This window comes from Sander vitreus, chromosome 15, assembly GCF_031162955.1.
Source record: "Sander vitreus isolate 19-12246 chromosome 15, sanVit1, whole genome shotgun sequence".
Classification (NCBI taxonomy): domain Eukaryota; kingdom Metazoa; phylum Chordata; class Actinopteri; order Perciformes; family Percidae; genus Sander; species Sander vitreus.
Window position 1 is genome coordinate 11,845,261 of NC_135869.1, and position 72,089 is coordinate 11,917,349.

Sequence of the window (72,089 nt, forward strand, 5' to 3'; positions counted from 1 at the left end):
GTTAGGTAGATTAAGTAGAATTCCCTAAATTCTAATAGCATACAGTTAATCTGAAATTTTTTTTGTTTTAATTACTTTAAACCTGCCCATTGAACCAATTAATTCAACTTTCAAGCAACGATAATAAGTAATCAATGCTTTCATTTTCCCTAAATTATTAGCAGCGAGCAGTTGGGAACACCTGTGAATTGATTCACACCATCTCTTAATATGGTTTGTCATCTGTTGTAGGCCATGAAATACCACAAAAAAAAAAGATTGTGGGAAAATCTCAGAATGCTTGTCTAATTTAAGAGTATTCCTAATTCACAAAGCAAATACAATAAAAACAAATCGGGGATCTGATGTAGTGTTTTTTTATTTTTCGGAATTCGTTTTTACAAAGAAATATAAGAGAGAAAAAAAATAGGAAACATTTGTGAATGAGGAAACGCACATTTAAAGGAAAAAAAATGCAAACTCACCACAGAGGATCTGAGCCTCTTTGCTGCCCACATTGTCTCCTATAGCCCTTTAATGAATGATTTAAAGAACTGGAATCAATGTGAAAAAGCTGAGCTACTGCAACGAGCGTGTTCTCCTACACAGTGGTTGTGTTTCCCTAGTTGCTTAGCTCAGTAGAAAAATAATAGACTGTTGCAGATTTTCTTGCTTGCCAATTGATCGTCTGGTATGGGATTCATCAGGAATAATGCCTTATTTTGCCTGTTGTAGAGACAACATCTTGGTGCTGGATGTGTTCTTTGAGGCTTTAAACTACGAGACCATTGATCAAAAGAAAGCTTACGAGGTGGCAGGCTTGCTTGGTAAGTTTAACTCAATGCTATCTTTATTTTACAAAACTGGATCCAGTCTACGTTAGTCACAATCATGCTACTTTTAAAAATGATGTGTTGATTCATGGGACATGGCCCACCCTAACTCATGGCAGCAGATTTAGATCGCTCTTAGATGATTGAAAGATGCCTGATTGGATGGTCATGGAGTATGTGACAAGTCATTAACAAAATGTTGGCACTGTGAGATACTGTGAGCCAGCTAAATTTGACAATTTTGTCAGTTATGTTTTATAACATCTATAAATGAAAAGAGCATCGATAACCCTCTCCACAAGTTTTAACTGAACATAAAAAGGCCATTGCACTTGCTTGTTTTAATGTTTAAGTGTGTTGCTTTCACTTGTTTTAATGTTGACCAATTAATTGACACAAGCAGAGATCTTTTGAAAACAAACATAGACCACATAAACTGCCAAATAAAAACAGCCAAATGCGATTCATTTCAGGTTACTTGAGACATTGTATATGAAAAGTAAAATATACTAAAAATACTAATATTACTAACTAACTCAAACTTGACAGGGTCAAACAAATGATCAAGTTTAGGGTCTGTTTCATTGAGACAGATCAAGGTTTTGTTGTTTTCAAATATATTTTAATTAAGAAATCCCTCTTAATGCCATGGTGTAGCATTTGCCTTGCAAGCTAATGGTCAGTAATAGATAGAATAAAGCAAAAAATATGGCAATGGTTTGTCAAAGTTGGCATTATCAGTTGCGTTCAGTTGAGTCCGGTTGTAAAGACATGGGTAGGGCGGGGGTTTAATGGTGGGCCTCTGCAGAACTCTAAGGATCTGTTGTGATGTGTGAAAGTAATGGATGACGTTGAGGCACAGACACCATGACACAAAGCTGAGTGTCATTTCAAGACCTTTATTATTTTCATTTATCAGGACACCTTGGAGTGTCTAATTGTGCCTGTTCTGTGGCCACTTACCTGCAGTTCACTATAACTTGCACCACAATTATGTTGGAGATGTGTTGTCATGCAACTTTAACAGACTTCTGCCAGCCAGTTAGAATCAAGTATTTTCCTTTGCCATGGCATAACTGTTTCTAATTAGTATTCATATTTTCCTCTGTTTCTCTTTCTTTCCTCTTCTCTTTGTGTGACTGTGTCCTTCTACAGGAGATATTGGAGGCCAGATGGGTCTGTTCATTGGAGCCAGCATCCTCACCATCCTTGAGCTGTTTGACTATGCTTATGAGGTCAGTCTCAAGTTGCTTTTGCACACTTTAATTATTAAATTATTATACTGTGGACACATCAAAATCATCCACACATGTCGGTCCTTTATAGCCTCTCACAGCTTTTGCCAGTGCAATAATTGTTGATGGTTGATAGATTTAGTTTAGTTTGTTTAGTTTTTCTGTGAAGAGCTAGAGCGTTCCTACTACGTACTTACGCTCAATTTTCATTTCCCTTCAGTACTACATCTGGGTCTGCGGTATAGTCTTGGGTTTTCTCCAGCCAAATTTTTGGCGGTCCAATCAGCGAACAGAGGGAGTGGCTGAGAACAATGACATTGAGGCCATGTGCTAGAGTGGCGGAGAAAGATGCGAGCGAAGCCATTCAGTCTGTTGTGGCAACGCTGCCGAATATCCAGAAGTTAAAGCCCGATCAAGAACAATCTTTGCTGAGTTTTGTTGGTGGCCATGATGTTGTGGCCCTCCTCCCCACGGGGTTTGGGAAATTTTGATTTTCCAGCTCGCTCCGTTAGTGGTGAAGGAGTTGGCTAAGGCTAACGCTAGCAATGCTAATGCTAATTATAAGACTTGCCGGTCTGCCCTCTTGTTGCACATGCGCATGACATGACTGGGCAGATCCAATAGTTTTAAACTTTAACAGAGTACCCGCCTTCAAGGAAGTTAACACTTGTCACTGGAGAGTGGCCAGACTCTCTGTACAAATGAAATGTACGAGAGTCTGGTAGGACCAGGCTAAGAGTGTTGACCATTAAAGTTGACAACAGAAACAATCTCACTAATACAAAAAGCAGATAAGAGACAGATTTACTTCAAAGCTGGCTGAGATGAAGGAATGTGTGCTGGTGCTTTGTGTGCTGGTGCTTTTCCATTACCTCTGCTTTCATGTGTGGCCCTCTTTGGAGCTCCTTATGCTGCTTTCAGCTGCACAGGGTTCTGACAGGCACATAATAATCTTCACATCCCCTAAGGTTGTGTAAATCCACAGGAAAAGTAATTTGTTTCATTTTAATTGCCATAATTGAGTAATTGAGATCAGATACCCTCATGTCACTGACATAAGCAGCTCTCAAACACCTTTTAATAGCTTGCATCCTGAAATAATTGTGATGGCATATTTTATTGCCATACTTTTTAACCTAATTACTTTTTGGCTAGACCGACCAGCATGGCGATATTGTTGACGAACTGACCGAAGAGCCGATTAATTAACCCGACTCGTGTCACTGAACCGGGAGAATCGAGTGCCATGCGCCAATGAACCGACTCACTCCTATTTTTTTTACCTCATTCGTGCCGTTGTGTGTAGCTGGTATTCTTCTGCTACTGTGTGTGTAGTAATCTAGCTCATTAGCGCCTCCACTGGAGTGGTGGTAGAATCAATCAGGAAATGGGCTACTGAACGAGACCAAATGTAACCCATGGATGTATTAAGATGTAACCGTGCAACCGTTCGAGTCTAATGTAAGCGGTGTCTTGGTTCTCAGCAAGTTTGAGTTATTAACCAAGCCTTGTTTCTGGTGCATCTCAGATGATTGCGTTCATGACAATTCACACATTATCAATGGGGAAGTACATCACATACAAATACACGTCATGTTATCTTGGTAGTTATGTTAAGTTAAATGTTTGTTACATGGTAGGTAGGCTGTCACGAGGAGACCGCGCACCAGGCTACTAAACGAGACCATAACCGTGCCTAATGCGTGAGTCTATGTAATCAAATGGGTGTCTAGGTTTTTAGAATTCTAGCATCAAAAATCTTCTTTAAAATAGCACCATCTGATAGCGCAAGGAAAAAATGCCAGTGGAACTTAAGTTTTAGTTTCCAGCGGAGATATTAATGTCAGTGCACCAAAAAGAGCACAGAAGAAATCAACAGTAAAGTTGTCTGGTGGTATTAAGTAAATACAGTCTAGTACAGTGTAGGTTTCAGTTCGTCCATGAAAAAATGCTGCAACTCCTCAAGACCAACATTTGAGGCTGTGCTACAGGTCTGTTTAACAAAGTAACATGAATTACACAATAACACTTTACAACAACAACTATTGCAATGAAAAGCAGTCATAAATTATTTGTCTTAAACATATTTTAACAATGTCATGTGATGTGCTACTTGAGTACACAACAAACATCTATGACTGGGACCACTACAGATAAACATTTAATATCTATATTCACATTATAGACATTATCGCTTACTATACCTGTAACAATTTGGCCACAATTAGCACATTGATCACACATGGTCCAGCCATATACTAGGTCTTTACCTAGTCTTGTTTACTTCGAAGTCAAATATTCCTGTACATTCAGTAATTACAAGAAGAGCTCATGGGGATCTTCTATACCAGACTAATTGATGCCTCTCTGACTTTTATTTACCAATCTGCAGGTGGTGAAAGACAGACTACTGGATTTACTGAGCAGAGAGGAGGAGGAGGAGAGTCATGGAGAGGATGTGGTAAGAGCAACATTTAACCTCACTTGTCATTCTTCCTCGCAGAGTTCTGTGTAAGTGGAGTGTGTAGATTGAGTGTAATTTCACTCACACTGACCATGCATATTAAACATTGCCCTATCCTTTCCCCCTCCACACAAGCATGTAGAAAGAAAACCTTAGAAAATGTAAGACTGTACAGACTGAAGGAAGCATGCCAATTTGGCAGAAAAACGCTCTGCTCTTTGAAGAAGCTTTCAAAGAATCAGAACAGCAACAAGGACTCTGCTGGGAGCAACCCCCCTTAGCAAACATGCATGAATACAGTAACATCAAATCATAGTTAAATCAACAATACTAAAAGCTGCTGTATGAGGAGAAGGTCAGGGTGGCGTTTGCATGACGGTATATGCAGGGTAGTTAGTAATAAGTGTGCTGTTTGCGCAAAGGTTTCACTTTGAGCTCAGCTTTAGTGGACTATGATTCACATTAAGCTCAACTTTTGTGAACTTTGACACACATTTGATTTGTTGACTATCTACAAACCTAAGCACCACTTAGCACTTTGAGGTAGCAGAGGGGCAGAGAGTCTAAAATGCATATTACAATAAGAGTATCCTGCTCCTTTACAGTCATTGCATCCAGAAGTCAATGGTAAAAAATATATCTCTTGAATAAAACATGTTAACTTAGTTTCCTGTTAACCATCTTGCTAATGTGACTGGATAGTGCTGCCATGTTACCGGATAGTTAGAATATCAGTGGCTAGCTCTCCAGCCAAAGTAGCATGGCAAGTTACACAAGTAGTCACAACATCACCAGAAAAAAATATTTCACAAGGATGCCCAAAGGAATTTGCTCTAGGCACTAACTATTTCAATCTTTTTTCCCAGAGTTCCTGTGACCAGGTGGCAAACCACTCAGAGTCCATCAGCCACACTGTGACAGTCCCCCTGCAGACAACGCTGGGCACCTTGGAGGAGATCTCCTGCTGAGGCCCCCCCCGCCTGTGCCCCTCAGAGCCACGCACAGCCAGAGGCTGCCTCCACTGGGTGGCGCTACATCCTCTGTTACGGCATCCTGCAGGACCTGAACAGGGGAGGGGAGGAGACGAGGACAAGAACAGAAATTGTCCTAAGGACAGCGCTGTGCTCTGTCACACCGCCCTGTCTGAAACACTGATGGGGATTAAGGAGCTGTCGGCTGGACTTATCAGCCCTCTCTGTCTCCCTGCACTGTACTGTGGTGGGAGGGTGGCCTCCACTGTGCCAGACCTGCAGTGGGTTCTGTGTCTCCACATACACGCACACAGAAAATCGGAGAATGGGTGGGACAACTACCCATAAAGGGGTCTTACCCCTGTGCAGCATATCTATGTAACAAACACATTCATAAGTCGCTCACTGCCAAATGAACTGTACAAAATTGGTTTTCAACTGCATGCATCGCTCTATCTTGCTCTCTTCTGCTGATGCATACGCTGGACTGCAGTGTTGCTTTACTATACATGTGTGCCATTTGTCTCTCTCTATCTGCAGGACAGGCCTGTGACAAGGCCCCAGGTGAGATATCAAACTTCGAATGTACAGATTGAACATATGGTTGTTTAAAAGCATAATTCAGGTGATACCAATCCTTCGAAAATGTATTCTAATGAAAGATTCTTTCTTAGTTAATTATCTTGAAGGGAAAGGTGGTTGGTGATGTATGAACATTACTGAGGGGGGGAAAAAAACCTTTGTTCCCTAAAACAGTGAAATCTGAACATTTTGCAGCCCACATTTTTGCATATTTTTCACCTGTCAGTTTCAATTTAGTCAGTTTACTAAAAGGCATGCTTGCTATGTGACTCCTGGGGTGTAAAGCTGTTCCCTACAGACATATTTGAAGGGATGTCATACTCTTACTGTTAATTTATATGAATAAATGGCTTCTGGCTGCACCTTGTTTGCCTACCAGACAGCAAGCCAACTACAAACGCTGCAACAAATGGATATACCCAGTGTTGTTGAACCATTATTTCATTAAGAGAATGTCAAAATGATATTTCAGACAGCTATTACCACTTCATCAAGGGTGGAATCATTTTAACTTTCAACAAAAACAAAACAACCCCAGGCTTGACAATTTTAATCAATTTTCATGATCATAGAACTTGTTACAAAAGCACCATGAGGGGGTTCAGCCAGGATTTTTTTTAGGATATAGGGTCTGCTGTGATATGGTGTAAATATCGGGGGGTTTTTCTCATAAAAATGGGTACCACGCAGATGTGCCCAAAGCAGATCTAATCTAAAAGAACATCAACTTCGAGTCCAGAAGTGACTTCATATTTGTCACATTTTTTTCATAATGTTACTCTTTCAGTAGGTGAGAATGTTACGTAACAGGCAGTAGCATTTTGAGGGCAGTTCAATGTCATGCTAAACACACTTTGCTACAAACACCAGGCTTTCTTTCAAATACAGGGCTATCTGAGCCTTCAGTGTCCTCAGAAACAACAGTTACATATAAACGGCTTTACACCAAAAGTTTGTGTAAGACCATGTGGAAAATTTAGTGTATCTGAATTCATGATCATCCTAGCTTGGTCTTTGTCATCATGGTAATGTACATTACAGGTAGGAATGAATTCAAGTGCTTTTGTTTGAATTATGATTTCCCATCTGTGGCTCAACCTGCTGTGTGTACTATCTCATGTTGTGGCTTCAGATGAACAAAATTCTCAGCTGACCTGCAGGGGTGTGAGACAAACGTGTCTCGCTTCTCTTGGTGACAACGACACTGGCTGATTCTTCTCTCTACTTTGGCTTCAATTGTTATCGCAGGACAGCGTTTTCTCATTTTGTGATGCAGCATACAGTGTGTGTTTTTAATGTGAAACAATTAAATTAAAAAGTTGTTTTGCAGTGGTGGCGTTCTGTTGTGGCAAGGCAAGTTTATTTGTATTGCACTGTTCAACAAGAAAGCAATTCAAAATGCTTTACAGTACATAAGAGATAATGTAAAAGAAATACAAGGCAATGTAACAAGACTAAGAGTCTACAGCCATGCTAACAGCTCTGTGAGACTGTACTGAGCTAAATGTCAGCATGCCAACATTTCTAATTAACACTAAACACAGATACAGCTGAGACTGATAGGAATGTCATTAGTTTTACAGGTATTTGGTCATTAACCAAAGTATCGGACAAAATCAAAAAATGCCTCATAATGGTGCCAGATAAAAAGTTAGAGGATTACAAATGTTATTATACTGTAGTTCAGCCAGAAGGAGACTCAAAATCAAAAATGTCAACCTCATGTGATGCTACAGGAAAAGTCAGGGAATCTCCAGTAGGATTTATCCTTTGGGGTCCATTGATATCGTCTGTATACATTTTAGTGGCAATCCATCCAGTAGTTGTTGAGATGTATTTCAGTCTGGACCAAAAGTTTTTGACTGACAGACAAAGCAGCATTACCTCCCTAGAGCCATGTCACTCGCTAGCGTGGCTAAATAAAAAATATATATAATAAGATGAAAGATATGATTAAGCTTATATTAAATAAAATGGAATAAACAGAAAAAAGTGCATAAGAATGTAAATCCCGAAATTTATTCTAAAAAAATAAGTAAACTGAAGAGTTTTGAAGCAGCAGTGTGTAGGATTTAGGGGGATCTATTGGCAGAAATGCCCACTACTGCTATTATTATTATTATTATTAATCATAGTTATATTATTATTATTGCTATTATAGCTATACTTGTTGCTACAGTTCATATAATTATACCCACTGCTATAATTATTATTAGTCATATTTCTATTTGTATTATTATAGTTGTTAATATTGTGGTTGCTGTACACCCCCCTCCCCTTCTCTCTCTCCTCCTGTTTTAATTAGTGTATAATCACAAGTGTTTGTGTTTCCGTTAGAATGAGCCCTTCATATTGTATCTACATAGGGAGCAGGTCCTCTTCGACAGAGCCTGCCATGTTGCACCGCCATGATTCTACAGTAGCCCAGAAAGGAAACAAACATTGGCTCTAGAGAGGGCCTTACCATTATGTTATCTGAAGGCCGCCGTAGGTTCTCCTACACGCTTGGAAAGGGAGGGGTGAGCGGAGGGGTATTCATTTGGTTGCAATCTGCAACCTCATCGCTGGATGCCACTTAATCCTAAACACTGCTCCTTTAAGTCTCACTTTTTAACCAAGAGTTGGAGTGAGTTTGTAGCCCTGCAGTCGTCCTTAGTCAATGTGTCATGTCTTGGGAGGTTTGGACAGTGACCTGTGCACTGACTCAGGGACATTCTCAACTTTTAAAGTTGGAACAGAGAATGAGTCAGCACAACCCCTGCATAAGAAAACTGTAGAATAACAAGCCATGTTGGATCAAATGTACAGTAGCTTGGCAAGGTGCAATTTCCCTCTGACATCCGTGCTACATGCACTTAATATTGGCTGAAGTGTTCCCCCATTCAGCCTCAAATGATGACAGCAGCTTTGACAATGGAGGAGTCATGCTACAGCATCTGTCTGAAAGCTGATTTATCCTGCTGGTCGGGTTTTATTGAGCTTTGCTACCCAGAGAGTGATATACTGTCCTTTTTCTGTGGCTTCACATTTGTTTCATTAATTTAGTGTAATCCTTTCTCATCCAGCTCAGACATGCACAGATCATATTACATGTGAAAGAACAAATGCTTTAAAGATGGCGTTCATCTTGAAGCCTCAAAAGATGAAGCAGAAATGATGGCAGTGAATGGATGTACAGTTCAATCTTTAGTGTTAAGTATTGTAGAAAATGATCCCTGAGTTTTGTTTTCTTAATAATACAATTCTACAAATTGCCAGAGACTCTTATGTGGGAGCTGCTGCAGGCAGGGAGTTCAGCATCAGTTCAGTCTCAGTTCATTCAGCATATTTAGGTTATTTAGGCAGAGGAAATTTCATGCAAGTCAGCCATAGTGCATCAGAAACTCATTGTAAACTTACTAGTTGCCTTGGCAGAGTCGGAACTCACACTCAGCTGAGGCTTAAGAACATTGTATAAACAAAAAGATAAAATACTTAAGTTTAAGTGTTTCATTAATTTATTTCTTAAACAAGAACAGAAAAATGCTCAGCCAAAGACAAAAAAGGGAGCTGGGGTGTGTTTGAAAGAGTTTATGCATCAAAATCTATTAGGATAGTCTTTTAATTATTTTTTTTAAGTTATTGTGTTAAACACAGTAGAGTGCACAGATACTTTCTTCAGTTGCAGTCGTCATTTAGTGTAGTTGTTTGTAACCTTTTACTTTATTAACAGAGATATTGTGGAGGACTTTAACATTTGCTACTCCAGAAGCCAGCCTAATGGATTTATAAGCATAAAAGGTCTTCTTTTGCACATCTCTTTAGAAATGGTATACCTCCCCTTTTGTCTGAAAAGGATCAATTCTGTTTGCAATTTGTGCTTTTGGAGAGATAAAAAAAAAAAACAGTCTCAAAAACAACATCTTACACAACTTTATTCACAAATTGTTTGTGGCTATGTGATGAAGAAGATGAAATTATGGTATGTGACAAGTTAAAAAGAAGCTAAATGCTGAAGAAACCAAAACACAACATTTTCAACACGTATTTTTATTTATTATTTTATTATTAATTTATTTTATTTTATAATACATTTGTCTGAGGTATTTGATCTTTAAAAGCATTCTAGTAGCATGTTATTATTTACATTATGAGATTCTAATTATATTTTGTTTAATACAAAGTCCATCCTTACCCAGAAAACGATCATATGGGTCAATTATGCAAGCAGCTCATAATCACCCACAATTACGTTTCTTGTTAGGCGGCGACCTCTCGTGGCTGTAGTAATTCTCGCGAGAGCAAACAAGGAAGTGAGGTCATAACGTATAAGAGCACCAAATTCTGAGGAAGGAAAACAAACACAGGACTTTCAGTCAGGAGACCGGGGGTTTGTATCCCGTGGGAAACCGAAAGTCAACTATCATTTTGAAATTAACCGAGTTTTACGGACCTTAGTCCGTGACGTACGTTACCTCCTCATCTAAGTAGTTTTACATGACTCATTTTAAGCCAATCCCTGATGTTTTACTAACGCTGACTTAGTCTTTTTGTTGCTAGTTCTAACTAAAAACTAGTTCAGTTTCACAAAGTTTACTACGTGTATAAATCTGCACAGGTTACGTTCAATAGAACGGTCACAGGATTACGGTCACATAATTAAATGTGCCACCGCCACCATGCGGCAGTAAATAGATTGCTCGTCTGTGTCGTTTTGGGAGTCTCCGAAAATCGACCTATAATGTTGGTAAGGTATGAGGATGTATAACATTAACCTTACTTGCTGCTTTATGAGTTTCTACAAAAAGGCTTTAACCTCAGTCTATTCTCACTTAGATTATCTCAATGATTTCCCTCTATAAGTACCGACAGCATGTTCCTCAGCAAAGAACAGAACATCAAGCTGCATTTGAAGTAGATTTGATTTAATCTTGTCAACATTGGCAGTTAATCAGGCTTTAAATGCTTGTACTCTTCATTCATGTCAGAGAGAGAAATGCTATTAGTAAGCAGATTAAAGATAAAATGAGAGATAATTGGACATTGAACAAAGAGACAGTCATACATTAACAGTTAGACAGTTGCTGGAGAGCTGACGGAGAGAAAGAACAGAACGTGTCAGGCACAAAGTCACTGACAAATCAGGGGGCTTTTTTTTCTTTTTCACCAGTTGTGCCAGTGTTTTTCCATGTACTTCTCCATCCTCCAACACAGTTCCACAGAAGCTATTTCCAACCTGATTTTTGGTAACCTTTACCTCAGTCAGTCCACATTGAGGACAGTGCAGTTAACTTTGAAGTCTATTATTAATATCCCTGCAAATTTGATCTCACAAAAGAAAAATTGGCAACATAATTGAATTTTCTATTCCAAACAGACACCAAAGGTGTGATCTGTGTTAGCACTGAGAGAGTCTATTTACTAACTGAAATTAGAAAATAATTTGTTCTCCTAGGGAAAACAGGTGCCCTAAAAATACTCATCCAGGCCAATACAACAGAGCATCAGAAAGGACTGCAATATTTAATTTTACGTATATACACTCACTTGCTATTACCTGGGGCTGAATCATATTTAGTTACCTGTTGGCTGTGTTTATTGCTTAAGAGAGTTAATTACTAATTTAATCACCGGTCACAGGCTAACCAGGGCGCTCTTTTCTTGTCCTCCTAACAAGCCCCTGGGAAATCAATGGCATTTGGATACTTAACTTGGCTAATAATCCATTTGGCTAATGAAACAACACCTGACCGACTCTCATGTATCAACGTTCCTGAGATCCTTCAGCACAGTAGGAGTATCTCTGTGCGTCATGATAATTACTGAAACAAGGCTGCAATATCCCACATGCCACTCACATTGGCATGGCCTGATGAGCTAAAGCCCCGTACAAATTCCCTTAAAGAGATTTACAGCAAGACTTTGAAACTGAAGTTATAAAGCGAAAGTGTGCTGGGTCGTGTCCATGTGCACAAGAGAAGGGTAGAATTTTAATTCAACTTGGCTCATGTTTTATTAAATGTGGTTGGTCAGATAAAGAAAGACAAACTTGTGGCATTTGCGGTGAACCCAACTTTGTTGACATGATTCCTCAGGCTAACTTGACAAGCATGTCATCGTTGCCGGCTTCATCATAAACCAACTTTTTCATGATGTTTTTTGATTCAAGGCTGTACCCTGAACCAGTGGTAGAACTATTCAGATCCCATCTGAAGTAATACATTAATACTAATACATTCATGTAAAAATACCCCATACAAGTAAAAGTCATGCATTCAAAAACAGAAGTATTATCAGCAAAATGTAGCCTAATTAAAGTATGTGAAAATACCCTGACAACAAAATGTGAGTGATATATTATATTACATTATTAAATTGTTAATACTGATGCATTAATCCATAAGCAGCATTTTACTGTTTAAATATGTCTTTGTTTTTTTGACTTTTCTCAAATCTTTGTTTTTCATGAAATATAGGGGAGTTTTACCTCTTTGTGCTTTTTGTGAAATTGAGAACAACTCTGCTTTTTTGTAAGAGGTCACAAGCTAAAAAGGAAGGCATTTAGATAGATATGGACTACACAGGATAAGAGAAGAGTTTGAGCTGCTGGTGGTGCTAGATTAAAGGTTAATGTCTGTTCCAAATAGTTGTTGTATATTATTGTATATTTCAGTCTGGATCTGGGCCAAAGCAATGAAACCAAGGACACAAGGGAAACCTTTAGAGAAGAGCCTCCACTATTGCAATCATTTGTTCTCCAGCTCATCCATCACTGAGAAAATCTACTTGGTGCAAGTTTCATTATGAAAAAAGTCATCTGGGGAGATTACAGTTTGGCCTTCCTGCTGTACAGTACCTAAGAGGCAGCACAGATTAGATTAGATTGCCTGATAGTGGAGAAGCAGACCATCGTTGAGTGATATTATGACCAGATGTTGAGTTCTGATTCAATAACAAGTGGCCTATATCACTCCTGAGAAATATGTATTTACCAGCTTTTTATTTCATCTCATATTTCACGGCGCAATAGTGAGTAAACAAAGTGTGACATGGCTCTCAGTGTCTGGAGGCAATTGGAATTAGGATCATAAAACTATTTCAGGGTGAAAACATCTTTAAAACCATCTCCTGCCAAAAAAGATCTGTCCCTCACTGGGCTGCCTCATGTTCTGCTTATGCCATCTAGTGGTGATATAGTCGTTCACTTGATCATATTCTCCACTGTCTCTTCTGATGACATTATAAAGCCATATATAAAACTTTATAATCATGCCACAACAGGGTCAGTTTGGAGATAAAAATGTTTGAGGTATTTACTGGAAACATGAATAAATAAATGTCATGCATACAACTATTCTCAGCCCTTTCAATGGGCGTACAAGACTTACCATAAATTAATATACTGCAAGTAAGAACCAGAGCGCTGCATATACATTTTCAAAAAACAATATGCAACTTTCTTAACCAAAACCTTTGAACCATCATTGTCACAACATAATTCATAAATCAATAGTAGAAATATTTTCTATATAATACTAGAAAATGTAAATACTAAATAATCCATCTGACCTCTTCTTTTACAGGCTTCTGAGACAGTTAGCAACATAAACACATCAGAATTAAACAACCCTTCCACTTTTTCATCGTCTGTAAACCCAAAATATTTTGTGGTTTTGTTGAGCCATTTCATGGAGAAAAGAAACTCGTTCAAATTTTGAATGATAGTGATTAGTAATAATAAATTCAGATCAAATCAGAACAAGATGAGATATCATAATCAATAGACAAAAAAATGGATTCACAAAAACTTTTATTAAATGAGATACATTATCCCTCATGACAGAAAGTCTCATCAGATTAACATAATAATCAGAATCAGGTTTATAGCCAAATAGGTTTTCACATACAATGAATTTGCCTTGGAATCTTGATGCATAACAGTAAACACAGTACGAAAAAAGAAAAAACAAGTGCTACGAAAGTCAAGAAATAAAAAAAAAAATAGAAAACATTACAATAAACAATATGAAAAATGTATTAAACTAGAAGGGCACTCGGAGCGCACAGACCCATGCCATGCCATGCCGTATCTTGCAATAATTAATGATTGTGTTTATGTAGTTAATGAAAGTGAAAGGTAATTTGTGTATCCGCCCTGTGATTCGGCTCCACTCCAAATTTTATTGGTTTCTTCCTCCATGCTACATCATTCCACCAAATATTCATGAAAATCGGGCCAGCAGTGTTTCCATAATTCTGCTGACAAACAGACAAACAAACAAATAAACAAACAAACAAACAAACAAACAAATTGAACCAAAAACATAACCTTCTTGGTGGATGTAAAGGTATGTTATCTGTTTTTTGTTTTTTTTGTTTTTTTTATGAAAACAGCTGAATAATTGTGCAACTGGACATGTGCATACCATTCTCTTTCGAATTATATCCAGTACGCCAGGAAACTTATCCCTTGTGTGGGTGCATACCATTTGAATTCAGTGCGGGAATGACGGACCCTGTCCCTGACAATAAAGCTAAAGACTTTAAATAAAGAGGTAACCAATCTAACTCTCATGCTTTAGTTGACAAACACTTTTGTTTCTGAGTGATTTGCATCCCAACCCCATAATTCAGGAAAATGAACGAGAAGTTTCCCCTCTTTAATCTTGAAGGTCATCTCATTCATCTCCAGAAAAAGCTCTTAAATAAAAAGCCTAATTTCCACTATATCTTCTACCCCGGTCTTAAAGCTGAATTATATCCAGTCTGGCTCATACAGAGGGGCTGCTGTGCCGAACACCATATACCTGTAATTGAATTTGGATTCAATTATAGCTCAATATATCATCATCAATATATCCGCCTCCAAGGTCCAAATAAATTGAAAGGCTTGCTATAGAGGTTCATGTTCAACTTTTTTTCTACTATCCATGCCTCAAAACATCACTACTTTAGTCCCTCTATTAGAAATGTTGAAGTCTTAAACCTTCATTTGATTGCCTTCTGCCCAATCTTAAATTAGCTGTACAATGTTCACAATGAAAAAATCTTCTAAAAGCCTCATTATGAGCAGACAGAGAATCCAAACCCTATCTGGAACTTTTAGAAAATACCATTAATCGTTAAGTTAAAATAAATACACAACTAATTCCAGTTCTCTGGTCTGGTTCCACTCTTTGCTTGAACTATTTTTTGTATTTGTCTTGTTTTGTTTTGTCCTTGAGGAAATCTTAAGTTCTTAATAGGTGTTCCCAGTTTACACAAGGACAGCAAACATTCATTTTACATTTGCTAAGAATCTGAATTATCTAATATTTAGGTTAAATAGGCTGTCCTTTGGAGTTCTGTACTAGACCAACCTCTTTAAGCTAAAGCCTCAATAGCAAAATAACTGTAGATATATATTTGACATTTAAAAAGATAATGAACCTAAAGGTTTTTAGGTGGATTAATTCCCACTTTTTTAATTGTAAGGAGCGAAAAGACAGAGGCCATTGAACTGTAAATTACACAAAGGCTCACATAAGGTTTTAAAGAGTAGTTCAACATTTAAACATTTAAGGAATTGTACCTATATGTTAGCAGTGGTGGAAGGTAACTAAGTAGTGTAGTACTAAACTACAATTTTGAGGTACTTGTACTTGAGCATTTCCATTTTATGCTACTTTATACTCCTACTCCACTACATTTTTGAAGCAAAACTGTTTTCCAAAACATACAAGTGGATGAATTGAGTGACTAATTCAATGCAAAATTTGTTACAAAGAGTAATATCAGTAATACACAAGAGCGAGTATACTTGGTTGAAAAAGTCTTAAAAAAGTCATAGTATACTATGTCGAAATAAGTCATGAAAACGTTATAGTATAATATATCTAAAAGTCGTAGCATAGTGTGTCAAAAAAAGTCATATATAAGTCGTAGCATAGTGTGTCGAAAAAAGTCATAAGAACGTTATGGTATGTCGAGATGGTCATAAAAAAGTCCTAGTATACTAAGTCGAAAAAAGTCATAGGTTAGTATATCGAAAAAAGTCATAGTATAGTATGTCGAAAAAAGTCATTAAAAAGTGATAGTATAGTATGTCAAAAAAAACATAGCATAGTATATGTCGAAAAAAGTCCTAAAAAAGTCATAGCATAGTATGTCGAAAAAAGTCATAGTATAGTATGTCGAAAAAAGTCATAGCATAGTATAGTCTGTCGAAAAAAGTCATAGTATAGTATGTTGAAATAAAGTGATAGTGTGGTATGTTGAAAAAGTCATAGTATAGTATGTCAAAAAAGTCATAGTATAGTATGTCGAAAAAAATCATGAAAAAGTCATAGTATACTATGTCAAAAAAAGTCATAGTATAGTATGACAAAAAAAGTCATAGTATAGTATGTCGGAAAAAAAAGTCATAGTATAGTATGTCGAAAAAACACAGTACAATATGTCGAAAAACGTCATTAAAAAGTATTGTATGTCCAAAAAAGTCAGTATGGTATGTTGAAAAGACCTCAAAACGTCAGTGCAGTATGTCGAAAAAAGTCAAAGTGTAGTATGTCAAAAAAAGTCATAGTATAGTATGTCGACAAAAGTCATGAAAAAGTCATAGTATAGTAAGTCGAAAAAAGTCATAGCATAGTATGTCGAAAAAAGTGATAGTATAGTATGTCGAAAAAGTCAAAGTATACTATGTCGAAAAAAGTCATAAAAAAGTGATAGTATAGTATGATGAAAAAATGTCATAGTATAGTATGATGAAAAAATGTCATAGTATAGTATGTCAAAAAAAAACACAGTATAATATGTCAGAAAAAAGTCCTAAAAAAGTCATCGATTTGTATGTCGAAATGAAGTAGTAGTGTAGTATGTCGAAAAAAAAGTCATAGTATAGTATGTCGACAAAAGTCATGAAAAAGTTATAGTATAGTAAGTCAAAAAAAGTCAGTATAGTATGTCGAAAAGTCATCAAACAGTCAGTGTAGTATGTCGAAAAAAGTCCAAGTGTAGTATGTCATAGTATTAACCCACTGCTACAGTGTTTACATGACATTAAAGCTTGGATGTCTTTAAATTTTCTACATTTTAATGAAGAAAAGACAGAAGTCATGGTCTTTGGTGGCTCTTCTGTGATCCCCCCCCATAGTTGATCTGGGTTCTCTGGCACAGTATCGCAAGCCAATTGTGACAAATTTGGGGGTAAAAGTGGACTCAGACCTCAAATTTGACAGCCAGATTAAAGCTGGGGTGAAGTCTAGCTTTTTCCAGTTAAGGCAGCTGGCAAAAACCAAACCAGTCCTTCGGAGACAACACTTTGAGACAGTAATCCACGCCTTTGTGATCACTCGGCTGGATTACTGTAATGCACTTTATATAGGGGCTAGTGGGTCCTTCATTGCTCGTCTTCAACTGGTACAAAATGCTGCTGCACGTCTTTTAACTGGCACACGCAAATACGAGCACATTTCACCTATTTTAGCTTCACTCCACTGGTTGCCTGTCCATTTGAGGATTCATTTTAAAATTCTTGTATTTGTTTTTAAAGCCTTGAATGGCCTTGCCCCACCTTACCTCTCTGAGCTGCTGCACCCCTACACTCCCAGCCGATCTCTGAGGTCAGCTGACCAGCTGCTCCTGATGGTGCCTAAAGCTAGGCTTAAACTCAGAGGGGACAGAGCGTTTGCCATTGCAGCTCCAAAACTTTGGAATGGACTGCCTCTGCACATTAGACAGGCCTCCTCTCTGTCTAATTTTAAAAATCTTCTTAAAACCCACCTCTTTTCTTTGGCTTTTCACACTATGTAGAGTGTTGATCATATGTGTATACTTGCATATATATATATATATATATATATATATATATATATATATATATATATATATATATATGTATTGTGTTTGTCATATTGTATTTTATTTATTCTACTTATTTCTGTTTTTATCTTTTTGTGCAGCACTTTGGAAACCTTGTGTTTGTTAAAATCGTGCTATATAAATAAAGTGGATTGGATTTGATTGTCAAAAAAAAAGTCATGTAGTCGTGTAGTATGTCAAAATAAAGTCATGAAAAAGTCATAGTATGGTAAGTCGAAAAAAGTCGTAGTATAGTATGTCGAAAAAGTCATAGATTTGTATGTCGACAAAAGTCATAGTACAGTATGTCGAAAAAATTCATAAAAAAAGTCATAGTATAGTATGTCGGGAAAAAGTCATGAAAAAGTCAGAGTATAGTATGTGGAAAAAAGACATAGTATAGTATATCCAAAAAAGTAAAAAAAGTCATAATATAATATGTCGGAAAAAGTCCTAAAAAAGTCATAGATTTGTATGTCGAAAAAAAGTCATAGTATAGTATGTGGAAAAACGTCTTAGTATAGTAAGTCAATAAAAAAGTCCTAGTATAGTATGTCGAAATAATACATAGTATAGTATGTCGAAAAAAGTCAAAAAAAAGTCATAGTATGTCGAAATAAAGTCATAGTATAGTATGTTGAAAAAAGACATAGTATAGTATGTCGAAAAAAGTCATAAAAAAAGTCATAGTATAGTATGATGAAAAAAAGTGATAGTATAGTATGTCAAAAAAACACAGTATATGTCGAAAAAAAGCCCTAAAAAGTCATAGATTTGTATGTCGAAAAAAAGTCATATTATAGTATGATGAAAAAATTTCATAGTATTGTATGTCGAAAAAAAGTGATAGTATAGTATGTCAAAAAAATTCATAAAGTCATAGTATAGTATGTCGAAATAAAGTCATAGTATAGTATGTTGAAAAAAGACATAATGTAGTATGTCCAAAAAAGTCACAGTATAGTATGATGAAAAAAAGTCATAGTATAGTATGTCAAAAAAACACAGTATATGTCGAAAAAAAGTGATAGTATAGTGTGTCAAAAAAACACAGAATATGTCAAAAAAAAAGCCCTAAAAAGTCATAGATTTGTATGTCGAAAAAAAGTCATAGTATAGTAAGTCGACAAAAGTCATGAAAAAGTCATAATATTGCAAGTCAAAAAAAGTCATAGTATGTCGAAAGAAAGTGATAGTAGCCTATAGTATGTTGAAAAAACACATAGTATAATATGTCGGAAAAGTCATAGATTTGTATGTCGACAAAAGTCATAGTACAGTATGTCGAAGAAATTCATAAAGTCATAGTATAGTATGTCGGGAAAAGTCCTAAAAAAGTCATAGATATGTATGTCGACAAAAGTCATATGTTAAAAAAAAGTCAAAAGTGATAGAAATGTTGAAAAAAGTCATAGTATAGTATGTAGAAAAAAGTTGTATGTCAAAGAGTCATAGCATTGTGTGTCAAAGTGGGTAATTGTGTAGTATGTCAAAAAAATATTATAGTATGATAAAAAAAATCATGTATGTTGTAAAAAGTCGAACTATAGTTTGTCATAAATAGTCATATGCCAGAAAATGTCATAGTATTTCATGAAAAGTCATAGTTTGCCATTAAGTCATAAAAAGTCATAGTATAGTATGTCATAAACAAGTCATAGTATAGCATTTCATAAAAATGTCATAATGCCACAGTATTGTATGTCATAATAATGTCATAGTTTAGTTAGTAAGTAATGAAAATGTCATAAAAAGTAACAGTATGTCAAAAACATTTCATAAAAATGAATAGTATAGTATGCCATAAAAAAGTAATAGTATATGTCATAAAAATTTCGTTAAAGGTCATAAGTCAGGTGCTGTTTGAGAATCCCACCGTTTTTGAGTGTCAACCCCAGCGCTGCTTTTATGTGTTTTGAAACAACAGATTCTCTAGTCATTTTTACATATGCTTTCCTTTTTATTTGGCAGGTATGAGGAGTATGTGGCCTTCATATTAACTGCTAAGCTCAAAACAGTCATAAAGTCATAGTATAGTAAGTCATGAAAAAGTCATAGTATAGTATATCGAAAAAACACATATGTCGAAAAAAGTCCTAAAAAAGTCTAGTAATAGTATAGTATGTTGAAAAAAGTCATGGTATAGTATGTCGAAATGAAGTGATAGTATAGTATGTCGAAGAAAAGTCATAGTATAGTGTTACGTCTCATAGTGCTAGGTGTATCAGGACATAAACATTAACCAGATGTATTTGGTATTTGAAAGGATATTTATTTAGAAATAAGGCAGAAAACTTGAAAAATGGGCCGATGGGTGCTGTGAAAATCAAAAACAGAATATAACAATAAGAGATCCTCAAAAGGAAGACTACTTCTACAACTATAAGAACAAAAAGGATAAACAAAATCCTCTCTAACTTAAATACTTGACAAAAACACAAAACACAGTACTCACAGCACCCCTGCACCTAATGTCACTATACAAAACCTGGTAGATACAAGAAGGATATCAGTTTTTAAAGCTCAACCCTAGCCCACTTCCTCACACTCTCATACATAAAGTCAAACAAATCTGGTCTGGCAGCCGCCCTGGGCAGCAATCAATCAGGTTATTAAAGCAGGAGGTGGATTTCATTCAGCAGAGGCAGCGGTGGCATGCCGCACCAATCAGCGTCCTCCTCCCGGAACTGGGCAGGACTTCCCTTTTCCATCCAATCCACAGCACGGAATGACCAGCCAAAGTATGAAAAAAAGTGTGACTTATAGTCCGGAAAATACGGTATGTCGAAAAAAGTCATAGTATAGTATGTCAAAAAAAGTCATAGTATAGTATGTCAAAAGAAATCATAGTATAGTATGTCGTAAAAGTCGTAAAAAAGTTATAGTATAGTATGTTGAAAAAAGTCATAGTATAGTATGTCAAAAAAAGTCATAGTATAGTATGTCAAAAGAAATCATAGTATAGTATGTCGAAAAATTCGTAAAAAAGTTATAGTATAGTATGTTGAAAAAAGTCATAGTATAGTATGTCGAAAAATAGTAATAGTAATATAGTAATAGTCTGCGGTGTCCTGCAGTGTCCTGCTGTGTCCTGCTGAACCCTGCTGCGTCCTGCTACGTCCAGCTATGCTCTTCTGTGCCACGCTACATCCTGTAACGCCCTGCAGTGCCCTGCTATGACATGAACTACTACTACAACTACTATATGTAGTCACTGTTCCATTAGCTTTATTGTAACTATTATTGCCACTGTTCATCACATCCCCAACCGGAACCGTCAGACACGCCTACCAAGAGCCTGGGTCTGCTGAGGTTTCTTCCTAAAAGGGAGTTTTTCCTCACCATTATTAAATGCTTGCTCTTGGGGGAATTACTATAATTGTTGGGGCTTTGTAAATTATAGTGTGGTGTAGACCTACTCTATCTGTAAAGTGTCTCAAGATAACTCTTGTTATGATTTGATACTATTAATAAAATTGAATTGAATTGAATGTAAAAAAAAAAAAAAAGTCATAGTATGTCGAAAAAAGTCATGAAAAAGTCAGTGTAGTATGTCCAAAAAAGTCATAGTATAATATGTTGAAAAAAAAGTCACAGTATAGTATGTCAAAAAAGTCATAGTATAGTATGTCAAAAAAGTCATAGTATAGTATGTTGAAAAAAAGTCATAGTATAGTTACTATACTATGACTTTTTTTGACATGTCAAAGAAAGTCATAGTATAGTATGTTGAAAAATAGTCATAGTATAATATGTCAAAAAAGTCATAGTATAGTATGTTGAATAAAGTCATAGTATAGTATGTCGAAATGAAGTGATAGTGTAGTATGTCGAAAAAAAGTCATAGTATAGTATGTCGACAAAAGTCATGAAAAAGTCATAGTATAGTAAGTCGAAAAAAGTCATAGTACGTCGAAAAAAAGTGATAGTAGCCTATAATATGTTGAAAAAACACATAGTATAATATGTCGGAAAAAGTCCTAAAAAAGTCATAGAATTTGTATGTCGAAAAAATTCATAGTAGAGTATGTCGAAAAAAGTCATAGTATAGTAGGTCAAAAAAAGTTAAAAAAAAAAGTCATAGTATAGTATGTCAAAAAAAGTCATAGTATAGTATGTCGGAAAAAGTCATAAAGTTATAGTATAGTATGTTGAAATAAAGTCATAGTATAGTATGTCCAAAAAAGACATAGTATAGTATGTCCAAAAAAGTCAAAAAAAGTCATAGTATAGTATGTCGGAAAAAGTCATATGTTAAAAAAAAAGTCAAAAGTGATAGTATAGTATGTTGAAAAAAGTCAGAAAAAAGTCATAGTATAGTATGTAGAAAAAAGTTGTATCTCAAAGAGTCATAGGATTGTGTGTCAAAGTGGGTAATTGTGTAGTATGTCAAAAAAAATTATAGTATGATGAAAAAAGTCATGTATGTTGTAAAAAGTCGAACTATAGTTTGTCATAAATAGTCATATGCCAGAAAATGTCATAGTATTTCATGAAAAGTCATAGTTTGCCATTAAGTCATAAAAAGTCATAGTATAGTATGTCATAAACAAGTCATAGTATAGCATTTCATAAAAATGTCATAATGCCACAGTATTGTATGTCATAATAATGTCATAGTTTAGTTAGTAAGTAATGAAAATGTCATAAAAAGTAACAGTATGTCAAAAACATTTCATAAAAATGAATAGTATAGTATGCCATAAAAAAGTAATAGTATATGTCATAAAAATGTCGTTAAAGGTCATAAGTCAGGTGCTGTTTGAGAATCCCACTGTTTTTGAGTGTCAACCCCAGCGCTGCTTTTATGTGTTTTGAAACAACAGATTCTCTAGTCATTTTTACAGATGCTTTCCTTTTTATTTGGCAGGTATGAGGAGTATGTGGCCTTCATATTAACTGCTAAGCTCAAAACAGTCATAAAGTCATAGTATAGTAAGTCATGAAAAAGTCATAGTATAGTATATTGAAAAAAAAGTCATAGTATAGTATGTCGAAAAAACATAGTATAATATGTCGAAAAACGTCATAAAAAAGTCATAGTGTTGTATGTCGACAAAAGTCATAGTTTAGTATGTTGAAAAAAATCATAGTATAGTATGTCAAAAAAAGTTATAGTATGTGGAAAAAAGTCATAAAAAAGTCATATTATAGTACGTGGAAAAAAAGTCCTAGTATAGTATGTGGAAAAAAAGTCATAGTATAGTATGTCAAAATAAAGTCATAGTATAGTATGTCGAAAAAAGTAATAAAAAAGTCATAGTATAATATGTGGAAAAAAATCTTAGTATAGTAAGTCGAAAAAAGTCATAGCATAGTATGTTGAAAAAATTCATAAAATCATAATATAGTAAGTCGAAAAAAGTCATTGTATAGTATGTCGGAAAAAGTCATAGTATGTTAAAAAAAAGTCATAATAGTATGTTGAAAAAAGTAATAGTATAATATGTCATAAAAATTTCGTTAAAGGTCATAGTATAGTAAGTCAGGTGCTGTTTGAGAACCTTACTGTTTTTGAGTGTCAACCCCAGCGCTGCTTTTACGTGTTTTGAAACAACAGATTCTCTAGTCATTTTTATAGATGCTTTCCTTTGTATTTGGCAGGTATGAGGAGTACGTGGCCTTCATATTAACTGCTAAGCTCCTGAATCACAGCATATCTTGTTTGTCCATAATGTCTGTTGGTGGATTTGTGTACAGCCTGAGCACCCCTTCACACTAACACAGTTCCATTTTCTCTGAGGAGCAGCTTTACTAATTAGAATGATTGTTACCCAGTTTAATTGTCTCTGTCAGCAGCAGTCTCATGAGTCACAGGAGGTAATTGCATATGAGAGAGAAAGAGAGTTGTTGATGAACCCTCACAAAACTTAACAAAAACCTGTGCTTCACAGGCAGAATAATGGTTTTCCTATCTTTTTTCAAAGAACGCAGAAACTGATTGGGCACAGTAAAAAGGAATTAGCGCAAAGTCCAAAAAGATGTTTATTGCAGGAAAGTCTTAAAAAGGCAATACGTTTTTAGACTCCACAGGGATTTTTTTTAATCATGCCAACCAGCTGTATACATGGAGTGTGTTTTCATATTTATTATCTTTTAATAATATATTTAAATTTATCTTAAAAACTAAAGATCCATGTAGTAAATTTCAAAACGAAGGATTAGAATCTGCTGTGATACTTCTCAAATTCATATTACAGGTCTGTTGATACATGGACTAACACTAGACATCTATATATTTTACTCATGAGCTGAAAAACAAAACAGATTGTTAATGATCTTTAAGGCAAACATTTTTCAAATTAAGCTTTCCTTGTATTAAAGGAGAACTTTTTTTTACACACCAAGATTGGTTTGCTAGTCATGGACAGCACTGAACACTGAATTATAGTGATGCAGAGTACATATACTCAACTACTGCACTTAAAGTGGTATTTCAATATTTTTCAACCTGGACCCTATTTTCACATGTATTTGTGTCTAAGTGACTAATGTGAACAAATATCTTTGAAACTGGTCCAGTATTTGGCGAGAAACGCAATAACTGGCAGCCGCAAACTAGGCTGCAATATAATCCTATATTGGTCCTATGCGGACCGTTAATGTACGTCCACTAAAACTGCTCGTTTTATCTGCACGATTATGGAATTTTTGCCCAATAATGCTAAAAATAAATTGCCTACCACAGCTTTAAGTAAAAGTTCTAATACCACACTGTAAAATATTCCCTCTGAAATGTATTGGAAATGAGTAGAAGTATAAAGTGACATGAAAAGACTTATTAAGTACAGTACTTCAGTAATGTTTAGTTTATGACAGCTTTTACACATTTGGTCAAAAATACTTTCAGTTCTGCAGTAGCTATAGTGAATAAATGAAATTGTTTGACCTTGAGGTGGTTTCCTTTAAAAATTATTTCCACAGCTTTGATTTGTTATTAAAACTAATCTATCACTGTGACAACAATCTCTCCCCAGTGCAACAACACTGAAAGAGATGTGATGTGCGGAGTGCTCTTGTGAACACAAGCCGAGGACACCGGGCAAAGTATAGATGCACTTAAATGAACTGTACTGAACCAAGAACAGGGAACAAAACAGAGGTAAACACACTAAACAGTTTGACATTAAAATGTTAGTGCAAACTGCAGGTTTTTTATAGGGGGAGGAACAAACTGTTAAGCAAAAACTAAAAAAAGAAAGAAATTATTCTTATAAAAGACCAAACATTTGACTTAGCGAGCTTTTATTATGGCACTTTGTACAGGTCACATTACAAACTCAACATTCTGGGCTCATACAGAACATGAAGAGACAAGAGAACAGTGCATGTTTAAAAGAACACAGGGGATCTGGAAGATGTTTTATTTATACACACAAGAAAACAGTGTAGAAATGATAGTCAAGCCATATAGATAATTGGTTTTGTGTCATTAAAGGATAGGTTCACCTATGTTGATATGGTACTCATGCCAATATGTACCTTGGTCTCTGTAATAATTTCTCCTATCCATGCTGGCTGTGAACAGTGATTTCAGTAATAGGGGACAAAATCCTTGTTCTGTTTAAAATTTCTTCTATTATTTAAAATTACTTTTTAAGTTCAGGTAACAGTCTGAGTTAGCTAGAACAATTTTCTTAAACTTCAATCTTTTTGTTTGACCACACCTTGCTGAGCTACAGTAGAGGGATGGTAACAAAAAGACTAACTGGTACAAACCCATCTAATACAATATTTTAGTATAAACCCCTTGTTTGTTTTTCCATACTTAAAGGAACAGCATTTCAATCTTCTATATGTCGTGTACATATGGCATAATTGACAAAGTTGACTAAACTTTTTAATGCATTTTCACACAGAACGAGGACTGTATTTTGTCCATCTATTTTATTTAATTTGTTTTAGGGATGGTTTTTTTTCCAACTAGTAGAAAGAAGAATTACAATGACCAAGATCTCTGTCAATATACATATTGATCAGACAGATTTGAAAGAATGTGAATTAAAGTATCTGCCACTGTCATGCAAGAATAACATCCATCTCATATCAGGATTTTAATTTGTAACAGGACTGCAACTAACAATTGTTTTATTACTTATTTATCTGCCAATGTTCTTGCTTAATTGATTGTTTCTCTATAAAATGTCAGAAAACAGTTAGAAATGTCTGTTACAATCTTTAAACACAACGTTTTCAAATTGAAATAGCTTGTTTTGTATGTCTAACACTGAAGAAATCCTTGCAATTGAAGCTTAATACATTAAAATAATCAATTGTCAAATTATTTTCTGATGTTGCAGATTAATTTTCTGTTGACCGATTTATCGACAAATTGTTTCAATTCTAATTGTAATCTGTGGATATGACGTCTACCATCTCCACACTGTTCTCCAGTCCGACATCAATAAAGCAAAACAGACATCTAGTACCCACTACTACTTCTGCAGTCAAAAATAGGAAACCGTACAAAACCCATTCCTGTACATAAAAGGAGCTTCTCAGGTTGGTTTTAGGTGAACATACACTGACATTCATTCACACATACTTCTACACACAAACAGATGTGGGTTCCCAGGAAATTACGGTAAACGGGTTGCATTGAAGTGCTACGAGATCTTTCGTTGGCACATGAGGAGTTAACATTTACAATATTTACATCTGAGATTAAATTATCAGTTTTCATGCGTTTCCTAAAAACAGATTTGTAGAAAATAAAAATCTCACATTCCACATTCCATTTGGATATAATTTAGTTTCTGTCCATGTGTGGAAATTATATTTAGGAAAAAAGAATACATTAGTTTCAAATGGCATTCACTTAACTTTATATATCAATTCCTCCTGTTCTGCTGAATGTATGATTGGTTCTTATACTGTACAGGATGCATGAACAGTAAGAATGAACAGGAAGCATTCTGCGATTGGCATTGAGTTGAATAAAACTGTGAACCTAAAAAACCATGCTACTAAAGTTACTCCAACAAGAGTCACAATAAAGCTGACTGACTGAGCAATCCTCTGAGTGGGATCCCAAACCTGCCACACAGCTAGAAAGAGTGATCCTGTGAGGAATAAAACACTTCTTAAACTTCAAACATATCTGTCTGTTGTCTTTGAAGTCAATAACTAAATAAAAACCAAACCTGAATAAATAAGACTTGAAGTGAAAGAAAGGGCCAAGAGAGCTGTCGATCTGCTGCAACACCCCCAGACAACAAGGTATTCCTCTGACATCATCCTCTCCCTTTAGTGCCTCAGTTTGTGGCAAGTCTGGCAAGTCTGGCCAGCCCTGCATCAGCCAGTCAGAGGGAGTCCAGCAGACTCCCAGGTTGGCCAGCAGGCCTTTTGGGGGGAAAGAGTCATTAGGAGATGACTGGGGCAGGATTTGGGTGGGTTGGCTGTGAAGTTCTTCTGGAAGCTGCAGGAAGTTCTTCTGGAAGCTGCAGGATGGGTAAGTTTAAGTCCGCACCCAGCTGATAGGCACCCAGAAGGACTCTCGCTCCAGCCTTTCCAAGATACCTCGCAGTTCTGTACAGGCACTGGCTGAGTCCTCCTTGATCAGGACCCGGTCCACCAGGTGTCCATACTGCTGGTCGATCTGAATGGCAGACTGACGCATCTCTTGGAGGTCTTCGTCCTGTTGCAGAAAGCAAAATGGAAGTATTTATACAGAAAGCGAGACGCATAAAGAAGGTAAAACAGCCCATTTCACAAAGCTGGTCATGACTGCCAGTGGAAAAAGTAGCAGTACTACACTGTGAAAATACTCCACTACAAGTAAAATGTCCTGCATTCAAAACCCTACTTAGTAAGTAAAAGTAACTAAGTATTCTGAGTACTCTTATCTAGTATGTGTCTAGATTAATATTACATTTTACTGCTTTAGTTAGTTACTTAAAAGTCAAAAGTTTGGGGTCACTTAGAAATTTCCATTCCACTCCATTATAGACAGAATACCAGCTGAGATCAGTTTTTTTAACCAGGGCAGCAGTTTTCAGATTACATTATGTGCTTACATAATTGCAAAAGGGTTCTCCAAAAGGGTTTTCTCCTCTAAACAAAATGTGCCTTTTGAAGATTGGATGAATGGTTGCTGATAATGGGCAATGTAGATATTGCATTAAAGTCAAAGTAAAGTAAAGTTAAAGTTAAAGTAAACAGTCGAGAACCCTTTTTCAATTATGTAAGCACATAATGTAATCTGAAAACTGATGCCCTGAATAAAAAAACAATGCAACTGATCTCAGCTGGTATTCTGTCTATAATGGGGTGGAATGGAAATTTCTAAGTGAACTCAAACTTTTGACCGGTAGTGTCAACACAGTACACACAGCAATGTTTTTGTCACCTACTTGTATATACAAAATAGTTCTCTTTGTAATGTTTTTACCTATCTTTGTTGTGCTCATTTTCCAGTCATATTCCTTGAGTAGAATCAGAATTAATTCTGATTCTGATTGTCTTACTGATCCATTTAACAGTATACAATATTTACTGGTACACAATAGATTAAGGAATATTAAGAACTGCAAAAGAGATATGTACTCTTTTTATGCCACTGAATTGGGACACAAGAAAAAATTTAGGACTCACCGTAATGCGGCCATGCTCTCCCCCTCCTGGTGAAGTGGCAGCGCTGCGGCGACGTCTGCTCTCAGGAACACGAGGTTTGACAAATATTACATACGGCTTGAACTCTGCTGTCCGCAGCCTCTTCAGGGCCTTTAGTGATGGAGGATTTACATAGAATAGAGACATGACAGGAGAGAGTCAACTGTGATGTATCCACATAGTGAGCCAATCTGATGCAACTGCCTGCCCTCAGGATCTGTGGCTCATGACATGTCATGATGGTGCGATACATTTGGATGTACATCAAACAAGACGTGCTCACCTCAGGCTGCACATCCACTACACACATCTTGTTCTTTGCCTGTACAGAGCGGATAGCCTCTATACTTGTGCCATACTGGTTCTCCTTGTATTCCCCGTGCTCTATAAACCTGCAGAAAAACAACATTACTTAAACTTCAGCAGGGAACAAATCTTTTTTTTTTTTTTTTCACAAAAGAAACACAATATCATTTTTGTTTTTTCACAAAAGAAACAATATCAGTGTAAACATACTTGTTGTTTAAAGCGTCTGCATCAAATTGCTGTTTGGTGACAAAGTGGTACTCAACACCCTCCTTCTCATGAGACTTCTTGGGCCTGGTGGTATCTTTAAGAACACAGAAGAGGAATTTACTTGTATGTGTAGTGTAATGTTGGTTCATTGATAAGTACGGTCTGTCTAATGTATGACTCACGTGGTACTGCCACTGCAAAACGATGTGTGTTCTCAGCAATCACCCGCTGTTTGAGTTCATTGATGCGTGCTCCGAGAGATCCTTTGCAAGATTGTGTGTTTAAAAAAGGAGATAAAATAAATTAAAAACTTCACATGTATCATCATGTTGAAAAAGCTGCAAGAAATGGCTCATCAGGATGTTGTAGCACATGCTTTATCCACTAGGTGTCACTATCATCACAGGAGAACATTTGTGATTTTCAGTCTCACCGATCAGAACCACCAGACGGGGCCTCTCATTGGGCCTCTGCTGGTAGCGGGTCACCTCTTCATAAGTCAGGAAGTCGCCGTCTCCAGGATCAGAGCCCTCTCCGGAGGGTCCTTGCCTGTCCTTACGACTCAGCCGGAAACTCCTCCGTAAACCAGCTGAAGTGAGGCCAGAGATGGGAGAGAAGAAGGAACAGAAAGTAAAAAAGGTCTTTTGTCAGATGTCATGAACCACACATTTAAACAAGATTAGATAACATGAGTACACTACTTCACTTCCATGATGCAGATAACATATTTTGCATTGTTAAACCAGTGATTAGCTAAATGCAGTGAGTAAATGCAAAAGCAATGTTTGAATGAATACAGTCTAAGACCAACCCATTGATAATCATGCATTAAAAAAACTTTGTAAATAGTGCACCGGGACAAAAATAGCTCACTCTTATCCGAAGTGTAAATACTGAACTTGGAGCCAATTAGATGTCATGCTTCAACTTAAAATTAGATTACATGCAACTGATAGTAAACACATTGGGTGAAGCAGACTTTTTAGGTCAAACATTCGTTAAATTCATTTTTTTTTTTTTTTAAAGTGATCAAAACTCTTTCAGCTGTTCAAAACATCTCAGTGACTCAAAATAGACATTTTCAAACATTATGGACCAAACAAGGCATGCTGCTCTGAACAAGGCTACAGTGCTGAGGCAGGACAGACAGGACAGCCTGGCCCTGAGAAACCCCACATCAATAGCAGAGAGTGACTGCCAACCAGGGTCTCCCATGGCCAGGACTGTCTGTATCCCCCTTCAGTGGTGTGTACCTGAGGGAATGAACCGGGCACTGTACCTGTATAAAATTCCCAGGAAAACACCTGGCCACAGGAGGGCGCCACTGCTTTACACTTAGGAGAGACTATAACTGGCGTTAGAGCATCACACAACCCAGCCTCACACCTCCACATAGGGTGAACGAGCAGCAAACGTGCCTGGTTGAGTGTGCAATGCGTCCAACGCAGCAGGGCCCTCATGGGGTGGGGTACTATGGGGAGGGTGTTTTGGGGAAGAAGGGAAGCAGTGCACTGGCCACAGCACAGCAGCAGGGGCAGTTAGTTAAATGCAGGGCAGGAGGGAATGGAGGTTTAGGAGGATCCAAACACTGCAAGGTGGAGACGGTCGGTTGGGCTGGGGGGGGGGGGTTTACAGCTCCAAGCAGAGTGCATGATAGGAAGCACACAAACTGTTTTAATAATGTATTTGTGTTACAGGGAGAAAGTGCAGTTTAGATCCCTCCTTGTGCTAATCATCATTCCAGCAGCTCACAGGATGTGGTGGAGTAAATGGGGGTCAGGTTGGGCTGAAGAAGGGTGAGGGAGGGGAGGCCAGTGAAAAGCTAGAGAAGGGTTGAGGATAAAAGGGACTGATGTATTCCCTCCACTCGGATTTAAATTTAAATCCTGTTACTGCAACATAAAATGCCTGGATACCCATTTAAAACGCAATAAGTACCAACATGTACTGCTATTGTATTAATATTTGGAAATGTTTTAAGGTATGTACTTTTCTAATAATTACAAGAAAGCTTCTTGGAAAGAACTAACATTTGGTGCTAAATTGGGAATTTAAAAGGAAATAGCTCCATTTCAACCCAAGTGAATATTCATGTCATAATATTCATGTTGTGCACTGACTAAAAAACTCTTTATGCTGGCAATTATTTGAAATTTATTGTACCAAGTATACAAATTAAGTGTACTAATTCAACACGGTCTCTTTTTACTCAAGTATGTAGAACCAAAAGACAGTTCTTTTCAGGAAACTTCCTAAGAAATATTTTGAAAATTATAGACCAGTATAAAACCAGCACAAATCCTGTACTAACAAAATCCATCACCACTTTGTTTTTAATGTAATACAGTCTACGTTTGTTTTGCTTCTATACTGTGATACGTGACACTTTTAACTCTTAATTATGCAGAAGAGAAGATTCTACTTTACTTTCATTTCACGGTTAATAACACTTGTTTTTTTTCCCCCTTCTACATCTGCACGCATCTTCCTTGGGCCCACATAAATCAGATACCATTATCCATCTTCCTCATCTGGCATCGTCTTTGACCATCTCTTGACCCTTCGAAACCGTCGCCCCTTCCTCTTATCCCTCAACCCCCGGCCTCAGACAGGTCAACCCTACACAAGCGGTAGTTTTGACCTCCAGCCCAGAAGCACCCAGGGAACCAGCGCACAGCCAGGTTGCAGCAGGCAAAGAGCAATTAGGGAGAAGGAGGTGGAGAAAGATGTGCACACTCTCACCTATGTACTGTCCATTGAAATAGCCCTCACAGTCACAGTCCTCTGTAGGGAAGCAAGCAGGGAAAAGAGGGGGGTAAGCACAGGGTAAGAGACCTGGAAGAGTTAAGGAGTAGGGGGAGGTGGAAGAGTTAAAAGGAGGGCGGGCCGTGGGGAGCTGGAGAGGGCAGGCGGGGCAGACAGGCAGCAGGCAGGCAGACAGCAGGAGGCGAGAGTGGAGAGGCAGCCAAGAGATAATGAAGGAACGCTGTTGGAGGCACAGCCATTAACGAAGGCTGGAGAGGAGAGGCTCTCCTTTATCTGGAAAGGAGCCAGCTGTGAGCAGAGTCTCTGACCCACACACACATATATATATATATATATATATATATATATATATATATATATATATATATATATATATATATATATATATATATATATATATATATATATAAACAAGCCTCCCCAAAGATTCACAGCTGAGGTACAAACTGTCTCACATACAGAAACCTACAAATACACAATTACAAAACAAAAGACAAATGTTTACTTTACTCATCTATGTCTGAATTCTGTCTTTTCATCAAATCTTATGTATGACAACAATATGCACTAATCTTTTAGAAACTTAGAAAAACAACATTTAAAAACAGCAGCTGAAAACTGCAGCAGAGTAAAAGATGAGGAGGGGAAAACAGAACAAAAGATAAAAAGGGACTGAGGATGATGCAAAAGAAAAGAGGAGCTATTGTTATCTTTAACAACCTCTGCTTGGTTGGGCTAAAGTCTCCAGGGATGCTGTTCTGTCTACACTTCACCTGGTACCACACACACACACACACACACACACACACACACACACACACACACAAGCTAGGCAAAAAAAAAGTCTCTATTCTAGTCTGGTGCAATAACAGCAGGAGGGGAGGAATTAAGCTGGAAGCAGTAGAACACGAACACACACACACACACACACACACACACACACACTTTGAGGCCTTGATGAAAATTATGTTGTGTGTTTTGTGTGAGGATGTGTGTTTGTTGCTGCACACGTACCCACCTTTATCACATCCTTGGTCATCTGATGTAGTTTGCAACAAGGAGAAACGTAGTGTAAAACATTAGAGTCGGTAAAGGTCATGTTGGTTAGATGGCATAAGAGAATGAGATTTGGAAAATTATTAAATGAGGATTTAACATTTGAAGAGATTTATTGCCGTCGTCAATGACGTCACAGACAAGAGAGGGGGGAGACATTTAAAGGGCCCCTGCTGGGATTTAGGGGACTTAATCAGAGAGCTGAATGAGTGTGGAGGGAGACCGAGACAGAAGAGTCCCCGCAGGCTTGCTGCAGCGTGGCGTAGCAAGGCTAGCTGCCATACTGCTAAGCTCTTGTTGTCTCCCCGTGACTTAGGCCTAATCGGATCACCTACAGCTTTCGTGCCATGAAGAGCCACCACTCACATTACCCACTCACCTGGCGGTTTACACGCCACCGCCCATATAGTATCAAGTGAGAAGTGTAATGTATTGCTGAGGCTTTGTTTCTCAGTGTGCACAGCTTGTAACACTGTCTGGATCTACTTAAGCTGCTCGCTGGCCAGATGGACCGAACATGAAAGCGATTAATTCATATCTGTGATCCCTCCCTCCATCTCTGTGCCCCTCCATCTTTTGCTCATCCCTTTTAAAAACATGTCTACATAGCGGCACAGAGAGGATGGACAATGAATGTTAATGCCTCGGAGAATGCCAATTACCAGAACAAAAGGTCAATAAATGTCAATGAAAACATTGCTGCATTTATCCAGCGGAGATGTTATTGTCCTATAATGACAGCGAGTACATTAGTATAGAAAGGAGAGCTGATAGTGAGAGATGCTGCAGGTAGTAAACTGCAATTATGAAATAATGCTGAAGATGCAGTGGAATCCTAGGAAGCAGAAACTTACAGACAGGCTTTTTAGGGGATTTTGGATTCGGGAGTGTGCCCATTTTCATCCTGTAGGCCAGTCGCCTGGAGAAATGTGCAGCAGAACAAAGAGCCAGAGAGGATGGAGGCAGGAGAGAATCATCAGGTCAGAAATACACGGTAAGCAAAAGGTGAGGAGGGAATGTCAGAGAGTTGGAACCAAAGATTTAAAAATGAAAGAGAGAGGAACATATAACACTTATGTAGATTATGAGACAACGGGCCGCTGGGCACAAAAATGTGAAAGGCCCACCACCCCTCCTACCAAAAGAGTAAGACACCTAAACAGAGAGCGACACAAAACAACTCCAAATGGCCCGGTCTCCTTGTCGTTTTAGTTCACTTTGTCTTCTTTTTATGTCTCTTTGCGGCCGTTTTGTGTCTTTTTGGTGTCATCTCCATCTATTTGTAGTCGTTTTACGTGTCTTTGTGTTTGTTTTAGGTCTCTGCCTTCTTTTTGTGTCTCTGTGGTATTTTGCATCTCTTTGAGGTAGTTTGGAGTCTCTTTTAGGTAATTTCTTGTCTCTTCGGTGTCGTCTTCATTCATTTGTAATCTTTTTATGTCTCTTTGTGGTAATTTTGTGTCACTTTGCATTTGTTTTGTATCTCTCTATGGTTGGTTTGTGTCTCTTTGTAGTCATTTGATTGACTTTCTAACAACTAACAATAAACAGTCACTTCAAGCAGAGGCACTGTGCACGGTAGGCCGGTTCAGTACTCCATCCACGACAACACTGTGATGACGTGGATGTTCGCGGAACTCATGCTACTTTTGTTCAGTCATGCTAATGCATTTAGAGACATTTTTCTCATTCATCATTGTTTTAGCTCACAGTGCAGCAGGAACCCACAGCATCAGCAGAATTGTGTTATTTCATCCTAAACATTTATTTAACTTACAAAACATAGCATGTAGGCTTTTCGGAGCACAGATACCTCTCTAACCTGTCTTTCAAGTGTCCGTCAAGATGCAGTTATTAATCCAACAGACACTGCAGTGTTTGGCAGGGATCTCCCTGCCATCTGAGATCATCTTACTGATGGATTACGACACTAACCGTATAAGTATGAGCCTATTCAAGGCTGTGTTTCCATTAATTATTTTCCCAAGCAGCTTTGATGCTCCATCTAATCATTGTTGCCCCTTCAAAGTGGAACATGTGAATGTGGATTTGACAGATAACAAATGGCTGGATAAAATAACTATCAGCACTGTGTGAGTGAACCGTACAGTCCTCGCACTGTTTACACCACATGTCGTCTCCTCTTTGGTGATCTCACCTCTCCTGGAACTGTTTGGATGGGATGAGTCCCGCCCGCAGGTTGCTGTCTCCCACACGCTTGGCCTGCCACCACGTGTGGTCATCTTGGGTCACAACCTGCAGGATGTCTCCCCGCTTAAAGGGAAGTCCCGCTTCTTGGCAAGGCGTCGCTTTGTCTTCCAATGGGATGTAGTCAAACAAGGCTCTCATGTACACCTGAAACAAGAAGCACCACATTTAGATATTTATATTGTAAATAAACATGGAAAAAGCTTAATCTACAATAAACTATTTTTAATCAATGTCTTAGGTCTTTAAAGGAATAATTAATCTGGAATACCACAGAAGAAACTAGCATTACCATTGTATGCCTATATAAAAAAAGGTATTCAGTGTATTTTTTAGCAAAGCGTGGACGCTTCACGCACATCTTCAACCCGGCAGCACAGAAGATCTATACAAGCACCACAGTTTAAAGATTAGTGTCACCAATTCAGTATCCAACCAAATGCCTCCCTTTTCTGTTCCTGAGTTATGGCGTTGAATAATGGCCAGAAAACATTTCCCAGAAACTTATGTCACATTGAATTCGACCTTTGGGGTATGAAATATCATCACTTCATCATTTTACTCTATTAGACATTTGTGTAAAATGTTGTCATAGCGTAGAAATTCTTGAGTTATGTCCAATAATGCGTTTGGTAACCTTTGACCACCAAAATCTAATCAGTTCTTCCTCGAGTCCAAGTTGGCCAAATTGGAAGAAATTCCCTCCAGGGGGGGTCCTGAGACGTACAGATGGACTGGCAGATGTACAGACAGAGGGTTTCCTCTCAGCTGCAGTTTCATGCTCAGTCACTCAGACTTCATCTCACCTTGCTGTCCTTCAATCGGTCCTCCTCCTTAATGGCAGGGATTATCTTTAGAGTGATGGAGCCCTGGGACTGGGACTAGATAACAAAGAGACAGAGGAAGTAGGGGAGAGGGGAGTGGGACTGCTAAAGACAAACACTGAGTATAATTTACTTAAAAGGCTCCCTGAGGTGGATTTTACTTTTAATGGAATGTCAGTGCACCCTGTTTATAAATAAATGAGAGATGGACACAACATTGTAGATGAGGATTCACTTCTATATTTACCACTGCATCAGTCTGGGGCACATACACTTGTATTTAAACAAGCAAAACATGGGCAGAGCATTTTCTTTCTCTTATCCTAAAGAAATGATGTATTGTGCAAATGTGCAATCACAACATATTTAATTTACTGTCATGCAGTTTACAATACTGCATTATAGCAAATTTATACAAGGTGCAAAAACACACAAATTCTTTTCTGAATATCTCATTCATTTTGACCATATATTTTGTGGTTGCCTTATGATGATCACGTTGCCTTATGATGATCAAGTCCAGATTTTAATTGTTTTAATGCATGTTTAATTTGATTCAGTTACAAAATTGTTTTCATTTTAAATATACAATTACTTAAAAGTGCAAATGATTGGCTAAGTTGTACAAGCAATCACCATTATAAAGTTGTAGACCAAAAGAATAAAAAAGGATAAATATAATTTATAATACTGTGTACACCTTAGGCACAAATGTATATTTTGTACAGTACTTCTAGGTTGCATCTATACCAGCATTTCTTTAAATCTACAACAGAACTGTCTCTCTGTCTTACCAACAGCTGACTGATCTCATCAGGCCTCTTGTGGATGACAGAGACTCCATTGACCTCCCTGAGTTCATCTCCTACATGGACCAAACCTGTGAGGACAGGCCACGGTATAAAGACACAGACTGAGCGGGGCAGAAACATCAATGACAATGAAAGAGTCTTCACTGGGCCTTTGGGGTTTATCATTCATATCGGTATCATCAGATCTACAGATACGAGCCGCATCTATCATCAGCTGTGATCTATTTAGCTGCAGCCCCAACAATGAAATCAAAGACTGAGAGAAGTCAGATCAATACGGTTTCCTCTCAGGACAGAGAAGCACATGGTAGCAGACACACTATTGTTCAATCATACACGTACACAGTAATGTATGCATTTCCAAAGAGACCAATTCTGAAATCTCTTTACAGCTTGTCTCGAGAGCTTTTTCCATTACTTGACACAGCAAGAAAACGATAAAAGACATAAATGATTAATGGATGCAAACACGGATTGGTTTACTTTCAGTTTACTTACGCGCACACACACGCGTGCACACACACACGCCTGTGCCTGATATTTCCATGGTAACGCCAATGAAAGGATCTTTGCTGAGTCTATATCGTGTGATTGATTCTCTGGGGACTCGTAGAGAGCTTTGGGTTTTAGCAGCAACTGCACTATCCCTCTCATTTCTCTCCTCCTGCTGCATCTCTCTCACTCTGGCTTTAATCTCACTGTCATTACAGTACCAGTTTTTGTTTATCTCACACATACGATATATGCATATTCTTCGTGAAACAGTGTCGCTAATTTTCACGCAAGACAACAAATGCCATCATTGCTGTACACATGCTGTAAAAATCAGGAGCTTCCTAGGGCATCCTGGTAGCTCAGCTTCCTGAGGGCTGTGCTATATTACTGCAATGTCCTGGCTGTCTTCCATGCTGGGAACTTTTTTTGCATGTCATCCCTGAGTCTTTCCTTATTTCTCTAACTTTTCAGCAATAGCAACAATTTCCCAAAAAGCTATCTTTAACATCAGCAGTTCCCATTAACATTGGTAATGATTTGCACTTGTGGAATGGTTTGAAACGGGGCAAACGGATGAGCACACCTGTGGTCAGTGGTAGTTCCCAACCTTTTTTGCTTGCGACCCCTTAATATAAAGCAATGTACTTGTGATATATGTATATCTATGATGTTCATAAGTTGTGAGCCATAGCTAGGAGTGAGGACAATTTAAACAAAAAGGGATTTTATATCCTCTAGTAGAAATAATGGTAACATGGAGAACATGTGTGCAATACTCTAATGACAACTTGTATGCACTCACGCTAGTGTCCTTTTTTCATCCAAGGATATTTTGGTTGATACTGGACAATTTAAAGTGAAGACATTTGCTATTCTTTTCTCCGCCATTACTTTGATGTGGCCAATTATGTTTGCTCCTGTTCCGTATGTCCTCTGCACTAGCTGAACTGATTAAATGCCATAGTTCAACTGAGGTAATGTAGAATGCATAAGAATGCTGATTATTTTTTTTATACTTCAGACAGACAGACAGACAGATTGCATGTAGTCTAGTGGTGTGACACAGCATTCAGAAGCCCAGAGAAAGAAGACAAAAGAAGCAGCAGCACAATTTACCACTTCGGTCGGCTGCACCTCCTCTCATGATCCGAGCCACCATCACCACCCCAGTGGCTTCATCCCGCCTTATGGTGGCTCCCTGGAGTACATACAGATGATATAAGATTAATAGAAAAGCAAAGATCAAAAAGGTATCAGTCCCATAATCTCTCCCTCTTTCATCCAGTTCTACTGCAGGCTCTTAATGTTCTCCACTCTCCTCGTACACAACTCACCAGAGGCTCCTTGTTCTTCACTAGCCTGACAATCTTCACCGACTCTTCCTCCAGCTCGTCCTCAAAGTCATCCGGCAGTGGCGGCAGCACAGGATCAAAGTTCTTCTGTGCCACGGTGTCATGCACCGAGAGAACGGCCTGATTAGACAGAAAACAGAAGTGCTCAAAATACAGTGCTGACGTTGAGCTGCCGGGGGGCACAGAGAGCAGCCTGATGCCTGCCAGAATCTGTAAAACAGCTTCAGAGATGAATTTCAGGGCAAATAAAATGTCTGACAGGAAAGATGGTAGCATGAATGTGCGCTAGTGTTACATCTCCTCATGATCAAACTATTGTAAGGCCAAAAAAACAACTAAGTTTACCTTAAGATGTGGTGACGTCAGCAGGTGCAGCAGCTCCTTTTCCTCAGTGCTCATTGGTCCGCTCTGCAGCTCCTCTGCCACCTGCCAATCACAAAACACACATGATCGCTGACCTGGTATCAACCCGTGCATGTGTATACTGGTAATGCACGCTGCAGTTTACTGTAGAATAAATGCAGACAGATACACAACCGACATGCACACAGGGGAAAATAAGTAGCGAGCAGCTAAGGTCAGCAGTTTCCCCCACTGATAACTGGTGAGAGTCAAAGAGCAGCAGGATATGGAGTTTCATTAGATGAGCATTGATGATTCAGCACTTTGAGAACATTAAAATTCACTTTTGATACCTGCATTGCTTCTCTGTTGGAGCTAACTCATTGTGGCTGACTGCTGTGCCCAAGTGGAAAAGTAATTTAGGGTGTGTGTGGGTGTGTGTGTGTGTGTGTGTGTGTGTGTGTGTGTGTGTGTGTGTGTGTTGAACTTACATCCTCTGCCAGAGAAGAGGCACTGTGGAGGACGGGTGTTGGACTCTGTCTCTCATACTGTCTCAGCTTCTCATGAATCTGTAACACAAACACATGTAGTTTGTTAGAGGGGAGGGTTTCAGAAAGGAATGCACAGTTTTGGGTAAAAAGCTGAAGGTTAAAAACCCTTTAGGAGTTTTCTTGTAAACAAAAGTCATGTTTACATTTAGTGTTGATCACCAAAATCCTTGAGGTCTAACAAATCTTGCATTGTTTACATCCATGTTTACTAGCTAGCTTCTTCTTATCTGTTCTTTGGCCCTTGAGCTAACTTTCTACCAATATCAATGAAATTATCTGTTTTTGAGCTAAGTGACAAAAAGACAAACAAAGGAGATTCAAACGTACCTCCTTGGTAGAGGTAATCTAATTATTAAGTTTGTCTGCACAGTGGATGAATTCAGCTATATTATTTTGTTTTTAATTTGTAAACTAGAGTATACGGTTGTTCTTCTTAAAGTATCCTGGATTGTCATATACGTAGTTGCCTGCTATCACATCGGTGGGCAACTGTACATTGGTTGCCTTTTCTAATGCCAAAGACGACTTGTGTACATAAATTCAACAGCACATAGCTGCATATTACATTTACATGTACATAATGAGGTTACTAAGTCGGTAATAAGAGTTCCTCACCTTCATGAGGTATCCCAAGCTCCTCTCACTGAAGACATCTTTGAGGAAGACCATGTCCTCTTTGTGATTGGCATCGGGCCGCAGCTGAGAGGTCAGCAGGGCCAACGTTTCATGTAGCCCTACAGAGGAGAGGAATAAGAAAAACCAGCATGTATATTAACGTGAACAGATGGAGCACAGTAAGCTTCAGGCAGTATGGGACAGTATGCGTGAAGCATCTGTGCCAACTCATCTCACCCGCTCCTGCTGTGAGGACCGGCATGGCTTCTTTCATGGGTCAGTGAGGTGAGGAGGGGAGGAAACCTGGGAGGCAAAAAAAGAAAAGTTATTATCAACATTTCCATACAGATGATGCTATTCTCACAAAAAGCAAAAAAACAAAAGGGTAATTGTATTTTTGTGAGCGTGTACAAGTTATGTAAAGGCTTCCGGAGACCCATGTGCAGTATTTATAGCTGTATATCATCTCCTTGTAGGCTTCATGCTGTAAATCCAGGCTGCATTTTTCCATTTTGCAGTGCAATTACCTCATCTGAATGTGTAGGTGTGTATGCGTGTAAGTCTGCTGGCATTATAGAGCCATACTAGCAAGATAAACAGCCGTTGCTGGTACTATTAATCACACTGAGTCTCACCAGGCCCTGTGAGCTCTGTGCTGGTGTGTAAGAGAGCAGGAGAGTGGGATATTTGGCACAAACCTGTATGAAAAGAGCCAAAACACTGTCTCACACAAGTCTAACTGATGAAAGCTGCTGAGGAACACTGATATAATAGAGATAAGGCTCTCTCTATAACCGACAACTCAATCTGTAGGATGTATGCCTTCTCAGAAAATCATATTAGGCCTCCATAATGGACTAATTGACATGAGAAGAGATTTTTTTTGCAGTAAATACTGTGCAATAACTTTCTTTCTATATCTAGATTCATATGCTGACCCATCTGTGAGTGACTCAAAGATACAGTCGGCTGAAGTACTGCACAGACTGCCTCATTATTGAGCCCCTACCAATCAATTCCCCTGTCTCTCCACTCAATATCTCCATTCTTCCTGCCACTGGAAACTCAAGTCAATAACGTAAACCACAGACTCCATTATATTATGATATGATCCGTTAACAAAACAGCAGAAAAATGCAGCAAAACCAGAACAACACAACAAAGCTGCAATAAACAGCTCTTTAAAAATAAACAGTATGGGTTTACAATAATGTTGAGGACGGGGCAGGGGTGTCAGAGTGTGACTTTCCACCCAGTGGGGATTATTTTGGTTGTGTCAGGAAACATGGAATAAATAAGAAGGTAAATATGGGCTTTTTTAAGATCATCTTTCAAAGATATGAAATCTATGTATTGCGTTACATAATCATACAGCATAATATTGTGCTTGTCAGTTTTGTACGTGTAAAATAAACATAAGCTTTATGAAGATGTATTCAGTACAGGGTTGTTCATGTTACTGTGACTGTCACCCCATAGAGGCCTGCCATGGTGATGCATCTTGTCTTGGTGTATTACCTTCCACAGAGACTGTAGACTTTATATCCATAATTACTTTTACAAACATGTAGATTTTTTGTGTTCAGTGGGAACGTTTTGAGCAATTACTGCAGGAACATATCCATTCAATCTAGAAACACTGACTGGTTGATACAGAAAAAGACAGTGAGGCTAACAACCAACGGGGGTCCTCCCTAGGTTTCCAGGATCCTATGTCTCTTGATGTCAACTAACTTTGTAAGAGTTTGGTTAGGGCTAGCTTCGCAGTTCGAATTGCAGAAGAACAAAGGGATATGGATGATTCAAATGTCGTTTGAATGGTAAAAGCTGTTCAGCCACTGTGGAGATCATTTCTAAAGGCAAGAAAACTGTCTTGCCCACAAATTTGAGGGCATAGGTTTCAAAGAGTATAACATAAGGAGGCTATAAGCTGTAGGTGGGTGATCTTAACATATTGGCCCAGAGAAACATACATTGAACATTTAAACCTAGAGAAAAACATTGCTGAGAACTTAAACCATTTGAAAAGGTATCCTTAATGTGTGGAATTAAGAGGATATTAAGCTGGGGAACATAGGACCCTGGGAACATAGATACACTCCAAACTGATGAGATGATAATCAAGGTTACTCTTCCCCATCTGATGACAGAGGAGACTATAAACATCAATGCATCACTAAACTGGCTTATTACAAGCTATGGACTAATGTGTAGACTAGAGAAACAGGTGTAAATCAGTGGGATAGAAGTAGCTTGTAGTCAGCAACCTGAAGGCAGTGAGATCAGGTACAAGACAAAAGGGCTAAGGCAGGCCAGGATAAGAACAAGGCTGAAAACAATTGACAAATAATATCCAGTTCATTGTGGAGCTAATGTGAAGCAGATGTGCAGACAGACTCTGCAGTGGCAGGTAGAGAACAGCTGGGGAATAGCCTGTCTGGGATTAGAAATGCAGACAAACTAACCAAACAGGGGAAGAGAAGTTGGAGGAGAACAGAGCAGATGAACAGACATGAGTGACAGGAACTGGGGTGGGGACCTTCCCAGATGAGTGGGAGAAAGGCAGGAGTTCCTACATACATGGCATCCTCAAGGCAAAACGTTGCAATTAGTATTCATCTTTGTGAGCTTGTTCATTAGAAAACCTGCAGTATGTACCGTATCTCTACTGCATGACTGCAGTTTTCTCCTTCATCCTACGGGATTTCTAAAACGTATCATGTGTTTTGATGGTACATAATCAGAATATGATTAACCTCAGCAGAGACAGACAGAGACAGCAATGAGCTCATGAATAATGGACAGAGAGGATATTACAGAGCCAGAAAGAGGGATAAGGAGAAAACAGAGAGGGAAGCAGCGCTTGTTCTTTTTTTGTTCTGTCAGCAGAATCAGTGGAAACACACACGAGAAAGTCTCTTTATTCTCAAGTGTATTGGCTGGGATTTTCTCCATATAACCTCATTGTATTCAACACGGAGAGGAGGAAAAAAACAGTTATCAATACAGCGTCTCGGTGAATGGTTAAGTGCTTCACTCTGTATATTAATATTCACTTTTCAATTTTATGTCCCCAACGACCATCTTCAGCAGATACCCTTTAAAAGTTTTAAAGACTTTTCATTAGATTGATTTCTTTCTCTCTTTCACACAGTTTAAATTTCAACTTTTCTTCTTTATTTTTAACACCTATTAAAGGCCAACTGAAGTTATTATCCCTATTTGTAGTCAAAAATATTGTCAACATGTTTTCTAAATGTATTGTATGCGTGTTGTTTATAATTAGTATGTCGCAAATAAACTTCCATAAATCCACTTAGAAATCATAGGAAAGAAATCCTTATAACTGCCTGAGAAGAAACATTTTTAAGTTTTCTTCAGTGTCAAAGTAATTAAGTGATAGGTACCCATGGATGAATGTCCGTTCATCCATGGGTACATTCCAACTAGGAACTGCTCATAGCTAATTGAGCATACTTTTAAATGGTGCCAATTTGCCAAAATGTCAACAAATCTGACACCATAAATAGTCCGTAACTTACTGAACCCATGGCAACAGTACCAAGTAATATACTTTGATGTACTCTAATCTATAGTTAGGTCTTCAAATAACTAAAGAATACATGGACTGAATATTGAAGAATCGGATTTTGGTGGTTTATGAGGACATTTTCTACCAACCATATGGGGACCATTCTTTCCCTTTTTCCTGGAGACGATTGAGAAGACCCAAGCAGCTTCTCAGAATTTTGGGGAATACATTTGTCTATTAAGAATTCAATTGCCACTTAAGGGTTAAGATATCTGGGCCCCACTCTGTAAAGGACTGGTAGGCCTGGGCAGTTCGTGATCTTTTGATGACATAGGACCACCACCCTATCTGACTCTGGGTTTGACGTCAAACAAATATTTCCCAAAATTAAGGCTTGTAACATGTAACATGACGAGAGAGTCTCCCTTTGATGAAGATTAGAAGAATCTCTTCATATTCTTCACCAATCTTTACATCAGCACCTTTGTTATTATCACCAACAAAGCTGTCAAAATCAGCATGAAGAATACAAAAGCCATTGAAGAGAAAACAATAAGTTAATGTAAAATTAGCTCAAAACTGCAGCCAAATTATATATTTTTCTAAATAATTAACTTTAGGCGTTTAGAAAGTGCAGCTTTTAAACAATCTAAATCGGGTGGTTCATTACATCTCCCTCTGCAGCAGTTGAGTCAGTTAACAGTCCTGGGAGAATGACATCATCCTCTAAACTGCTTTACATCAACGCAGTTAGGTCATCAGAGAAAGGCATTGTGGGACCACCTCTAAGTGGCACCCATGGGGGGGGCTAGGATCAAAGGAAGAAGGTATCGAGGTTGGAGTGCAATTCTTTTCATTGAGAAAAAAAGTTAATTTAATTTATTCAAGAATCAAATTTGAAAAATCTGCAGAGATTTTCCAAAGTCACAATTTGATGAATGCCTGTATCTTCACACCTTATAATCACACACACACACGTTCTAAGTGTGGTAGAGCAGGGTTATATGAAATTGGACAGTTTGAAATTAATCAGCAATGCAAATGATTTGCCAAAGTTCACCAAAGTTTAAAATCTACACGCAAGCTCTACATAGATTCACGAGCAAATGCATTGATAAAATGCATTGGTAATTCTATTGAAACTAACTCATCGTTTGTACACATCAAAGTCTGTTTAAAAAGGTCTTAAGAAGTACTACTGCATATTTGAAGAAAGTTGTATAAATGCCTTTGTGGCTGATGAATGTTAGTTTGAAAATAAAAAATACCTAAGGGGGGGTGGTGATAGAAAGAAGTGAGCCCACCAGACCTCTGTAGCCTGCTCCTCATCTCCGCTTGAAGCTAGCGGCTCAAGGCTATATTAACCGCTAATAGCATAACACACCTGAATCTTGGACAAAACTGTCGGTGGTACAGTTGCGTTGTGGGTAATGTAGCTGCCAGGTTTTGACACGGAAGAAGAATGTGTGGAATAAAATAGACAAAACCTTTGATTTTGCTGCAAAGATTTTGATCCTTTGTTTTAAACTGTCCATCATGAGTCCAACAATATTATGTGAGTGCAATGCTTAATCTGTACCCTCTGACTTCCCCTATAAAACTATGAACAGATGCTCCTGGCTCACAAGCTCACGAAGGCCTTCAGAAAAGCACCACACTTCTGCCATCTCACATCACTGCAAAAACACAACTACAAACATCAAATCACCAAAACGTCGCTGATCCAGAAATAGACTCACACATCACACTTTTTTATGGAGACATTTTCCGATCAAATCTAGTTACGAGCTTAGCTGCAGATCACACAAACATGACGGAGCCCCGGTGAGGTCAGAAGAAGTCAGCTGATCAGATAACAGCCTTAGTCATATAACGTTCATCTAGACACATTTGGCTGAAAATCAGACGGATCAGCCTCTGTCACTGCATTAATAACATGATCCCGTGTTAAATAAGAGATTTGTAAACCAAAATAACACTGAATGTAATTTGCAGTGTTGTTCATCCACATGTGATGTGCACATTAATCCATAGATAAATAGTTTGGACTTACAGTACTTAACTTGATGCATGCATGAACACACAACCAAAAGACTTCATCCTCTTTCTTTTCTGTCCCTGTTTCTATTTGCAGTCTTTTTGAACTGGATTCATCTTTTTCTTTGTCACACTCGCACAAGCTTTATTTTTCTGCTGGTCTGTCAAGACCCCTTGAGGTGGTGTGACGTCAGCAGGGCATCGGTCAGCCCTCACAGCAATCAACACACTGGTCTCCCAGAGTCTCTTTGACGCCTGATCCAATAAGAACTTAAATTCCTGAAGTTCTTTATCAAGTAAAAATATCAAACACTCTCCGGATTCAGATTATCCAATGTGAGGATTAGCTCCTGTTCTCGGTTTTATTTGTAAATTGAATATCTTTAAAGTTGGACATTTTCCACAATTTTCTGAGATTTTGCTCTTGACAAACAATCATTAATAATATCATTAATAATAAGAATCATTTTTTGCCGCCCTAGAACCAACTGGATTCTTTAAATGATGAAGTGATAATGAAAATAGTTGCTGATACATTTTCTGTCAATTGAGTAATTAAGTGAAGGTACTTGTACCCCAGGGGCTACTTCTGCAGTTGCAAGGGAGTAAGATTGTGAAGTAGCTCAACTAATAATAAATAAAAAGAAAATTATAATTTGATTAAGAAATATATACATGTGTTGTAGTGCGTGGAAAGTAGTTACCAGAGAGGTCCAAACTGTTAGCTGTCTATTTCAATTATTTGTTTATTACTTTTGGCTAAAATGAAAGGATTAACAGTTTAAACAGTATGATAAATTAAAATGGTTAAAAATCGCTGAAAAGTAATGGAAAAATGGTTAAGACATCCAGCTTCAAGCGGTGGTAGAACGAATGTAAACTTGACCAAACCAACCTAAACACTGACAGCTTAACTATAATCAACCATATCCACTTGTATATGAATAATAGTGTTAAATAATATCAGTTTAAAATCAATTCAAATGAACACAGGTGGGGCAGGAAAGGTGGTGACAGTAAAGGGGTTCTTAAGTTCATCTGACAGGCTGTGGGGGTACGTGAGTCAATCAAAGGCAGAGTCCATCTGCATTCTTTTCCAGGTTTTTCAAATTGAAATGCCAACTTAGCCTTAGCAAAAAGCAAATATGTAGGTTACCACAGTAAGCTAATCAATAAGGTTATGAATAATGTGAACGCTAGCCCTAGCTGAGTCAACGTTAGCTGTGCCAAGTTTGGAAATAATGATACAGAGGCTAAGCAATGTAACGTTACTGCTGCGAGGCGAAACCATCGCTGCCTCAATCTATTAGTTAGCGTTATTTCGGATCCGACCTAAGCAGCACACTGTTCAACTTCCTGTCTGCTTCTCCAAACATGGGGCCGTGCCGACAGCCATCTCAGTTACTGTACTGTATGGTCCTGTACTGTACTGAAGCAACGTCATCATAGAGAAACCTACATCAGGTCACGTGGGAAAACGTTTTTAGAAGGGCTTGGGAAAACAGCATTTTGATGCCAAAATATGAATGTATGATTTGAATACATAATGATCACTACTGGGAAGCTAATAATAATAATAATAATAATAATAATAATAATAATAATAATAATAAACTCAGCCCTAGTTAGTGCTGCTACTCACTGCCAGTTTATTTAGAATGTCATGTAAAAATGTGTGACAGCCTGACCAGACATACTATGTTTTTTGCATGGAGTTTTTTGCTCCACAAAACCTTTTAGGGAGGAGGTTGGAATGGATAGCATAAAAAGAGGCTGGGGTTCACATCTACTACCACAAACTACAGTAATATTCAAAACTGCAGGTGAAAGGTGATCTTTTCCTAACCTTAACAAAGCACTTTTGCCCAACTTTTGAAAGGTGATCTTTTCCTAACCTTAACAAAGCACTTTTGCCCAACCTTGACCAGACCTTAATCACAGAGTGGAAGATTAAAAAACAAACAAAAAAAACCCCTCAAATGACTTGTTTTTGAAAAGCACTTATTATCATCCAATTTTGTCAATACGGTCGAGAATGTTTTGAAGAAAAAAAAAAAGGGGCATGCACACCCATAGGTGGAAACACAGACAACCACTGTGTATTTCTCTCTTTGAGATCTGGAAACCAAATTGGAAGTCATTCTTAACAATGCTTCCTCTCACACTATGTTTCCATTAGGAACAAGAGTTCGTCATCAAAGTGTAGTGCTGCTGGTACCATTGTTTGTCCTCCAAATTAAATGACAAAATATGTTGTTTGTAACCCCCCGACAACATTTCGACACATTTCTGATCTGATGCCCCTATCGGCAAAACGACAGCATTTATAGGTTGCTTCCAAAAACTACTACAAATCACTGTTGAAATCCATTTTATGACGACTACACAATGGTAAAGGTTTGGTTAGGTCTATGCACAATGAGTTGATTATATTTTGGGAAAGGCCAAGGCCAAAGGCTACTTCACTAAGGTTAGGGGACGATCATGGTAATGCTTAAAAAAACAATGTTGTCTGTTGGTTTGAAACAGGAAACAAACGGAAGTCTCCAGTGTTCAAGTAAAATATGTTGATGTCGATCGAGTACCATGTTCCTGCAATAAAGGAAGCGGCAGTTTCAGGACCATATTTCTAGGACCCTAGTATTCTGGGTAGAAATGTGTCACTAGATGTAACCCCAAACCTGTCTTAACCTAACCCTAATCTTAACCCTGCATAGCTGGCTAGCTGCTAACTTAAGTGTTGACCAGTTTCTTGTGGTAACTAAGGTCATAAAAATGCGGTCATGAAACTGCAGCTTTCTCTATTGCAGGAACATAGTATAGATACCATCACCTGACTTACTCCTTATCTTCTGTCATATTCACTACAGTCGCTTGGGTGCTTTGTCACTTGAATGTAAACATAGGTCGTTTTGGGGAAACGTCTGATGCCAAGGACACTCTTCGTTGTTTATGTGCTGCTAGAATATGCCTCAGCCCTCTAAGTATTTCTAAAAGATGTTTCAACACAAAACCATCTGCCGTGGTTATCGCGATTGCCTGTATGGGTATAGGGATCATCAGAAACACCCTCTCAGTCATAACAGCTCTTTATGAAAATGCATTGTCTGCAATCCTGTGAAAAATGCCTTGGCATCGACACGGTAAAACAACAAATGCTTGATCAAGCTGTTCTAAGCACGCTGCCTTTCAGAGACTATTTTACTTTTATTTGACGAGGGTTGACCCTGCTCCTGTCCCTCCTTCAAGACCATACAATCCCATTCTGAGCTTCATGCTTTTACAATATGGTGGAGGATATTACATTATACATACATTTCTATATCAGCCATCAAACGGCGGAAATTTAAACCGAGAATTGATGCCAGGAGGAGAAGGCTGGATGAGCATTTACCACTGCAACCTTATGCACCTTTTTACATGCACACACTAAAAACACACTAGTGGACAGTATATCTACTTACATGTTCACACACACACGATAGAGCGCCTTGGCTCGACTCCTCGCTGCCTCAAGAATGAACACCACTCACACGCAGCTAATCCACTGCCCTTACAGTAATGGAAGGCAACACTAAGCATATTTGGCTTCCACACACACACACACACACACACACACACACACGTCTCAGAGGGTGTGGTCTGACAGAAACTTATATCATCTCCAACATGGAGGGAAAACTACTAATTTTAACAGCTGACACACTCCAGCACATTGTCACTCAAATGCTACACCCCCCCCTCTCCAATCCCCATACACACACCCTCTCACTTCTACACAGCAAAGCACAGGCAGATGTTTATTTCCCTCAGTCTCCCTATTCTTACTTCCTCATGTCTGTAGAGCATAATGCCGGCCCTCCATCCCTCCCTCGTTCTCTCTCCTCCATCTCTCTGCATCACTCTGCAGTGCTACGGCACTCTGCTCTCCCCACATACAGCATGCCATCAGCTGGCAGACCAAGGAAGAAAAGGAAAATACACACTGGACTACAGAGCATCGGATACCTCGTGTTCAAACTGGAAACAAAGGCGTTAAAAAGACAAATGTGGCCTTCTTACCTTCTCTTCTCTCCTCCTCTCAGTGTTTGTGTCCCTCCTGACTGCAGCCACACTGTTTCTCTCGCTCGGATTCCTCCTCCTCCTTCCTTCTTCCTCCTCCTCCTCCTCTGTTCTGCTGCTCTTACAAACCTGCTGCCGCTGAGTGTCCGCCTCTTCTACTCTTTCTCCCTCTCTCAGCCCCTCCCCTAACCAGCCTCCTCCCTTTACATCTCTGATGCTCTCTCTGGCCGTAACATCAGTGGATGAAGAATTTTATAGATATTTTGTATTTTGCTGCTTATAAGACGCTGTAGCCCCAGTTTGAGCACCTCATGTGTTTTTAATTAAATTCAAATTACAGAGCTTAGCATTTGTTTTATTCTGAAAAGAAAAACCCTAGAGGGTCATTTATCATCGCTTACAGCTGTTTTTAAGGTATTTCCAGAATCCAAAAAGACTCTTCTGTCTGCTGCACAATAAGCGATTTTCTTTACTTGTTTCCCAAGTTGTGATTTTCTAACACAGACAGCAGACAAATCTGACATAAATTACATTTAATCAAAATCAAAATAATCAAATGATCTCTAAAACAGTACATTATAACCTTCATAAAGGTTAGGGTTTACTGCAGGACTATTTAGATTGCATTAGTTTTAGCTAGGTGTACCTAATAAACTGGCAACTGAGTGTAAACAACAATGAAAAATAACATTAAAGCTACACTAATCAATATTTTTATATTAACAATGGATCAAATGACGCATGTGCAATATGCAGGGGGTCACTCAGAGATATAGCACCTGTTTCCTTAATCTACTGAGCATTTTAGCATATTTTAGTGAACTGTTTTGGTTTTCCAGATCGCAACTTTACTGTTTTGGTTCATCCTCAATGCTCCCTTTTCAGCTGCAGTAGGCAGCTGTTTTTAATGATAACCCCACTGTACAATACCTGCCCAGCACCAAAGAGCAGTCAGACAAAGTTAGAGATTAGTTAGCAAGTGAAAGTAACGAGCGTTATTAGCATTTATCAGCTAAAGAGACAGATATTGCTTCGCAGGAGTTGGTGGAGAACAAAACAGAGCTACAAAGAGCGTGAATATTGGACTTAAATTCGTCAAGTGGACAGAAACACGACTCAACATGAAAGCTAACATGTCAGCTCTGTGTCTTTACAATGTGTAAATGGGCAACAGTTTGCCAACACCTTCGCCAAATCAACTTTATAAAAGGTGACAATAGATCATTGTGGTTAAAGCTTGTTCTGCTGGTCTTTGTGTGGATTTTGGAATACAGTTGCATCTTTGATTTTTTTTATTCAAATGGTTAAAAGCTGAAATAACCTTCCTGGTTTTTGAAATATCTCCAGGGTTTACCTTTTAGAAAAATTGATTGTTAGCGCTGCACTCGAATGTAATGCTAATAGAGGCACAAACGGGGTCTAAAAGATGCTGTAGATATGGTAACCACTGTTAGAGCAAAAGCCGTAGCTTGACTCCACTACAACATGTTGTGGTGGCTAATTGGATCTGATAGGCTGCCTCTGATAGAGAGTTCCCCTCCCCCTCCTCGAGCCGGACTGAAGCTAAGGGTGTGACAGCCCACCTCCATCTACGGAACGGCTGCTCACTCTTTGTCTCCCTGTTTGTAGCTCATGCAGCGCACACACACACACACACACACACATTGTGGGTGTTTCCAGTCTGTCTTTGTGCCTGGGTGCCTGCCCCTGCCCCCCCCCCCCCCTCCCTCCCTCCCTCCCTTAGGATAAAAATAAGCTGCACGCACAAAAATGCCCTGAAAATGCAGACACATGGAATTTTATTCAATTAAAATGTGTTATTCTTCATGTGTACATGCTTGAGTTAAATAAAAAAAAAAAGGTAAAATAAGGTCATGTCAGTGTCCCAGACTGGTCAGGTAATAGCTTTGTGGGCAATGCAACAATACTTTTGTTATTTATTTCAAGTAGGATGTTACATAGTTGTGCTCAGGACCTAAAAATAGTAATTAACAGGTCTTATATAGATGTTAAACATTTAGTAAAAACAATATCAAAGTACTAATCTTGTCTAACTGCACAAATTCTTAAAAATAACACGGAAATTATGTGTTATGCTTTGTTAGTATTTTTATACATTTGTTTTTACCGGTAGTTGATTTTCTTATTGATGATCGCCAACTGGTGGTCTCACAGTGTAGTATTTCTATCATTGGAAGTCAGATTTTCACTATTCATCTATTGTGGAGATTGTGACAACATATAAGTATGACTACATTTTCTTGCTTATTGTTTTACTACAGAGGGAGTATCTACACTCCAAACATCCCCACTAATTACAGCAGAGGTCGTTATGGGTCTTTGGCCAAATTGATTCAGAGGCATCTGCTAACAATTTCCTCATGGGAGCAGCAAAGGCCGGCCTGATGCCCATGGTGAGGGGTGGAGCAGGAGGTCGAAGCCGTCTTCTGGCCCCACAAATAGGTCATTATCTGGGTCTGTGTGTGTTCAGTCTGCTCCAGAGGGACGGAGCAGCTGACATCAAATAATAGGGCACATGCAGGAGATTCTGGGAGCCATTATTCTGCTTATGTGTTGTACTACAAAATGATGCTGTATTGCAGAATGATAAAGCCAAGTGTTTACTTACTATTAAAAGCGCAGCAGAAGCCAGACGTGGCCCTTAGTGAAGTAAGTCTGCCTCATTTCACGTCAGTCCCTCTGGCATCTCTTCTCTCATTCATCCTGTAAGCAGAGCAACAAAACAGAAATGTAAAGATTTTGTGCTAAAAAAAAAATTTCTTCTTCTGCACTCTTTACTGTGCTCATATCACAGAGTCTGGACAATTCTTTTTCAAACATAACAGAGCTGAACTCAGATAAAAGATCATGTACTTAAGATACAGGGGAACTGCCATCATCTGCTTGTGTACAGAATAAACTCCATTCTGTGACACAGCTTTATGCCCATTCAGAGAGCATAAAGCATTGTATTCTCTATAGAAAGTGCAAAAGGCAAAATGTGCCCAAACATGTTCTCATAGTGGGAAAATACAATACTAAAATACAACCAAAAACAAACGTAGTTGGTGAGCCAAAATTAAAGGCGCTATTAGACATTACTGTTTATAGGACTGATAAAAAGATAATAGCCTTTTTAGAGGATACACTGGCTGCTCTTTAGATTGTTTTTTTTCATCCTGGCATGGCAATTTATTCTACTCGTTAGAGAAGCTCTTTAAATCACAGTGACCGCCAATTAGTGCATCAGCAGCCACACGTCTAACAAGAACAAATTCTCCACAAGTAAGACAGTTAAAGTCTCTGCTCTCTCATGACGTGTACAAGAAGTGTCTGGAAAGAAATGTCACTTTAAGCTTTATAATTAAATTGCATTAAAGTGCAGTATGAGTTACCTGGTGAATAAAACGGTTCGTTCAGGTCAATCTATACTTTGATAAAAGGAAAGAAAACTCACAGATCAGCCTCTGCTGAGTTTACTTGAGTCCCGTCATTTTGATTTGACTGTAATGTGTTCCTGCTGTTTTATCCACCACACATTTTTGTGGATTTTAGGGGTCAGCTGGACCTGCAAGTGGGGGAGGAATAACAGAGAGAGAAGAAGGCATCACCTCTTTGTAGATTAACTGCAATCATATTTAATGTTGTCCCTTTCATCTGATCGTTGCCGTTTGTCTGAAAGTAAGAGGCTTAATGTTCTCTCTCAGACTAATGTCCGCCTGGCGCCACAACTTTCTCACCATTCTCAGCCTACCGGAGTCATCAATATGATTGCCTGTCTGGCCTCACTGCATTATCCGCTGGCACTCAGACTCCTCCAAGGCCTCCAACTGCTCCCTCTTCTCCAACGTCTGAGATCATGAGGTGGAGATGGGAGGATATCAAATCAGGTTGTAGGCAATCCAATTACAGAGCAGAGTAAAGTGAAGTAAGGTATCAAAAACAAGAATGAGTCTATATTCTTGAAACCGTTTAGCATGCTTCTGACTTCACATAAGTCATTATATTTTGCGAACAAGAGTGTCAGGCAGCCCCACCGAGCAGGGGCAGAGCCAGGGGTAGTGCCTCCCCTATCAGAGTCGGAAGGTATTGTTAATATTAGAACCTTTGTATGAAGTGGCTTGTACGAAGAGACACAAAACGACCACAAAAAGATACAAAACGACTACAAAGAGATACAAAACGACTACAAAGATACGCAAAAACAACCATAAAGAGAGACCAAACGACTACACAAAATGCAAAACGACTACAGGGAGATGCATATTGATCACAAAGAGACACAAAAACGACTACAAAGACGCAAAACAACCACAAAGAGATGCTAAATTACAACAAAGAAATGAAAAACGACCACAAACAGCAAAACGACCACAATAAGATACAAACTGACTACAAAAGACATACAAAACAACTACAAAGAGATGCATAAACATCCATAAAGAGACGGCGTTTGGTGTTTTAAGCCTCCAACGTCACCTTCCAGGCACTAGGATTAGGCAATGGTTAGGGTTAGGTGCCTTGAAGTCGACGGTCGCAGCGCTGCCTTGAAGTCGACGTTGGGGGCTTAAAACACCATCGAGCTAAAGAGACACAAAACGACAAAGGAGGCGCAAAACGACCACAACGAGACACAAAGACACACACAAAACACAAGGAGACACAAATAACCACAAAGCTTCAAAATGACCAACGACCACAGAGACACACACGTGCAGCACACTGCAAAAGATTAGCAACAAGTTAGGTCACAATTTTATTAAAGGTTTAAGTTCAGAAAAATCGTAAGGAAAACATTTAATCATAATTTCAGTGATAAAAACACATTTGTCTTCCTCTCACAGTAAAAAGTCCTATTTTAATGTTATTAACACCGTTTAAAAATTACTTCATTTACTATATATGAAGGGTTCATGTCAGTCTAAAAGGTTGAATAAACTGTATTTCATCACAAAAATGATTTGTAAGCCGAGTTCAAATGGCTTTACCCTTCAATACATATTTGGTTATAATTCTACCGAGAAGGTGTGAAGTATGTATGAAGTATGAAGACTGGAGTTTTTTATTTTATTTTTTATTTTATTGGTCAGTTCGTTGAAATGTATAAAGGTTGCTGGGAAATATTTCATTAGGTTATGCACCTCACTGGCTGCTGCAGAGCAGCATTAGTGGAAGTGAATTACAGCCCTCTGTGTGACTTAATAGAGACAGAAGAAGGTAGGGAGAGAAAACCGAGGAGGAAAAAGGAAGAGAGAGCAATAGAGGCATATTTCCACTTATTCACAGCAGTAAAATAGTAAATCAGGTCGCTTCAGCTTCCTCTGTGGGCCTTTTGGCAATCATTTATTACATTGCTTTGTTTGTAATCGTGGATTAGGTGTTTGCAAACTATTGTCCCCATCTGCTGCAGTAAAAAAAGTCTCCAATCTTTGTCTCAGACGGCTTCATATACTGCAGTCGTTTCATTCTGATGTTCCAAAACAAAGCATGACGCCTATATAATATCCTCCGATTTAGCTTGAAAAAGCACCAAATCTGCAAGAAAACGGTTTTCACTAGACCACAACAATATATAATATTGTCATGTATAATAACTGGCCGAGTTCTTTCATGTTTTGAGTTACTTCTTGCCGGAAACTTGATTTCTGAGTCACATTTTTCTATCGCATATTAGGAACTTGTTATAGTAGCCTTATTCCTGTTATTTAATGTTATATTTATATGTCGGACTGCTAACAATTATTTGCATTTTCAATAAATCTGTTGATTATTTTCTTGATTTAATGATTATTGATTGTCTACAAGAGGTTGGTGGAATATGTCCATCCTTTTTTCCCAAAACCCAAGATCACATATTCACATATCCTGTAATTAATTTATAATGTTATTACACACATGTAAGAAGATGGTACTAGCAAATGTAAAAATCTTTGCTTGAAAACTGACTCAAAGGATTATCAAAATAGATGGCGACTAATTGATTAAGTGACTAATCGTTCCAACTCTGGGTTTATTTGTGAGTTTATGTGTTGCTGGCCAAAAGTTTTTACAGTATTTTAAAATATTGCAGTACAAAATTGTACTAAATTGTGATATACAGAATGATGTATATGTTGTGTGTTTCCCTGCACTGGTTATAAAGAATTGGGTTGTGGAACTATGATGTCTAGATGTCTTTAGTGGACATTGTCTTTATTAGGAGGGAGGCAGAATTAATATCTTATTGAGGAGCCACATCTTTTTCTCACCATAAGTGTGTGACGATAGTTAAAACAGGCCTGATCTGCAGAGTGCTGTATCCTCCCTGAGATGAACAAGGAGGGGGAAGTTCCTCAAGTTGCCGGTCCAGCTCGCTTGTCTCATTGGCTCAATGCTTATTGGATTGCGTGCCCATTCCCACAGCTCCAGCAGGTCAAATGACTGGGATGTGTAGCTCACGGCCGCTAAGTGGTCTATCGATCAGTCAGCTGAGCCCAAGGGCTGATGGGATGTGCTGCAGCAAACAGAGCCAGGAGTTGGAAGGCTGGTAATGGGAACAAAATACAATGCATTCCTCCACAGCTGAGAACTGCTGCCTAGGCTGACAGAGAGAGGAGTCCATTACAGTGTACAGTATAATTCAAGTTAATGGGGAATTATGTTCTTTACACAGTTTATACATTTAAATTTAACTGCAGACTGAGCTCTACTAAAAAGGTAAAAAAAAAAAAAAAAAGGAAATTTAACAAAAGATCTAACTTTTCTCTTGAATTTACAAGAAGACCTATCAGCAATTGGTACCAAAGCCAGAGATGTTAATCAACACTAGTAGTTTATCCAGTTACCTATTCTATAAAATCGTTAATGTTCGGGTGCTCCATGACTCCATGACATGTTTGTGTGAACAATAAGTGAGCTTCAGTCGAGTTGACCTAATATTTTTGACAAAATGCATCAATCAGCAATCTCAACTGCTAATAACACAAACCAGAAGAAGATCAGGTGAAATACATTTGGGCCAACTTTAAAATGATCTTAATTATTAACCAACAGGTAAAACACTGACAGCGTCTCCAGGCCTCAAGCCAAACAAAAAAATGATAGATGGTTATTCAGTGGTAAACATATGTAGGAACAAAGTGATTTATTTAGACAAACATTAAAGAATGGTCATGATCTTTAATGTCCTTCATCCCAATGCCTAAAAACTTCACCAGTTTTATTAATGGAGGGCAGGGGGATTAAATAAATCACATTGCACATTGCAGCTTGAGCCAGATTTCCTAAATGTACAAAGTCAAATACCACGTTCCCTCTTTCTTATTAAGATCTGCTTAAATTTGTCACGCATGCGAGTGTTAAAATCCAGTCCTTCAGCTTGCATTAAGCTACAGATCAGGATGCTACATAAACACATGTTCACTGTATACATGCAAATACAAATTAACACACCACATGTGCAGATGATCTGCCCCCTGTATGCCAGGCACAGTGTGTTCCAGTGACCCAGTGCCCAGGATTAAGGCCTGGCAAAGCAGACCAAATCCCAGATTTTCAGAGCCTGTGAGGAGCAGGCTCTTGGACTGTAATGCCAACACACTGGCAGCAAGTCTTAAACAAACAGCATCATAAAACTTCCGAGGCATTCAAACACCTCGTCACTCCGGGTGACTGAATGCTGCACAGCAGCCAGGGAGATGTAGTATTTCTGGGTAAAATGCATAGTCAACATCAACCTGTCCAATAATTATCTCATTAACACTGTGATTCATTAACACTGTGATTCACGATGTGACCATTCATTTAGGTTCTTCTGCTGCTATGATATGTATAATAAACTGCATCAACACTTGCATATTATTCCGCTTAAATGAGAGTGGCGATGTGCAAACACATTTGAAAACGAATGCCGCAAAAAGCTGGCCTGACAAGCCAGACCCACATCAACATGTTGGCTGCTGACTTTGGCTACAAGTTACTTTTGCTGCCGCTAGGGTGCGTCGAGATTTCTAGGCTAGCAAAAAGCAGATTTTCAGACATATCACTGTTTTTATTAAGTTTTGGTAGCCTGACCATATAAACAAACGTAGAAATCATGCATAAAGAGACAATACATTTTAATGTTTATGTTCCCCAATCCTAAATAAATTAATAAAACACATCTATGAACGTATAATTGACTCATAATTTAGCCTAATTGATTGAAGGTGCCCTGTGCAGTTTTGTTGTAAACAAACAAAAGTTACGTTTACATTCACTGTTACTCACCAAATTACATTGTGTGAATCCATGAGGTCCAACAAACATGTGGAAAGTATTTCCGTTCTGCAAATCCGATTTTATAAGTATTTTAAATCTAGAAACGTTTGCATCCATCATTTCCTACCATGTGGTCTTCTTCTTCTCTATATTCACAGGCACGTCTTTTCGTGTTACCGCCACCTGTTGACCAGTGGAGTGATCAGTTAACACCATTGGTTAAACCCGTTTGTATCTTCGTATATACTGTCTATGGTTTATATACTGTCTATGGTTAAACCAAAGAATTTCTAATAAGTAGACCGGCTTTGTGTAGCGTGTGCGCGTGCGCGTGACAACCAAAATGGGTAGGCTACATAGTATGTACCTTTGGTATGTAGGCTACCCATGTAATTAAGAGATATGTACTACATACCTCTTTATTACATACAGTCTATGGTACATAGAAAAACAGCTCCATAATTATACAGAGAACATGTAATCCTTACCGTAGCCTATGTGTATAATAATTCATAACATAATAATAATTGCTAAATCAGTCTTTTTCAAACAACAATTTTATCCTTTAAATATATATTTTTTTCTTTTCTTTTGACTTCATTAAAACCCAATATATCAAAATGATCGAGGCAGCAGTAGACCTGTGTTCTGTTTTTGTCAGAGTCTGGTGGCTTTCAAGAGAGCGATATAATGGCTTCAGTTCCCTGTTGTAAAGGGCTGTCTGATGACAAGGTAAAGGGGTGAAAATATTTTTAATAGCATATACTTAAACTGATATAGATTTTGTTGGGTTGCTAGAATAAGTTTAGCTGCTGCCCCCATCCACAGCAGTACATTGCTTAGCTTCCGGGTCGGTACTCCTGCCTGCTTCTCTAAACTGGGAGCATATATACTGTAAGTAATACACTGACTATGGATAAGTACCTCATACAACCCCACTTCAAAAGATCCCAACTGTCCCTTTAAGTAGACCAACTATTCAGATATCAGAGTGCCTTCCTACTCGACACAGATAATAATCAGTGAAACAAATAGGCTGTAAAAGATTTAGAAATTCACAAAAGTTTGAATTATGGGGCGACAAAGCTGTTTAAGTATCCACCAATAATGAGAAACAAGACTGTGTTTAAATTACTTTATTTCCATTGCATACACACACGCACGCACACACACACACACACATTCTGTGCCAAAAGATCTTTAATAATTTACAAAACCTTTTTCCCACTTATAAAATAGTGCACTATCTCAGACACACAATTATATATATATATATATATATATATATATATATATATATATATATATATATATGAGTTTTCAAAATAAATGTATTCACGTAATAATTGGCACATCCAGGAGATAGGTATTATCATCAGCTTTGTATGTTTCCTGTTTTTCAAACAGACGAATAAAAACAGGCACATTTTGCAAGTGCAGCGTCAACAAATACAGAGTACTCAGATTTAGAAAGCTATAATATGAATCCCTTTAAAAAAAATACCCCCAACCGGGGATCCAGCCCCTTTGAGTTGTACAACATTTGTTTTTCTAAAAAATACCCATAAGAAAAACATCTAGTAGCCCCTGAAAGCCCACATTCAATTTACCTTTGATTTCAGAGGAAAACTGGTGGTAAACTTAACAAACACTTGTATTGTACTTGTGTTAATTAGCAATATAAGAAGCTTCATTTAAAAATACTAAAGGATGATTTCTTAAAAGCATAAAAAAGTCAAATGTATCTCATGAAACGGCAGGAGAATTACACTGAGTAACAGCAACATCTACTGGTTATGATCTGCAGCATTTAGCTGTTTTCAAAGAACAGATATAATGAACACAACCTCACTTAAAAAAGAATAATTTAAATGTTCTTGATGGTTTGAATAAATCTCTTTGGTGGCTGTTTCCCAGTTAAGAAATGTCTTTTATGATTTATTATTAACACAAGCAAGTTCAAGAATGAATAAATAACATTTCTGCATGGACTTCATCAGTTCCTCTTGTCCTCTCCTGGTAAGAAGTAGGGGTTCTCGTGGCCTTGAACCAGATAGGAGTAACGGGACGGATTTTTACCTTTGAAGGTTCGCATTGCATCTGGGTTGAGATCGTACGATCCCGACTAGAATGTCAGTGGAAACAATCAGCGTATTAGTGTCTTTCAGATGTAGAGACTTCAAACATTTACACACAAAAGCCAAGCTGACATACATAAGTAACCACCGTCACCAATGTGCGGTGAAAGTGACTATTCCCAAACTAGCATCAGCTGAGCTTCTTTGAACTGTCACTACATTCACATGTAGATGAAAGCACATGGCTTTCCACAACTATCAGAGATGTTTCATGAAGCTCCCCATCACCCAAAAATCCTGCTACCTTAATTATTGCTGTGTGGCCCATCTAAATCAGCAGGGGGCAAATCAGAAATTTACAGCAATGTCATGCCTTACCTTTTTCCATCCTTTGAGCTTCGGCTGAAACCCCTAAAGCAACACACTGGGAGTCAGGCAAAGCAGGGTGCATGGGAGGGCGCTACATGCTAGCACTAAATATACATTCTGGATGATTGGGTTAAACATACTGGTGTGTGCAGGACTGAAAACATATCATCAAATGATCTAATTTGTCTCTGAATTGATACAAGATGTGGGCCCAGTGAGCATGGATTTGTTGGTTTGCAAGTTAAATCACATCCAGGTTAAAAACTAAGCTAACTTTCAAATTTAGGAGCTTAAAAACACATTTAAAAGACTGTGTTTTAATGTATAGCAGGTCCCAACTACACATTGAATTTTAGTCATTAAAATGACGTTAAAACAACAGTTATATGGAGCCCAGAAGTCTTTCACTTTTCAACCTAATTTAACACAGCCAGAACACAACAGCCAGATTTATCCTACAGCTAGATGTATTTATCACCTGCAAATGATCAAATCCATGCCTACTGGCTGGGTTTCAAGTTAATAAGCAGATCCAATCTAGATGCAAGATGGTGAGGCAACATTGCACAAACTAAAGGCGGATTTGGTGGATGATCAACACTATGCAAGACAGTGAGTCTGAGGATTTGTGGTAGGTAATTCAGACGACAGAGGCGATGTGGGATAACTCACCAATCCGTTGGTTTGATGATTTTTGTCCGCCAGGACATGAGTGCTGCCTCCTTCTGCCATCTCTATGGGAGGAGCTTCATAACAGTTAGTGGAGGCACGGGGGATAGGGGTGATGCCAGTGGGCCAGGGCTGGTTTATGTCACCTGATGAGTATGGACTGCTGCTGTAGTCCGGCTTGCTCTTTGAACATCTCCTCCTGATGTACGGACAATGAAGAATGTAAAATGTGCATGCATATTCTTTTCTTTTTCAAATCCAACAATGAATTGATCCATTTTAAGTTTTGCTGGTGTGAAAGGTGAGCTTTTTAAACATCTAGGTTACATATAACTGCTTTGATAGCATTAAAGTCATTACATTTCATTACAGGTCTGAACTACACATAGAAATATAGGCAAAAAAAGATGCTGAAACAACACTGCGAATAACCAAAGCCATATATTTGCTAACTATTTACAGGCTAATGTGGGTCATAGTGTGAGCATAGCAGTTTTTTTTAATATGCTCACCAGCAAAAGCATATGAGCAAAGCCAGGACAATGATGAGAAGAACTCCTCCCAGTACACAGGAGATGACTACCACTGCCAGCAGAGCGGCTTTAAACACACACATGAACACATATTTAGATTTCATGGGTCATCAGCACAAAACTGTTACTACTGCTGCTGCATCATAGTGTTGCTACTCACAATCATTGCAGTTGAAGCCAGCATATCCAAATGCACATCTGAAAGACAAAACAGAGCATTTAAACACAATGACATTGTATTTAAGAGCGGACATGCATGTTAATGGAGTTACTGGAGACAGAAATATACAGATACCCGCCACCTGCACATAAAAAGTTACCCTGTAAACAAAATTAAAAGTGTGTGTACTCACGATTGACATGTGTCTCCCACTGCCCTCCACCCACTTGCACACGCTACAAAGAAAAACACAACAATTTAAACACACAATGTTTTTCACAAAGAGATTGAAATAAGAACATATAACAAGCTACAGTTTCAGACTCAGTCACGGTTGATGGAGACGTACAGTATGCCTGGTTGCACACGCAATGAAATCATGAGCACAATATGAGCCTCTTTGTATGTAGGTTGCATGATGACCATTACTAACAAGCATATAATGGTGCATTATGTATTTCCTAGGAAAGGAACTGTCTTCCTATAGCCAATCTCCTTGATCACAACCCTCAACAGAGCAAGAGAGAGAGAGAGAGAGAGAGAGAGAGAGAGAGAGAGAGAGAGAGAGAGAGAGAGAGAGAAGCTGTGATTCTTCCACCTGTTTCCAGGGAAACAACCCCCCTTTAAAAAGAAATAAATTAGAGAGATAAATGACATAAGAGTCAAGGGTTGGCATGGAGAAAAGGCTACAGTTCTTGACCTTGTCTCTGAGTCGCGCTCCCTGTTGTTTCTCCCCCTCATTCTCACAAACAAGTATTTCACTGAGGATAAGAAGGTTCTGTTACAGTTTTCTTTAACTTTAGATCAGCTGGGAAAACTTCACTTGAGCTTGTCTCAGACGCTGTTGGTCATCAGTTCTATACATTAAGCTTTAATAATCTATAGTGCCAGGCCAGCAGAACATTGTAGAGATTACACATTTTTGAACATTAACTACGTACCACAGCAACATGTTCTAGTTTGCTAATTTAAACCTAGTCTGAACACTTTTACCTATGCAGGTGGTGTTGGAGTACAGGATGGAGATGTAGCCTTCTTTACAGGAACAAACAGCACGGCCATTTGTATTTGTGCACGTTGTAGTGGAGATATCACAGGGTAATGGTTTCTGCTCACATAGGTTTGTAGCTAAGACAGAGAAGATGTAAAACAGGTGTGTGAGAAAAAAAACATCTTCTTGAAATAATGTAGCCTGTTGCTCATACATATCAGGCTCTCAACCAAAATCAATCAGTGTACTAGCAGTACTCACCTATAAATGTAGCGTTAGCCAACAATCCAGTTGCTGGTGCTGCTGCTATAGCGTTCTTAATGGCCTGATCAACAGAGTCTTGAGTGGAGGTAGTCTTTTCAAATATGTTATTTACAATTGCTTGCACACTTCCTGGTCTAGAGAATTAAAGAAAAGCACCAAAAAAGGTTTAAAAAAAACTTTGGTAACATATTATCTTTCTGCAGAAGAGAAAGACAAAATACTCACTCAAGTTGCACAACATCAGACTGTTTATACCCCTGCAGAACGTTGAGGGCATCTCTGAGCTGTGAACCAGAATAAGCATGTGGTTTAATGACTGAGAGAGAGGTGCATTCTTTATAGAAATTCAAAATGCTTCGTGAGCTCACAACCTACCGTTGCTGAGATCTGAGCCGCCGTCTGTTGGAATATTGCTGAGGACCTGTTGCTCATTTCATTATCAAATGTCATGGAGGTGATATGAAGCTGGCCTGGGAACACTTGAGCTGAATAAAGAGGAGGAGAGAAAAGAAAAAGATTTTTTTTTTTTTTTACCGCCATCACCCCATTTTGTTATGGTCATTTCTCATCTGACCAGACATGCAATGTTGTTATATTCTTACCGGGTACACAGCGGCCATTCACCAGGAAGCTACCAGACAGACACTGGCAAGTACCATTAAGACATACGCTTTCAAGTGGGCATGGGACGGCAGGGCACACTGATGAGCGATGGAAGAAAAATGATGCGTTAAACAACTGGTCATATAATTTTCTTTTCTCATGTGAACTAAATTTGTTAAATCTGCAATTACTGGTTATTTTGGCCAGCAGAAAGAGGTTGTGAACACAACCATCACCTTTTGAGTTGATATGGCAATTGTGATCACAAACAGCTGCTTATTTACACATCCAGCAACATTATCATTCAATTGGAGTTGTGTTTCTGGCCACCTGATGTCCAATAGTCACTCTCCTTTAGCACTGTTTGGTCTCTACCAACTCCTGATAGAAATATCTAGCTATTTAGCTCCACTTTGTTCACCAGCTAGTTGCTAACTGTGGCAGTCTGCCGTTTGGAGCTGAGCATATAGTGTACAGTAGGCTTATCAGAGTTTTTTTTGCTGAAAACAGCTGCCTGCTGCGGCCAAGACAACGCTATGACAGCAGTAAGAGTGAACAAGTTTTGGGCCGGACAGCTAAACAATGAGTTGAAACTCACTATAAAGCTTTTTATAGCTGAGGGGAGCTGCAAATTCAGACAAACACAACTCGATTGAGTTGATCGATGAAATCATGCACCTGGACAATGAACTTGAGATGAGAAAAGTACGCACCTATGACTGGAGGGAGGGTTGGGGCAGCTGTGGTGGAGTTGTTGGTGGTCATGTCTGTTGGTCGCAGGGTGGTGCCAGTGACGGTGGTACCAGTATTTATGGTGGGAGTGGGGGTGGTGGAGGTTGGATTGGTGGTGGATGAGGCTGTTGTATTGCCACTAGTTGGTTCAGTTGAATGAGTCAACGTGGTGTGGTCGGTCACTTTAACATAAAAAGAGTAAAAATCAAACAACAGAGTGCTTCTCATAGAGCTATTTAACAAATGTTAGCACGCTATACTAAGATCGTGACCCTGGTAAACATTATACCTTCTCAGCATCATGTTAGCATTGTCAGTCTGAGCATGTTAACATGCAGATGTTAGCATTGAGCTCAAATCACTTCTGTGCATAAGTACAGCCTTGCAGTGCATGGCTGTAGACTCTTAGTCGTATTAAGAACATACAAAGTTGTTTAAAGAAAAAGGTTCAAAGACTGTGTCATTCAAAAATCTGCATTTAGAGATCCTGAAAAACTCCAAAAGACTCAGCATTTAGCATCCCACTAATTGCCTAATGCAACCTTAACTCATGGTCCTTGCTGAATTCCTACTCACCTGCATGTTAAAGTATATTATTCTGTAAGAACACACATCATCATGCTGTTAGTCCTACCTCCTGAGGTTGTTGTTGAGGGACTAAGGGTGGTGTTATTTCCACTGGGGGGTGCAGTGCTACTTCCTGGGGAGGTTTTTGCAGGGAGAGTGCTGGAGGTAGAGATGGAGGTAGGTGAAGAGGGTGGGGGTCCAGAGGGGGTGAGTATTGCATTTGTGGTGATAGTTGAGGATGAGGGTGTGGTGGTGGATGTGGGATTCTCAGTAGAGGTGTGAGTAGAGTTTGTTAGTGTAGTTGAAGTTAGTACAGCTGTAGAGATTCCTGGAGTTACTGTACTTGTACTTGCTGTGCCGTTGCTGGTTTGTGTGGTCGCTGCAGTTGTTGTGATGTTGCTCGACTGTGTCATGGCTGTAACGGAGGTTGTGTCATTGCTGGTGTGTGGGGTTGGTGTAATAGCAGTTGTGTCATTGCTGGTGTGTGGGGTCGGTGTAATAGCAGTTGAGTCGTTGCTGGTGTGTGGGGTCGGTGTAATAGCAGTTGAGTCGTTGCTGGTGTGTGGGGTCGGTGTAATAGCAGTTGTGTCGTTGCTGGTGTGTGGGGTCGGTGTAATAGCAGTTGTGTCGTGGCTGGTGTGTGGGGTCGGTGTAATAGCAGTTGAGTCGTTGCTGGTGTGTGGGGTCGGTGTAATAGCAGTTGAGTCGTTGCTGGTGTGTGGGGTCGGTGTAATAGCAGTTGAGTCGTTGCTGGTGTGTGGGGTCGGTGTAATAGCAGTTGAGTCGTTGCTGGTGTGTGGGGTCGGTGTAATAGCAGTTGAGTCGTTGCTGGTGTGTGGGGTCGTTGTAATAGCAGTTGAGTCGTTGCTGGTGTGTGCGGTCGGTGTAATAGCAGTTGTGTCGTTGCTGGTGTGTGGGGTCGGTGTAATAGCAGTTGTGTCGTTGCTGGTGTGTGGGGTCGGTGTAATAGCAGTTGTGTCGTTGCTGGTGTGTGGGGTCGGTGTAATAGCAGTTGAGTCGTTGCTGGTGTGTGCGGTCGGTGTAATAGCAGTTGAGTCGTTGCTGGTGTGTGGGGTCGGTGTAATAGCAGTTGAGTCGTTGCTGGTGTGTGGGGTCGGTGTAATAGCAGTTGAGTCGTTGCTGGTGTGTGGGGTCGGTGTAATAGCAGTTGTGTCGTTGCTGGTGTGTGGGGTCGGTGTAATAGCAGTTGTGTCATTGCTGGTGTATGGGGTCGGTGTAATAGCAGTTGAGTCGTTGCTGGTGTGTGCGGTCGGTGTAATAGCAGTTGTGTCATTGCTGGTGGGTGGGGTCGGTGTAATAGCAGTTGTGTCATTGCTGGTGGGTGGGGTCGGTGTAATAGCAGTAGTCTCACTGGTGTTGGTGGGATGACTTGTCTCTGGGCTTGCGGTGGGCAGTTTTGTAGCGCTGGTTGGACCTGATGGAGGGTCAGTTGGGTTGCTGCTGACTGCTGCTGTGGTGGTCCTGGACTCGCTGCTGATCTGGGAGGTTGTCTCTTCATTGGTGGTGGATGGTTTCATATCAGTGTTGGCATCTTCTTTTGTTGTAGTAGCTATTGAGGCTGTGAAGGGCTCTGTGTTGCTGCTTGAATTTGAGTTTGCAGTTGAAGAAGTGGTGGATGTCTCATTGATCATTCCCTGATCGCTAGTGACGATTGACGATGAATTTAGTGTGATGAGATCTGTTGTTGTCAATCCTACAGTCAAAACAAAAGCACAAAAACAATTCATATGTGCTGTATAGCAACATTAGCATTCATTTGATGTGTTTGTGTCCAACAGATGAATGTAAGTCAAATATTTACTCGGGCAGGTAATGTACAGGTGGTTTAACACCGATTTTTCACTGCCTGCTGCTGTTGGAAACGCTGATGAGAGTGAACCAAAACCGTAAAGCTGAGGACCATGTAGCCAAAACAATCAGCTAAAAGATGCTAAAATACTCTGCAGGAGGAAATCTGCAGAGTGATAATTCTCTTTGGGTTCATCAGTACAAGCAACACCTTTCATAAACAAGTATTCATTTGATCCATTGTTAATGTACAAATATTGATTAGAGCAGCTTTAAGCTGTGTTATCAGTTGCATGCTAATTACTGAGGGAAAATATAGCATTAATTAGCAAACATTTCCATGTCAATGTACTTGTATTCACATGTTCACATTCACAGCAAATGGGAGCTCTGAATATTAACTCAGTGTTCAAAATCTAACTAGATCATCTACTTTCTACAGTAAGCTCGTTGACCTGCACACTGTCCACCACAATGACAGGAGTACGTAAATAAACATTCAACATTGTGTGCGTAAAAAGTTGACAAAAGCTGTGACTCAGCAGATAAGAACTACCGCAAGTGACGACTGTTTACAACACCGAGACGTGTCAGTCAGAAGTGCTGCCAACTTCATGTGACCATCTTAAAGGAAAGAGTTGCCTCCTATTTGTTCAGTGTGCTGTCATGACGCCTGTTCCCATTTAGCCTGCTCGCACTCTACGCGTTGTGTTTATGGGGAAACGGAGGAAACCAGAGAACAGATTGAGGAGCGGTACAAACAGTAGGAGGTCTTTGATAATGGCTTAGTTTGTATATTGAATGTTTACATTCAAAGCCTGTTTTCAGAAAGGGAACATATTACTGATGGGTCGACGCCTTGCACAAGCAGTAAGTCAGTAAGTCATCTTAAAACCACAAGGAAATGTTGAGAAAACCAAGACTAATATCAGATCCTGGGTGTGATTTGATTATTTTCTGTGTACAAGGCCCTGTGTTACCTAATGTCTTTATCGCTTGGTAACCAAGACTCATTTAGAGATGAAAAACCACAGGCTCCACACACCCAGTAACGGCAAACGTTGATGGATAAGATGAGGTTAAAGTACACAGACACATGCCCATACCCACCTTCACAAAGTATGTATTTGGGGAGTGTAATAAGACATTAAGCAATCAACGTAGATAGATGAGGAAGTGACGAAAGGTGGGAAAGACATAAAGTCTCAGGTGATGATTTCTATGGTCATAAAATTAAGAAGTGGCAGAGTTAAGCAGGGGTAGATCCATATGTCAAGTAGCATAGTGTGAGATCATTGTTGTAAAACACACATGTATCAATTTGTGACTGGCTCTTCTAGATTAAGACTTAAGGGCAATGAACTAATCTTACTGGAGGACCAGAGATCAAGATTAATGGAAAAACCTCTTAAATCAGATCCAGTCGACCCTGTCTTGATTAGCCCTGTGTTACATTTTAGTAGAGTATCAATTGCAAGGACTTGTGTGTTTCCATGAACGACTGAGTTGAAGGTTAAGTATTTCACCACATTCCTGCATACTTTACATTCCGGTAAATCTCAAAGGCTGAAGTTTTATCTGCTTCTATCAAAAAAGGTTTTCAGATTCCTATTGCTTCATAGAAACTGGTCAGCCAGTTTCAGTTTACACTCCATCTTATATTAGTCAGGTGTGCATGATATGCTCCACTACAGTAGGCACTACAGTGGTGGACATGCCAGTGTCAGAGCCAACAGGTAGATCTGCAAGCGGAGGGAAAGGCAGTTGACCTCCTTAACATTTTAGAAATCCAGTTTTTAACACAGATTGGTACAGATATTAATGGTCCCCTTAGGATGAATTGTTTCACTTTCAATTAGATCACCTTTGTGTTCCACTGACCACCATGGTGTCCACATTTTTGTGTAAAATACTTTGGTTTATGATTACCTGCAATACTGACGTTCCATCATCCTCAGCTGCACTTTGTGTTTAGTGATAATTAGAAAACGTTAAAATGCTACGACACTATGATGATCATAATACCTGCTTAACAACAACAACATGTTAGCATTGTCAATTGTTGCATGCTGATGTAAGCGTTTAACTCAAGGCTCCACTGTGCATGAGTACAGCCTCACACAGTGGCTCAGGGTTAGCTTCTTAGTCTTGTTTAAGCTTGCTAGAAAGCTATCTCTCAAACAGTAAACTGCAAGTATCTGACACAAAGCTCTTCATTCTTTTTTCATTACATTACATTTCTGCTCATTCAATGTAAATGAAAATAATCTGAAAACTAAAATTAGTAAAATGATTTAACCCAAATGACTACTACAATTACTCTCAAAAAGAGCAAAACAGAATCTCCAGAACCCCAACAGATTGTCAAAAGTTGGCTGATTTAGTAACCTAAGGTTGTTACATTGGTCCTTGATGTACAAGCAGTAAATTAATGCCATATTTGTTAACCATGACATTAAAGCATTATCTCAGATTGGACATTAGAAAAATGCAGAGATAACAAATATCTTGGCAGCAGGGATGAGTTATGAAATCCAATAGTGTAATTAATATACTACTTGAAAGGTCCCAATCAGCATGCTACTGTCGTTCTTATCACCTACTACTTCTACAGCTCAGACGATTATAAGTAGAGCACAACAGAGAGGAAGAAAGGCTTTTGTTTGGAGTCTCACCTGTCAGTAGATTGTTGTGATGCATCTAGTAAAAATGTGATATGAGATTAGCATTACAGTGTCATTTCTAATGAGTTGTAAAGGCTCAGTTTTTTTCATGTAGCCTTAACTTGCAATGATTTTGGTCTGATTATGGTCTGATGTTGCTAATGGAAGAAGACTGAAGATAAGACCTTGACAATATGATATTGAACATGCTGAGGTAGTTCTTCTACCTTCAAGTTATAAATAAAATAGATGAAGATGCAAAGAAAATGTTATGGTTTCATAAAAACACTGGGAAGGGAAGTGATGGACAAAAGAGAAACTGTCACAAACAAGAATATGAGTACATGGCTTAACAAGAACAAACACAGTGGTTCTTCCACTGTCATTTTCATAATGGTGATAGCTTCCACCTTCAAAGTTCAGTGCTGCTTCTCTATTTCCATTTACATGGAAATTACAGCCATAAATGAAGTACATAGAAACAACTGTGACACGTTTCACAGAAAATCTATGACGCCCAAGCCAATGACTGATACAACAATAGTTGCAACAATGTATGTTTAAACCTCCCACTTAACCACAGACCACAGCATTTCTTAAACTACATGTTAGAAGCCCAACGCCTTTGTTTGTTTTTTACTTTGACAGGGCCGCTCGTAATTTTTCTACGCCTCCTGTATGTAAAAGTTACCCATACTGGAAATGTTTATGAAACCCAAATGAGATCATGTAAATAGACAGACGGTTAGTGTTACAGATTTGAAACAGTGGAGCAATTAAGAGCACACTCTGTGTTGCACGTCTACCAGAAAGTCTTGTCCCTAGGGATTTAACCTACAGCCGGATAATCCCCTGCAGACACAAAAGGGATGACTGGGTCAGGCAGGGTGACAAGTGGGTCTAAGGTTGGCCTGTGAGCACATATTCAGCAGGATGTGAATAAGAAGGTCCGGCTCTCCCCACTGAGTACTTTGGTTCAACCTGCTACTTGGTTTAACAAACTATTATTGTACTAAAGTCTCATAAAAGCTGGCACACCTCTCCACCTCGAGCTTTCTCGACGTTGAAATCAAACAAGAGCAGTGTGGGAGTGTATCTGTTGCCAAGGAGATGTCTGCTTTCAACTGTCAAAGCTTCGCCTCACTTCAAATCACTAACAGAAGCAGAGAGAGACAGACGTTAGTGTTTCAGCGCAGCGCTGCACTTCAGGGGATTTCTATTCATGCAAGACAATAGCACTCCTGTGAAGTACCTGCTCACGAACTGACTGTCAGATCCAGTTCCCTCAACACACGACCTTAACTTTCTGTCCACGCTGCCACTCCTCGAGAATAAATCTGTATTGATTACACACCAGAAGGATTCCTGAGCAGTCCAGAGAGCTACAGACAAACATTCTCCTGGTTTCTCAATGTCGCCATGAGATATTTCCAGTTTACTGTTGGGATAGGGGAAAATGTGTTTCTGAAATAGTTCTTTATCACATCCAGCAGCACTGCAAGAAGGACGGTCCTGATTAAAGAATGCACACAGAGCAGGCGATGAACTGAAAGGTTGTGACCCAACAGTCAGAAGGAGCCTGAGGCCAAAAGGCAGCATATGGAAAGCTGAAATATAGTGTGTGTGTGTGTGTGTGTGTGTTTTCTATGTGTGTGTGTGTGTGTGTGTGTGTGTGTGTGTGAGTGTTTCAGAAATCATGCAGTATGACATCTGAAACAAGCTAAGACAAAAATGCTGGAGGCATACTGGACTACAACTCACAGCTAATTACTGGTCACACTTTGGGTCCCTTCGACCAGCTAATGAGAGTCAACATTTCTTACATACTGCTTTATGGCCTCCTGGTATTTAAAGGTGCCCATCCCTGCATTACAAAAACCTCATGGTACACCAACAGATACACACAGGCCAGTTTAAGGGGAAAATCAGGCCTGAGGGCTGCCACATCAAAGCGACACAGCCGGGTCACCAGACTCAAACTAAGAGGGAGCTTTTATTTTCCCTAACAAACAGTCTATCATCCTGCTGAGTGTCTGATCAGGGGATACATTGCCTTATCAGGTCGAGATGAAGGGCTGGGCAATATGCCTAACAATATATTTCTTTCAATATGGTTGGTTGTATAAACTCAGTTAGAGCTAAAATAACAACTTTGTTAATAATCGATTAATAGTTAAAGTAATTTTTCAAGCAAAACTAGTTCTGGCTTCTAAATTGGTAGGATTCAGTCCCTCCAGGATTTTGCGATGTCGCGATCGCGCCAATTCACGCAAATTCAACCAATCACTGCGAATTTGGTGCGACTCGCAATTTTGACCAATCACTGCAACTTTTCCGCACATTTGACCAATAACCTGAAGTTTCCCGCGACTTCAACCAATCACAGCAGTCCCACGTGCACTCTGAGAGCCAATGACCAAGCGGGAGTGAGAACAAGTTGATCATTTACTTGTTTTTGATATGAAGACGAGACGTGTGTGGGATTCAAACATCTCACATTTACCAACAAAACGTGCAGGAAAACATTTCAGAACGTCCTGCCAACCTGTATACATTTTAACATCAATGTAAACTGTAACGATTTAAAAGTCGCTGAAGTTGCTGCCGTTTCAATCCTGGCTGTCGGCTCTCTGCAGCGGGCGGGGCTGCTGCTCCGTTCCCCCCGCGACTGACGCTTGCGCACACACAAACACACACACAGACACACACACAAACAATACACATGGTGGATGCAGAAGAAAAAGGAGATGAGA

General features: G+C 38.9%; 3 protein-coding genes across 6 annotated transcripts in view; 1 reads left to right on the top strand and 2 right to left on the bottom strand.

Annotated features, from left to right (window-relative positions):
• Window positions 1–7,393, top strand: part of asic2 (acid-sensing (proton-gated) ion channel 2) — a 410,215-nt gene extending 402,822 nt beyond the window's left edge. For both annotated transcript variants that reach the window (XM_078270169.1, XM_078270168.1), the window contains 4 exons: window positions 715–806; window positions 1,968–2,047; window positions 4,440–4,508; window positions 5,378–7,393. In XM_078270169.1, the coding sequence (XP_078126295.1) occupies window positions 715–806; window positions 1,968–2,047; window positions 4,440–4,508; window positions 5,378–5,479 (343 nt within the window). In that variant the 3' untranslated portion in view covers window positions 5,480–7,393. The remainder of the gene's footprint in view (window positions 1–714; window positions 807–1,967; window positions 2,048–4,439; window positions 4,509–5,377) is intronic.
• A 17,733-nt stretch (window positions 7,394–25,126) lies between these two features.
• Window positions 25,127–49,748, bottom strand: LOC144530621 (MAGUK p55 subfamily member 3-like). The gene is given in 23 exon segments (XM_078270265.1): window positions 25,127–27,521; window positions 28,478–28,606; window positions 28,779–28,887; window positions 29,012–29,105; window positions 29,194–29,274; window positions 29,445–29,600; window positions 30,291–30,356; window positions 31,754–31,826; window positions 31,828–31,883; window positions 31,886–31,994; window positions 31,996–32,039; window positions 32,796–32,816; window positions 33,688–33,752; window positions 34,989–35,185; window positions 35,845–35,919; window positions 36,657–36,742; window positions 38,286–38,367; window positions 38,504–38,641; window positions 38,867–38,947; window positions 39,355–39,432; window positions 40,030–40,148; window positions 40,267–40,332; window positions 49,661–49,748. Coding segments are annotated over 22 exon segments (2,076 nt in total). The 5' UTR covers window positions 40,304–40,332; window positions 49,661–49,748; the 3' UTR covers window positions 25,127–27,341.
• A 9,468-nt stretch (window positions 49,749–59,216) lies between these two features.
• The window catches only part of LOC144530357 (uncharacterized), a 17,765-nt gene continuing 4,892 nt past the window's right edge, over window positions 59,217–72,089 (bottom strand). Inside the window, exons 2-14 of one of the 3 annotated variants that reach the window (XM_078269898.1) lie at window positions 64,932–66,578; window positions 64,279–64,479; window positions 63,565–63,663; window positions 63,338–63,447; window positions 63,188–63,246; window positions 62,960–63,096; window positions 62,701–62,835; window positions 61,901–61,943; window positions 61,708–61,745; window positions 61,527–61,614; window positions 61,018–61,213; window positions 60,355–60,387; window positions 59,217–60,023 (exon numbers count right to left, since the gene is read on the bottom strand). In XM_078269898.1, coding sequence (XP_078126024.1) covers window positions 59,895–60,023; window positions 60,355–60,387; window positions 61,018–61,213; window positions 61,527–61,614; window positions 61,708–61,745; window positions 61,901–61,943; window positions 62,701–62,835; window positions 62,960–63,096; window positions 63,188–63,246; window positions 63,338–63,447; window positions 63,565–63,663; window positions 64,279–64,479; window positions 64,932–66,578 — 2,915 coding nt within the window. In that variant the 3' untranslated portion in view covers window positions 59,217–59,894. Of the gene's footprint in view, window positions 60,024–60,354; window positions 60,388–61,017; window positions 61,214–61,526; window positions 61,615–61,707; window positions 61,746–61,900; window positions 61,944–62,700; window positions 62,836–62,959; window positions 63,097–63,187; window positions 63,247–63,337; window positions 63,448–63,564; window positions 63,664–64,278; window positions 64,480–64,931; window positions 66,579–72,089 lie in introns of those variants that run through there. The other 2 variants (XM_078269899.1, XM_078269900.1) reach the window with 2 other exon arrangements.